The sequence below is a fragment of the Molothrus aeneus genome, chromosome 7, assembly GCF_037042795.1.
Source record: "Molothrus aeneus isolate 106 chromosome 7, BPBGC_Maene_1.0, whole genome shotgun sequence".
In the NCBI taxonomy this organism is placed as follows: domain Eukaryota; kingdom Metazoa; phylum Chordata; class Aves; order Passeriformes; family Icteridae; genus Molothrus; species Molothrus aeneus.
Genome location: NC_089652.1, coordinates 23,267,838 through 23,335,804, shown reverse-complemented (window position 1 = coordinate 23,335,804; position 67,967 = coordinate 23,267,838). Strand labels below are relative to the sequence as shown.

At 58.7% G+C, this 67,967-nt stretch overlaps 4 protein-coding genes and 1 non-coding gene across 5 annotated transcripts in view; 3 read left to right on the top strand and 2 right to left on the bottom strand.

Moving 5' to 3' along the window:
• Positions 1–10,620, top strand: part of WNT10A (Wnt family member 10A) — a 16,886-nt gene extending 6,266 nt beyond the window's left edge. Inside the window, exons 3-4 of the mRNA XM_066553582.1 lie at positions 4,822–5,198; positions 9,865–10,620. Coding sequence (XP_066409679.1) covers positions 4,822–5,198; positions 9,865–10,332 — 845 coding nt within the window. The 3' untranslated portion in view covers positions 10,333–10,620. The remainder of the gene's footprint in view (positions 1–4,821; positions 5,199–9,864) is intronic.
• TRNAV-GAC (transfer RNA valine (anticodon GAC)) lies at positions 7,439–7,511 on the top strand. The gene has a single exon. It is a non-coding gene; the product is annotated as a tRNA-Val (tRNA).
• Positions 10,621–39,504: 28,884 nt separating the features above from the next.
• On the top strand, positions 39,505–41,459 carry CDK5R2 (cyclin dependent kinase 5 regulatory subunit 2). Its single transcript, XM_066553379.1, has one exon. It carries the CDS (start codon positions 39,638–39,640, stop codon positions 40,598–40,600), a length of 963 nt encoding a protein of 320 aa, XP_066409476.1. The 5' UTR covers positions 39,505–39,637; the 3' UTR covers positions 40,601–41,459.
• A 7,387-nt stretch (positions 41,460–48,846) lies between these two features.
• FEV (FEV transcription factor, ETS family member) lies at positions 48,847–53,292 on the bottom strand. Its single transcript, XM_066553578.1, has 3 exons — positions 53,241–53,292; positions 52,210–52,284; positions 48,847–49,369 (listed from the first exon to the last, which is right to left on the bottom strand). Exons 1-3 carry the CDS (start codon positions 53,290–53,292, stop codon positions 48,858–48,860), a joined length of 639 nt encoding a protein of 212 aa, XP_066409675.1. The 3' UTR covers positions 48,847–48,857.
• A 4,503-nt stretch (positions 53,293–57,795) lies between these two features.
• Positions 57,796–60,128, bottom strand: CRYBA2 (crystallin beta A2). The gene is made up of 4 exons (XM_066553718.1): positions 59,968–60,128; positions 59,414–59,555; positions 58,226–58,368; positions 57,796–57,943 (listed from the first exon to the last, which is right to left on the bottom strand). The coding sequence occupies exons 1-4, from the start codon at positions 60,126–60,128 to the stop codon at positions 57,796–57,798; spliced, it is 594 nt and encodes a 197-aa protein (XP_066409815.1).
• Positions 60,129–67,967: the final 7,839 nt, after the last annotated feature.

Here is a 67,967-nt window from a genome sequence, read left to right as displayed (position 1 = left end):
TGCACCCCCCATCCTCCTTGGCCCATGTCCCCTCCTTGTTAAGCCAGGCTCAACAGTGCCATTGCAAATCCTCTGTCAGTCTTCCCTGGCTCCCCAGCTGGCTGCCTGTGCTCACCACCTTCCTGCCCATTCTCTGGCACTGTCACTTCTGCCAGGACTCTCCAGTGCTGTCCCTGGTCCCATCGTTCTCTGCTGTACCTCCCTCTCCCTCCATGTGCTCACCTGACTGACAGAGACATTCTCTTCTGGCCTCAGAAGAGGTAGGGGGAAGGAGCAGTGAGGTCAAGGCAGGTGGCTTCATCTACACCAGCAGTGGAAATAGATCCTGTGTTCCTGCTCCAAGGGTGAGCAGCATGTGCCCACCCTGCTAGAGAGGATGGCCTGTTGTCCTGGTATATTGTCCCATCACAGCATCTGTGGGCTGCCAGGCACTGTGTGGCTTGGCTGGGCTGACCCCTGCCTGGTGCCTGACAAAAACCAAGCTGCAGATGGTGGTGGGTCACTGAGTCTTGGTCCTTGTCCAGTATGTGTGCACCCATGGGTGGGTACAATGCCATCAGGGCTGGAACTGTCTGGCTGCTGGGCAGGGGCTGTCTGAGGTGTGCTATGGGACTGACTATTCCCCTTTGCTCATCCCAACCCCAACCCCGTCTACATGGAGCTCTGAAAAAAATTAGAGGGGCTAATTTTTTTAGCCCCTCCTCCCATGGAGGGGCTGGATGTCCTTGAAGGCCTTCAAAGGCTCATGGTTGGAGGGGACATGACCCTGGAGTGCAGTATTTCTTGGTTCCTGCAGCCTTTGGAGAGATGGGTGATGCTTCCAAGGCCCTCTGCCCACCTGAGAAGGGCTCACTGGTGACAAAGGTTCTGTGTGGCCATGGCCAGATCTTGATTTCTTCCAGCAGGGAGTGGGGAACTCCCTGCAAGGCTGGAAACACCAGGTGCTGGGGCCCAGCCAGCTGTGAAACGGAGCTTGGGGAAGCTTTGCTGCGTGCTGAGGGAGGCAGGTGCTGTTTCAGCTATCCAGGGAGTTGCTGCCAAGCTCAGGACCCCGGCACCCAGCTCTGCAGAGCCCCAGCCAAGCTGCGGAGCCCGCAGACCGCAGCTCCTGGCCTGGCGCACCTGCAGCTGGGCTGCTGGCAGGGTTTTGTGCACCCCCAGGCAAACCAAGGGCTTTGCCCACCTGGCCCTGCAGCACATGCGGGTACTGTGGAGGCTTGGCTTCATCCCTGTGGGTTCCCCCATTCCCTGGACCTTCTCCCCACTGGTGGTGGAAGGGAGACCCTGGGGCCAGGCAGGATTGCTGGCGATGTGGGGCCGAGCTGGGCTCCCTGCAGCCTGCACAGCAGCAAGGGCTGCTCCCTCACGCTGCCGTGGGCGGACAGCAGCGAGGGCTGCGGGCTGTCCCTGGCACGCTCAAGGAGGTGCAGGGAGGCAAGTTGGGATCTGCAGGGAGGCATTTAGTGCCTAGTGCTGGGCCAGACCCTGGCAGGTTCACCTGCAGTTTAATTAGGGAGAGGGGAGGGGAGGGAGCGGGGCTGGGGGAGAGGCAGCATGTCGGGACTGGCCGTCTCGGCAGGCCTCGCAGGAGGTGGCGGGAGAAGTTCTCCTCTGCCTTATATCAGGGCTGGGGCAATGTGCCCACAGCTCCTGGCAGCTACACCCCACTCCTGAGGGGTACTGCCATGAAGGGGGCAGCTGAGCATCCTGGGGTACCCTAGGGTGGGCCTGTGTGAGGCTGTCCCGCTGCTCCCTCAGGGCCAGCCAGGCATTGCAGTGATGAGTGCTGGGAGAGAGCTGCTGCCTGGATGTGATGGTGAGCTGTGGGAGGAAGGCCATGCCTCCAGCTGTCCCTGGTCTACAGACTGTAGAGCCCAGAGCTGTGCCTGAGCCAGCCCTGTAGCCTTCATCGCACATCTGCCTGAAAGATGGAGGAACTGCAGTGTCCATGGCAGAGCCAGTGCTGCTGGGACTTGGGGTCTTGCTAAATGACCATAAATCTCTTAGGCACTGCTTGACAGGGAAAATCTTCCCCCCTAAGAAAGCTGCTTTGGGATTTGACCTGGGGAAAAGATTTCAGACCTGTCCTCCTCGCCCAGCATGGTCTTTAAGTACACAGCAGGCTGGATGCCGGTGGTGGTGTCAGGATTGTGCCCTCCTTTCTCTCTTCCCTTCAGGATGCAATACTTCTTGTACCTCCCACAGCTACACCTCTTCTGTGGTCTCTGGAGGGATATGGTGACTCAAAAATCACTGCTGAGGTCTTAAGTGGCTGGGGTAGCTGGAGAGCCTCCCTCCAAAGGGCTCAGGGCTGGCCACCACACACCACTCTCAGCCGTGGTTCCTGGAAGCTTCCAGCCTTGCTGAGCCCAAGAGGCAGGTGGCTGTTACAGCCGTGTTGCTCGTTGCTTTGCTTCAACCCTCTGTCTCTGGTGTGGCTGGGGTAGAGCAAGGAATGTAAACTGAACCTCCTAGCAAAACTGTACTGGCATGGCTGCTGTGATCCCAGTGCTGCCCTGACCCCTCCTCCCCTTTGCTCACAGCTCCCCATGAGAGCAGGTGAGGGAAGAAGGGGAGAAGGCAGGGAAGAATGGTGGGGCCAGCCAGAGTGATACTGAGCAGGGAAAGGACCATGATGGGATGGGAACAAGACTTCCTGAATGCTGTGATGCCATGTCTTGGGAACCAATCTGTCCCCTGCCCACAGCCTGGGGAATGGCAGCTCCAGAGACAGGGACCCATACATCATCCATCAGCTCACATGTACTGGGAGAGCACTAGAGGAAGAAGGACTGGGGCTTTAACCCACGGGTTTCCCAACCATGGAGGGTGCCCAATCAACCTGACCTCTTTACCTGTAAGGACACGGGCTTGCTAGACGGACTGGGTGGGGTAGAGCTTGTGTCTGGGCTCAGATGAGATTTTAAGGAGATGCCACACCAGAAATTATTTTTTAGACTGGAGAAATGCGTGAGAAAGAGGCAGGGCTGAGAGGAAGGTGTTGTCCTGGGTGAAGGGTTTGCTGCCCCTGTCCCCAGGCGCTGGCTGTGTGAGGAGCTGGGGATGCTCAGCAGGGTGGCAGTGACGAATTGGGCTGTGCCCAGGTTTGACATATGAAGGGCTGAAGTTGGCCCAGATGGCAGGATCAGAGAACTGACATAGGGAAGATTTGGGAATCCAGGAGACCTTTCTGTGCTGGTTATCTATCCTCCCTTGCTCACCTGGAGACTGAAGTTGCCCAGATGTGGGCCTTCATGCTCCAGCAGCGCTGTGGGTGTGTTGCAGGCACTGCCTGCCAGCACTCTCCCTGGGGAGGCTGCACGGCACAGTGTACGCACCAGCGGCCCCATTACCTGCCCGCTGAAAAATGTTGTTCAACTTGTGCATGGAAAGAGGCAGGCTGAGAGCAAGCTTGTCCCACACCGAGGGGAAGCTGGGAGAGGCTCCTGCTGGCTTTTAAGCAGTGCCTCGTTAATTTTTTAAACACACCAGTGTCAAATTAACACACAAAAGAGCAGCACGACTTTAAATGCAGGTTTCCGGGCTGCATTTCATTTTGCTTTAATAAGATCATAGCGTTTGCTCAGCGGGCGGCAGTAACCACGGAGGAGACATGCGTGATGGGGAGCACTGCCCAGCACGACCAGCAGCAGCGCTTGCACTCTCCCTGCTCCTGGCTCTGGGGCACAGGCAGGGCTTTGGGGTGCTCACCCCAGACCCCTGTCTGATGGCGTGGATTTGGTAAAGAAAACACCCCAAAATCTGTTGTCTGTTCTGCTGTGTCAAAGCCAAACTGCTCATGTCCAACAGAGGGAGAGAGGCTGGGAACTCCAGCTATTTATTTATTCACATGTGACGCCACAGCACAAAATCTGGCACTCCCTGCATCCTTGCCTCATGCTGGGGCCAGTCAATGTGCACCAAAGCAAAGGGCACTGCAGGCTTCCCGCCTGACCTGGGAACCACAAACAAAAATATTACTTTGCATTTCAAATAGAATAGAAACTCCCAGGGAGGAGAGGGTCCTCACCTGGCTTCAGTGAAGCCAAGAGATTCTCAGGTATCCCCTGTTCACAGCCACATGGAGCCTGATGAAGCCCCTTCTGTGAGACCTGTCCCTGTCCCCATCTGCCCTGTCCCCAGCTAATGACACTTGTGGATGTCCTCACTCCCTAGGGTTTAACGACAACCAGCTGCTGGCTCTGGCAGTGCATGGTGTGGTCACGGCATGCTCTAACTGACGAGGGATGCTCATTTTTTTCCTGCCTGGTATCACATTTAGAGCTTCTTGTGGGACCTGGCAGGGTTCAGAGTGGGAAGGGATATGGGCAGATGAATGGGGCTGGACAAGGCAGTGCAGCCTGCTCTTTTTACTGCCTAATCTGCACCCTGTGAGTAAGCAGAAGTGGTCCATGCTTCAGCAGAAATATCTCTTGGCCAGTGTTATATTTAGTATAGTAGGAAACTCTGAGTGGAGAGGGGAGGAGGGATTGCTTTTCCCATCAGAGCCATGATGCTGATGCCTGAGCAGTGCTGCGGTGGCATCTTCTGGAGTGATGTGAGAGCAGGGTGGTGGTGGAAGCTGGGGTCCCAGCTAAGGCAGGGCTGGCCCTCAGGGCAGCAGTGTGTCCTTATGGGGATGGGGCTGGAGAGCAGAGAGTGGCCATTCACTCCTGGCCTGTGTGGGAGCTGGTGCATCAGGAAAAAGCAAGACACAAGCTGAACCTCCCAATCCTTACCCTCCAGTGTGACAATGAACTTACCCAGCCCCGCTCGGGGGTCACAGCGCCCAGCCTGACCCCAGTGTGTCCTTCCTTGCAGGCTTTCGGGAGAGCGCCTTTGCCTACGCCATAGCAGCTGCTGGTGTGGTGCACGCCGTGTCCAACGCCTGTGCCCTGGGGAAGCTGCAGGCCTGTGGCTGTGACCAGAAGCGCCGGGGCGATGAGGAGGCTTTCCGGCGCAAGCTGCACCGCCTGCAGCTGGAAGCCATGAACCGCGGCAAGGGCATGGTGCACGGCGTGCACATGGAGCACATGCCCGCTGAGACCCCTGGCCTCCAGGACTCCTGGGAATGGGGAGGCTGCAGCCCTGATGTGGACTATGGAGAGAAGTTCTCCAAGGATTTCCTCGATTCCCGGGAAACCTACAGGGATATCCACTCCCGGATGCGGCTGCACAACAACCGCGTGGGCCGGCAGGTGAGCAGGGCGCTGGTCACGGCTGTGAGGAGGTGATGGGGGAACAGGGTCACCAGGACATGTGTGGGAAGGCCCTGAAGGACTCGTGCTGGCTGCTGTGGAACCATTTGTGGGTCTGGGATTGTCCCCAAGGCACCCTCTCTCCCCAGCCTTGCCCAGAACAAAGGCAGTGATGCCCTTACAGGACAGGGCTGCAAGGATATGCTGGCCGAACACCGGCTGGGAGCAATACCTCTGAGCATTGCTGCTCAAGGGATGCTGTCCCAGGCCACTGTCACCTGTCTGTGCTGCAGCAATGCTACTGGAGTGGCACAGCAATGATTCTGGCTACTGCCTCTCAGGGACAGAGTGAACTGGTGTTGGGCAGCTGCAGTGGGGGTAAGCCAAAGACAGGGAGGAGGAAGTCATTGGCATCATGGGGACACAGCACAGATTCTGCAGCACCTAGATGTGTCTTTGCCTACAGAAAGGGATCCAGTGCCCCGAGGAGGCAGATGTGAATGAGATTGAGTTAGGCAGTGGGCTCCTGTGCCAGGTGGGAAACACAGCATGCCCTTGGGAGCAGAGGTGACAGCCCACAGCCTTGTCCCCCATCTTGAGCAGTGTGCTGGAGCCTGCTCAGGCAAGCAGGACAGCCTCCCCTCCATTCTTATGATGTCAGGTCTCGTTAAAGGTACTAATTAGTAGCTCACTCTGTCTGGAAGCTGAGGTTTAAAAGCAGCCTGACACTGGAGACAAGAAGCATGAAGGCAGGAGGGGCTGGGAGGATGGCTGCATTTCCCTGCCTGCTTTTGCTCACAGCAGGTGCCTGAGAGATCACATCCTTTGAATCCAACAGGACACATGTCCCCAAGACCCCAGCCACATGCTGCCAGGGCAGTGCCAAGGGATGTGTAGAGGCTGCAGGAATAAATAATTAAAGTCAGAATTCCACAGGGAATGTTTCCTTGGGATGGCTCAGACATTTGGATGTGCCTCTTGCTTTGAGCATGTTTCAAGTTGGCTGTGAGGTGAGGATGCTGCAGAGCAGGGCCTTAATATGTGGCTTACCCTGATGCTGGAGCTGAGCTTTACCACCCTGGAGAAGCCACCCCAGTTTGGCCAAGGTGTAAATGCCTGGGGAATACCAAAACTTTTGATTTGTTTGGCTTTGTTTGCTCGTGTGTGGTGAAAGCTCACTCAGTGTTAGGCAGCTGAATCCTCTGCAGACTGCTCTGGCCCAATCTGGGCAAGACCCCCGTTCCAGTTCTCACTGCAGGGCTCATCCTGATTCCCCTACATCTCTCCATGCCCTGGATCTCTGGGACTCTTGGCAGTGCTCAGAAACCTGTGGTCTATGTTCCCTATTTCCCAAGGGAAACCTCACAGCCTGCAGAAGGAAGGGAAGGTGAGAGAGGAATATTTGCTCTGGCAGGATGTCACGAAACATTTCCTGTGGGATCCAGTAACAGTGAGAATGCCTGGGGTCTGCTTGTCCCTGAGGACAGACAGACACGAGACTGGCAATGTCAGCTCTTGGTGGCTTCAGAGACAAGATGTGGACTGATGAAAGAAGCCTGGGAGCTAGAAGAAGAGGCAGAAGAAGACTAAAGGAATAAAGGGGAATGGTACCTGTGTGGGTGGGGAAGCTGGACAGGCAGCTCAGGGACCTTGTTGAGATGAGGGTGTGAGCCCATGTGTGGTGCTATGGGTGCCGGGCATTGGAACAAGAAGATGATGCTGTGCCTGGTCTGTGCCTGTTGGTGCTGTGCTTATTGCCAGGGCTGGTCCTGGGGATGGGTTCCCACTCAGAATGGGTTCTCCAACTCCCCACTTGCTCTTATGTCAATGCTGTGGGTCCCACACCCACCCAAGCCCCACTTACTACTAGGAGCGATTTTTCTGCTGTTATAAGGAACAATCTCCTGGGATTTCCCTGGAAAGGAATGGCTGTGCTGGTTGCAGCAGCTCTGTGGTCCTCCCCTCCAAGTCCTGAGACTGAACCTCTTTAGCAGAGCAGTGACATGGATGTGCACACCTTGTGCCATGCTCTGCCATGCACCATCCCTCCCCATGCACCAAGCAGCTGCAGCACCCAGAGCTCTCCAGCATCTCACTGATTCTGAGCATCCTCTCTGTGGTTCCTGTGTATCCCGAGGGTGCTGTGCCTGTGGGTGAGCCTGTCTCCTGGCTCAGACCCTACAATGCTGGAGGGAGGTGACAATTCCATGGATGGTGGCACCCAGGTGGGATTAGAGGTGGTTTCTGTAGTGTAGTGGTTATCACGTTCGCCTGACACGCGGAAGGTCCCTGGTTCGAAACCAGGCAGAAACACACAGGTTTTTCCTTTTTACACCCAGCTATGAGGCTGGGCAGGGGATTGCAGCTCAAGGGATGTACAGCATCCTCTGATAGTGGCAGTGGTGACCTTGCTCCTGAAGAATAGGAAGCCCTGGGATAATCATTGCTTGGTCCAACTCAAGACTGAGGTGGGTGTTCTGCATCCCTGGCAGGCAGCAAGCTCCCCAGCAAGGAGCAGCAGGAGTGTGAGAGAGGCTTTGCAGGTCCTCCTAACTCACCAGATCAGAGAGCAAGAGAGGATGAAAGGAAGCCAGGAACTACCCATTACCCTCACAACAAAGACCTACGATAAAGTTCTTATGAGCGTGCCTGGGAGGAGCTGGGAATGTGTGAAAGAAAGCACCAGCGAGTCTGGGCATGTGTCGAACTTGGGTGTCTATGAGACAGGGAGAGGACGGGTTGGGGTGCATGGAGGAAATTCAATGACAAAAGCATGGGGCCAGGACTCAGATGGGCCCTTCTTGCATCTCCCAGCTCTGCCAGGGTCCTGTCCCCTCTGTGCTGCCTGGTCAGGGGTGGACGGGTGTTGTGGTGCTGAGGCTCAGGATGTTCAGCAGTGATGGCTTGGGTGATGGAGATGGCCACACTTGACACCTCTTCAGCCCCTGCTGTGACCAGCTGTAGGCCCAAATGAACTCCTGTCCAGCTGTCACACCACTGTCCCCTCTATCCTCATGGTGAGCCTGCCAGCCACAGCCCTGAATGCAGATTTTTCCTGGTCCAGCCAAGCCAGCAGGGTGGGAATGTGGGAAAGGGTGACAGTGCTAGACTGTTCCCAGGGATAGTGACAAGAACAGTGGCGAGCAGCTGGTGTCACACCCAGGACATGGTGGAGAGGCCAGGTAGCTCATTACCTGTGAGGTGGAGGCTCTTCCCAGCAGGAGCAGGACTCTCAGCAGGATGAAAGCCAAACTGCAGCCCAGCCCAGACCTCTCCGCCATGTGCCCCAAGCTCCAGGCGTGTTTCATTACCATAACTGCTTAGCAACTTGGAGATTTACTCAAAAACAAGAAAACAAGAAATAAAAACTACCCATCCCTACCTAAACAAGGCTCTCCTGTCACATGTGTCCCTCCCAGGCAGGGGGCAGGAATAGACAACATGTGGCAGGCATGAAGCCAGGTAGATGGGCAGGACTGGCATTGTAGGACAGCACCTTTCACAGGGACAGGTGTCTCCTGGAATCCCCCACAAGCCCTGGAGCAGGGCCCTGGGTATCGGGATCAGCCTGTGATAGCCTGCGAGCCCCATCTGAACTCCTGGTGAGGTTTGGGTGTCCGCATGGGAAGGGAACTCGGTGAAGCCTGTGCGAGCACATGGATATGGGGGCACACAACCCAGCAGGGAATTCCTGTTGGGACAAAGCAGAAGACATTATAAACTGTCTCTTTCCAGGCTGTGTGGGGATGTGTGGCCATGTTGTGCCCCTCAGGATTGATGGGCATGAGCTGTTTCTCTTGGCTTTGCCACAGCAGTATCCCTTACAGGTATGGGGGATGTAGGGGATCCCAGCATGCAGGCTTGCCAAGGGAGTCCAAGGAACCCCACACTGACCTCTGACCTCTGTACGAGCTGTGCTGTCAGGCTGGCCCGAACCATGCCAGAGCCCAGCCCATGCACCCTGGCCCTTGAAGAGGGTGAATGGGTAGCACTGGCTGCACTGCAGCCTCTACAAATCCCTGTAAGTCAGGGATGTGATCCCTGCTTGGAATTCAGAACTGTGGCCAGGCTGGCTGAAGGAGAGCAGGCAAGAGCTAAAAGCAGAGCTGCTCCTAGGACTCCCAGAACTGGGGCTTTATGGGATGAAGGCCTTGGGGTGGGGAAAGGAAGGGGAAGCATCATCACTCCCACCTGCCCCACTCACAGTGCTACTGCCTGGTGAGGTGCGTGGGAGACCCTTGCACTGGAGAGGTCCCAGTATGGCTACATCATGCAGCCAATGCTCCATGCTGGCTTTTAGCTGGGGTCCAGGATCAGGTTGATGCTGCTGGAACCAAGCAGCAGTGGGAGGTGAGACCCAGGCTCCTTCTCCTCCCTGTGCTCAAAGAGCTCACCCTCTCCTTTAGGTGCCAATCCCTTGATGAAACATAAAAGCCAGTTGGTATTACCAGGATGGGAAGGGACAGGGTGTGGGACATGAGTTGCACTGGGCAAAGCAACAGGGCGCAGCCTTGCTGGCTTTGCAGTTCCAGAGCTTTGATGGCTACTCATGCCAGCCCTTGATGTTCCCGTGGTGCCAACCCACACAGAGCTCCACTGTGGCTTCTCCAGTCCCCAAAATGCGTCTCCTTCATGCTCACTCCTCTGTCCTTCCTTCCCCACCCAGGTGGTGATGGACAACATGAGGAGAAAGTGCAAATGCCACGGTACCTCAGGGAGCTGCCAGCTGAAGACATGCTGGCAGGTGACGCCTGAGTTTCGCCTGGTGGGGTCCCTGCTCAAGGACCGCTTCTACGGGGCCACCCTCATCCGGCCCCACAACCGGAATGCCGGGCAGCTGGAGCCAGGCCATGCTCGGCACCGCCGCCGGGCTGGCATCAGCGAGCTGGTTTACTTTGAGAAGTCACCCGACTTCTGTGAGCGAGAGCCGGCGCTGGACTCCTTGGGCACTCAAGGGCGCCTGTGCAACAAGACCAGCCCGGGCATGGACAACTGCGAGAGCCTGTGCTGCGGCCGCGGGCACAACATCCTGCGGCAGACGCGCAGCGAGCGCTGCAACTGCAAGTTCCACTGGTGCTGCTTCGTGGCCTGCGAGGAGTGCCGCATCACCGAGTGGGTCAGCGTCTGCAAGTAGCCAGGCAGGGCTGGGTGCCCACCCCAGGGTGCCAGGGACAAGCACGTCTGCCTGCGGCAGGGGAGGGAGACGGGGATTGGCGCCGGGGGGGAGGTGCAGCCGCGATACCCGCTTCCCTCCGCTCCGAGGGAGCAGGAGAGGACATGCTCAGCACCCTCCAAAATCAGCACTTTGTCGTCACCTGGGAAGGGCAGGGCAGGGCTGCCCGCTGCCCCCCAACCCCACATGAGAGCACCAAGGCTCCCGGCCCCAGGGAGCCCACGGCCATGCTGTACAGACCGCCGACACCAGCACCACTCGGGGGGGGGCGGAGGGTGGGCCTGGGGGTGGGGGACTGCCCGCTGGCACCCAGCGGTATGGAGCAGGATGGGGTCGTGGACAGCAGGGCATGGGGAGCCCAGGGTGGGAGGGAAGTGGGGGGGACACACACTAGCACTGTGCACAAGTTCCTCCAACCACATGCGAGGTTGTGCTCGGAGCAGGATGGGGTTGGAGCACCCCGTGGGATGGAGAAGGGGCACGGCTCCCCGGGCTGGGGCTCAGCTCTCACCTCTGGGCTGGCCTGGGCTTCGTGGCCAGAGGGGTGGGTGCCCGGGGCTGTGCTGTGTGTGTCTGTGTTATTATATGGTAAGTTATTTTCTGATTGTGAATAAAAGTGGATTGGAGACAGCATAGGGTATTTCAGGATGCAGCACCCTGCTCTTCCTGCTGCCAAGGGTTCTCCATTCCTCTAGGGTGACAGAAGGATGGAGGGGGACCCTCAGTGCTGCTGACCTACTTGTGTTTTGAGACTTTGTCTCAGGTGCTCTCCTGCCATCCCAAAATAACTGTCCTGTCAGCTGTTTGCAGACTGGCAGGAGGTGGGGACCCATTGCAGGCATCCCAGACACTTGCAAGGTGGCTGCAGGGAAGCTTCTGCCCAGTTGGATGCATGCTAGACCCCATCCATCCCATGGGAATCCTGGCTGTTGCCCCCGTGCCCATGGCCGTGCGGGGCTGGGAGCTGCCCCACTGTGTCCCACACTCCTGGGGAGAGATGGTGGGGCTGGAGAGCAGGGAGAGGGGAAGGCAGCATGGGTGGGCCAGGCAGTAGGGGTCCACAAATGGCAGCTTGCTGTGCTGGTGGGGAGGGCACCCATCTGGCTGCAGCAGCCTGCAGGGGCCAGGCAGTGAATCATGCTGCTGCTGTCTCCTGGCTGATAACTTCCCTGCTCCTCCCACGGCTGTGCACCCCTTGGGGCTACACAAAAAAAAATGGAAGTGAATTAAAAAACAAAAAAACCAAAAAAAAAAAAACCAAAAAAAAAACCCCAAAAAACCCAAACTAAATCAAGGAGGAAAATACCAGGCTGGAAGGAAGCGAGCAGCCCAGGTCCAGCAGGGAGTGGCCCGTGTCCTCGTTTCATAACACTCACGCACGCAGCTGGAGCTGCCCCGGCCCGGACGGGTGCTCTGCCTTTCACCACCCCTGCAGGGGAGGGCTGGCTTTTCCCCTCCAGCAGGGACCATGTGGATGGGGTCCTTGCTTCTGGAACCAGGTGAGGAGAGGAGAAGAATGCTGTAGGTGCTGGAAGGAAGCACAGGAGCTTTAGTGACCTTGTGGCATCTGCGTGGTTCTGTCTGCCAGCCCAGAAGGGACAGCGAGACACGAGATCTCCACGGTGGCTCCCAGCAGCAGAGACATTGGGCTGGTGTTCTTGCAGGGAACAGGATCTCAGCTTGGGCTTTGGGGCACCCAGGCTTGCCCTGTGAGGCATGACAGCAATGTTGTTCCTGTGGGGCAAGTTTACTCTGACAGGGCATGCTCCAGCAGTTCATTTTCCCTCCTGAGATCCTACTTTTCCAATATCCATCTCCAGTATCAAGGCCCTTTTTCCAAATCCCCAAGACTTTTGCCTTTTGGCCATTAGCCCAAGGACTAATTGGACCCCATGGGGTTCCCCTCCCTCCTAAGCTGGCCAAACCTAAGGTTATGCTACTCAGGGCAGGGGGGCTCTGCACATCTATCACACTCCAGCCCTTGGTGTGTGACGTTGGCTTCCCACCTCCCAGGGGCTGCTTTGCAGATACCTGTGATCTCAGGGCTGCCTGGGGTGATGACTGACTCACCACGGAAGCTCTCACCACACTGCACTGGCCCTTTCACCCCCTGCTTGCTAATCCCAGACCACCTGCTCTGCAACAGCGGGATCCTAGGATATGACTCCCCCATAAGGGGACCAGACTGGGGACAAGGTGTGTTTGATGGTGCCCAGAGAAGTGATGCAGGGCAGGGCCATTCCCCCCAAGGATGTATCACATCCCCCAGTGAGGCACCAGGCTCTGGGCATCCTGGATCTGCAAGGACTGCAGCTTGCTCTTGCCTTCCAGCCAATTATGGGAATAGCATTGTGAAAGAGCATTGTGATGCCAGCACACCTTGGCTGAGACTCCCAGTGCTCCTTGGTTCTGTAGAGACCCTGTGTGAGCTGGAGACCCTAGGACACTCAGAAGAAAACACAAGGTCCCTTGATCTTTGCCAGTGTGCAGGAGGCATGGCTGGGGTGCAAGTGCTGTGCTGGAGGGCTGCTTTGTGCTGCAGGCAGCACGCTCTGGGTGCAGGCAGCTCCAGGGCACAGGCATCCTGCTTGCAGCATCTCATTTTCCTCTTGGGGCCAGCTGGCTCCCAGTGCAATACCAGTCTTCAAGATCTGCTCTGTGGCTTCTCTGCTGAGTGTCTGGGAGCCACAGGCAAGGTGCCAGTGTGCCTGTGGTTACGAAAAACAGTGTCCCCATGCTTCCCTAGCTAGGAAGCAGCCACTGGGCAGCTGTCCTCACAACCACACTGCTGCACAGAGCACGTGCAGGACACCTCCTCTCCCCACGGCCACTGCTGAGCTTCCAGAGCCAGCTGCCAGTGAGGGCTTGGCTCCCCGTGTCTGGGCATTCCAAACTTCTATTCCATGGACCACCCTCCCTGACGCATCAATGGGATATGTCCCAGTCCCACCAAAGGCCCGTGTTTCCTCACACAGAGGGACTGTTTGAGCCTGCTGAGCTCCAGCTTGCACATGCTGGTGCATGGCCCCCTACTGCCCTGTGAGGGACATCTCCACCCTGCAGAGCACTGCACGCAGTTCTGGGCTCAAGTGGGAAGGTTCAAGGTGCTTCACCCAAGAGAGAACAATGACCATCAGTGTAGAACAGCCCAGGCAGATGATGAAGGTGGTTTCCAGTAGAGGGGACAAGACTTCCTCAGTGTTTTCCAGTCATCTTCCTACAGAGGCAAATTACTAAGGGAGTTCCAAAACTGAAAAAGGAAATGGCCATTCCTTTCACTTGCATGTCATAAAAGGGAACTGAAAGCTCTAAAGAAGACAAGTCCTTGCTGGCAGAACCAGGAAAAAGTTATTCCAGTTTCATTAAGTATTTTAGCCCAAGCTCTAGAAATTCCTCCGTCCTTGAGGGTCCCTGCTGCCGAGGGAACCACCAGCTCAGTGTGAAGTCCAGTGGTTTTCTCAAACTTTGAACTTCCTGGTCCCAGCGGCAGGAAGGCTTCTCAGATCCTTCTAATAAACTGAAAGTAAATCTCACTTCTTGCCCCTGTGGTTGTGGAGAGTGATGGGAAAGCCTGACCTGAGTGTGACTCTGAGAAGGCAATAGACCTGAGCTGGTCTGATCAGTTTGTACCTCTGCCAGGTCTGAAGCCAGATCTGTGGCTGTCCAGATGTGGATACCCCAGGCTGGTGCTCTCCAAGACCCTGGCCTTGTGCCCACCAACAGACACAGAGTGGAAGAGCCAAAGGGACAGTGGATTCCCTCCAGCACAGCAGGTTTCTGGTTTCTGGGTCCTTTCTCCTCTCACCCAAAGCCCCAGCTCATCTCTTGCTTCTGGAAAGCTCCAGCAAGGGTGGGGAAGGTCTCTGGGGGTGGCAGGGGAGTAGTGGGGGGGCTGGGACTTTCCCCAGGAGATCACAGGAGGAACTTTGGCTGGAGGGTGGGGGGAACCGATGAGGAGTTGCTACATCATGCCCCAATGAGCCGTGAGTAACTCCTCTGGTATTTCTTCCCCTCACAGAACAGTCATCAGAGCCAGATCCTGCCTGGGGGAATCACTACACGGGAACACCCAGCCCCATCCAAATTCCATTCCTGCTCCCATCAAAGCTCTCAATATGAAGCAGAGCTATGAGTGGACAGTTCTGTCTCAGTGGTAGCCCCTGTCCCATGCCATCCACTGGGGTGGCACGAGCATGGACATGGGCACGGCTGGCAGTGATGGCTGGTTGAGCCTGGTCAGCTGCTGACCCACAAAAGCAGCCAGTTGCACCTGGGCTACTGGAAGTCAGGAGAGAGCAAAGCCTCGTTGTGTCTGCTTATCCAAGGGGAGCAGAGGGCAGCCCCTTTCCTGCTTTAGTCCGGGCAACTGGCTTCCATGCTTGAGAAGCAAGTAGCCATGGCTTGAGACCCATGCTGAGAGCCTGGCTGGCACTGTTATGTGAGCTGAGATGCAGAGAGATGCTTCAAGCCTTTCCTGACGTTCAGCCCCAACATGTCGTGCTTGGCACCAGCACCCGTGCAAGCCCCCGAAGAAGAAAAAAAGTTTGGCCCTGACTGACCTGCTTGGCAAGGCGAGGTACCTACAGCGAGGCAGCACCTGGCTTGGGATAGGAGCCCAGGAGTCCTGTGCTCCCCCCACCAGGCCCAGCTCCTGCCACCACCCCCCTGGCACAGCGTTCCAATGGCATTGCCCTCCCTCGTGAGGGGTGGGTCACCTACCCAGTGAGAAGGCTGCAGCCACCACTGTGTTGAGCTCATTGAGGTACCAGAAATGCCAGCAGCAGCCAGGCCCTGGGAGTGTCGCCTCTGGCTGGGCACACTGCAGCCTCCCTGCTCAGCCACAGCTGCACCAGCCCTTGGTCCTCCAAGGGAGTCCCTGGCCATGGGGCTGCCACACAGCTGCAGAAGGGCCAGCAGAGCTTGGACATGGGTGGGATGTGGAGATGGAGAGCAGAGGGAGGGTTTGGGCTGAAGGCTGTGGTGGAGCCAGGGCAGCTCCAAAGGCTGGGGTAGGACAACCTCTAGGGGGAGGCTGGGTAAGGGATGGGAAAGATCTGGGCTGAGAAGAGTTTGAGGTGCCCTGAGCCCCTTAGAAAAAAGATCTGAGCAGAGGCAGTGGACACACTGGAATGAGAGCAGGTGGCGAGATGCAGGAGGAAGGAGGCTGATATTGTTTGGGAAGGGGCTGATGTGGAGATCCTCCACAGCCCAGACCCCAGTGGCTGAGATCCTCCCCAAGCAGATGGGCACCAAGTCTCCCTAGAGAGCCTCTGGGCTAGAGGGAGAGCTCTAATCATTAGACCACTTAGCTTGTGTTGTGTCCCTGCTCTAATGGCTGCAGTTACAGTTGGACCCAAATGCTCTTTACCCTCTTAGTCCTAAATGTGGTCCTCTGGCCAAGAAAACACCAGGGACACCCCAGGCCTCTTGGAGAGTGTGTGAGGAACACCAGCCCCTGGCACAATAGGGTACCCAAGACTTTTCCTGATCCCTTGATATGTCACAGGGAGTGCCCAACCCTGGCCACTGTGTGAGTAGGGTCCAGCAGCACTCCCAGCTCATTGCTTCCATGAGGCTGATGGAGGAGACAAGAGGATGCCTGGCTGTGACAGCACAGGACACGCTAGGGAAGGATGTGAGTCTGGAAGCAGCCTGGTGGGGACACCAGGACAGGTGGGGAAAGGGGAAAAGCTTTTTGGGTACAGTTGGAGAACACCTGGGGAAGACCTTGTGCTACTCCTCTCCTTCCCCCATTGCAAAGGGAGGTTTTGGGCTCCGGAGGGAGATGATAGAGGGGCACATCTGGCATGGGGGCAGGACACTGGTGCAGGAGGGTGGGAGCAGGCAGCTGGGGGTCGGGGGATGAAAGCACAGGGTCCAGGAGGAGGGAGTGACAGGAGCAGTGCAGAGGCAGCCAGCACAGCCAGGTGCAGTGGGAAGGGCTGGGGGGAAGGCAGGGAAAAGAGGCCAAGTGCAAAGAGAGCAAAGGCAGCGGAGGAAAAGAGAGCGTGTCCAGAGAGGCAGAGATGAAAGGGGGAGTGAGGCAGGGGAGAGATGAAAGGGCCACGGCGCGGGTGCTCCTGCCTCCTCCCCAGGCTCCCGGGGCTCTGTAATCCCCGAGGAGCTGGCTCCTCTCATGTGGTGGCCCGCAGCTGTGTGCGGTCGGCTCAGCCCCACCACTCCGCACTGGGACTTTCCAGGAGGGGGAGAAACCCAACACAAAACACATGACTGAACCAGCGCCTGCCAGGCCCCTGCACGCGGGGTCCGGGGGCACCCTGGCGCGCGGCACGCCCCGAGATGCCACAGCCCGCTGGGGCCAGGGCCAGATGCAGACATGGTCCCCTCTGCTCTGGGGAAACCTGGCCCAGGGCGGGGTGAACAGACCTGGCTGGTCAAGGGGCAAAGCCATGAGGTGCAGGTGAGAGCTTGGCTGAGCCAGGGAGAGCACGGCTCAAACAGAACCTGCATCAGCATGGGGTGGCCTCCTAGGGACACCCTCTGAGGTCACAAAGGTGAGGGGTGAAGGGGCCATATGGGCTTGGTCCTTCTCTCCAGATTTCTCTGTTAAGTGCCATACTGCCTGCTGGGCTTGGCTCTGGCTACCAGGGATGCAGCAGGACTTGGCATATGGAGCTGGAACCCATCCTGGTGGGTCACTGGGCCATTTGTTTGACTGCTCCAAAGCAAACTGAAAACTCAGGCCACTGCAGATACTGAAGCAGCCCTTTCAAGGCACTTGTTACCTAGGTTATCTCTGTTGTCCATACCCAGCTCAGGCCACTATGGGGGGTTCTTTCCCATAGCAGATGACCTTGCTGCTTGGCAGTCTCCTGTTCACCACTGCTGACTGCAAGGATGCTGGACTCAATAGGGATGCAGGCTCTCTTCTCATCTTTGGGGCAGGTGGGGCACCCATGGAGGGTGTCCCATGCCTCTCTTCCTCCTTGTATCAGTTTTGCCCACCCCAATCTTCTCTCCTGTGCCTATGTGAAACTGGTGAGCTCAGCTAGAAATCACTCTGACAGCTTGAGCAGCACCAGAAGCTGCCTTTGCCTTCTTGTCTCAGGGATTTTCCTCTCCCCATCTCCAGTTTCAAGATTAAAGAGGCAGCTTGGCCAGTGAGTTCCCCTGAGACCCTTGTGAGTGTCACTCTGTAGGACCTTCCTGTTCCAAAGGCTCTCTGTTGCCAGCTCCACAGGTATTGCCCCTCTGGGAAGATCCCATCTAACTCCATTTTTTTGGCTACATCTGGAAGCATCCTGACTTCCTCTGGACAATCCCATCCATACTCAGCAAGGGGACCCTCCACGGGACAGGGAGGTCTCAGCCTTGACACTTTGTCCCTGCCCATGCCACATCTGAGTCCTGCTCTGCACCAGCTGGGGAGGGTCACACCATCCCAGCCACACGCCCAGGAAAGAAGGGACACAGCTATCCATCCCAGCTACCTCACAACTGCACAGCAGCCCTGGAATTGCTCCTGGGAGCACATTTCCGTGCTGGCTGGGAGTAGTGACTCCACGGCTGCAGTGGGGTCTCTCCTCAGGGACCGAGCTGAAGAGGTGATGAGGGCACTGCGGTGCAGAGGAACCCAGCAGATGTGGAGAGCATGAGGTGGCTGTCCGCAGGTCCCCATGCCTCCAGGTACGAGCCAGCCCTCCCCAGAGGAATGCTCCAGCACAGCCGCAGCTGCAGGGAGGGGAGGCGCTTGCCAGGCGCCGTGGCACGAAGGCATGATAGGGCACGCTCCTCCTGCAGGACCGTGAATACCTGTCCCAGACACTCAGAGGCACACAAGGCGTGTACGGGTGGCGCAGGAGCGCACACCTCGTCAAGCTTGGGCGGTGGTGCTCCACCGGGAGAGGAGGCTCCATCCAGTTCACTCTCCCAGTGCCGCCGGTGAACGGCAAGCTCCCCCTCGGCAGAGCCCTCTTCCCCATCACACTCCGCACGTAGCGCACGGGTCCTGCGGAGGGAAGGAGTGAGGAAGAATGCCCTTTCCTCCTGGCACAGGGGGTGCAAGGGGTCTGGCCTGAGGCGTGGAGTGGGCTGGGTGGTCTTACTGGGTCCCTCCAGCCTTAGCATCGCTGTTTGAACGAATTGCCAAGGGAGTTGCTGAGCGAGGATCAGAAACGAGGAGATGTGCAACACAGCGAAAGAATAAAGACAAGCACAAGTAGTGGTGCCTGGTGACTTCTGTCATTTGCTGCTTGCATGGGCATGGACTGCATGCCTGTCACATGCACGGGGATCCATCCATGTGAGCCTCACCCATATTGCTCACTCACAGCTGCCCCTCTGCTGCTGCAGGATCCTATTGCTTGGAACAGGCTGCACCCCTCTGCCACACCAATGACCACACTCCCTGCACCAGACCAGGAGCATGTGTCATCCCAGGAGGCTCCCACATTCTGTGCTTGATTGTGCTCTCGGCCCAAGTACTGATGCACATGTCCCTGGAGGCATCCTGAGGGGCTGGCTCCAAGTAAAGAATGAGGAAAAAGCTGATGCCAAAATCTCCAGCTGCTTGCAACAGCTGCCTAAAAATAAGGATGTACCACACCATGACATTGCCAGTGTAAGTCGTCTGCCATGAGCAGCTGGGGTAAATACCTGCCAAAGGAAGGGGCTTCTGCTGAGCAAAGCTGGGCTGGTATTGATAGCTCTGTGCTGGCTAAAGGAGTGCTCCAAACTTCCTGAGAGACAAGGCTAGGAGCTCAATTTCTCTATTTTTGGGCTAGCAAGAAGGCACCACACTGCTGAAATACTTTTAGCCAGGACCAAGGAGTCTGAAGTGCTGGAGGAGTTTGAGCCAGATGAGCTGAAAACCTTTGAGGACACCTGTCCTCAGGAGGTGGAAGCTGTGACAGGAGAGATGCAAAATCAGAAGACTTCTGCCATGTGCCTCCAGATGTAGAACCCACAGTAAACCTGAAGTGGCTGTGAAGTGGAAGGCAGCAGCACCGCCATTGCCCCCCATATCCCTCTACCTGCACACACTGCCTGCCCAGCCTTACAGGGAGAAGTAATCTGTGCTGTCATGATGTGTCACACTCACTGTTCATGGATGCTGAAGCCTGCCATGGGATGGAGTGTCCTGGATTGTCTTTGATGTCACTGCCTGATGAAACCACTCCTGCAAGGTCCCTTGGCAGCAGCCCTGGATGCAGGGCAGATATCCCAGACTTGCAGGGGCCCCCCTTCAGGTGGTGTTGGTTGGGCTGAAAGAGGAGCCTGACAGCAATGGGAAACCTGGGATGTGCTGGATGATAAGCAGTTTTTCCCTGGAAACCCTTAGCAGACAGTAGGCTAGTAGAAGAAGCCTTGAAGAGACATCCCCAGGGGCATTTTGTGAGGTGAATGCCCCATGGCAGGTATGCCCTGCAGTGAAGCATAGTTCTAAATCGAGGCTGAACTGGGCAGGGCTGTGAGGCACTTTTGTTTCTTGACCTGGGGACCAGCCCATGCACAATTCAGGGGGTGCTCAAGCTGTGAGCAGAGCCACAGATGCAATTGGTCCATGTGCTTCCTGGAGCCTCCTGACTGAACGTGTCACAGGTTGCTGCAGTCTCAGCCCTTTAGGATTTGGGCATGCAGCTCCATCCCTGCTCTTCTGGGGAGATGTCTTTTTCCACCAGGCCTCTTTCTCCCCTGTGCCTCTGCAAAGCCTGGGGCTGGCCTGGCCCCACGCTCAGCAGGGACCACAGCATCCCTCAGCCAGGCTCGGTGGGAGCCTGGTGCTCCAGCTGCCAGCAGAGTGGCTCTCCCTTGCCAGCTGCCCCGCACTGGGGCTGCAAATAAACAAACACCCCAGAACCAAGCCCCAGAAACTCATCCCCTCCTAACGACGTAATTACAGCGAAGCAGCTGGTGAGCAGCACTTGAAACCTGGCATGTAAACATGGCTTTCTCCTCCACCACTCAGGCAAATTGCTCTCCTCCTTCAACGGGAGCAGTAATTTCGGGAGAGGGGTCCACGTTTTTGTGGTGAGGGTTGTGGCCAGAGACTTTCATCTCAGCCTTTTGATGCAGAGCGGGAATAATAGATGGCAGACGTCAACACCCCACCTTGCTGTGCTTCCTGCTCTGGGCCATTTTCCACCTCCCGGTGGGTATTTGAGTCTCCTTGCCTTTTCCAGCCCCTGGGCCAGCTGCTGGCTCCCTCTCCTTTGCCAGGATGGGTAAGGGCACAGGGAATCTCAAAAAGCCAGACCAGCCATCCAGGAAATAAGAGAGCCATCTCATGCCCAGAAGGGCTGGCAGAGAGAGGCACAAGGGGATGGCAGGCCACATCACCACCCTGGGGCACATCACCACCCATCTCACTCTCTCACACCACCACTTCAGGGCTGTGTGTGCTCTAGAGCCAAGGGACTAAGTGTGTGCACTCAGATACCTTAGTGATGGGCGCCCTTCGAGACCAGTCAGGGAGGTGAGGCTGCCCAAAATGAGGGATCACCTGAAGATCCTCAGTGATGTCACCTCTTGCAGAGTGAGCCCAGACTATCACATGAGGGATGTCCCACTCTCTGCACAAGGATGTTATATCATTTCAGCATCCTCCAGTCCTGTCCCCTGCTCCAGTCTCTCAGCCCTACCCAGAGCTCCATTGGCTACCACTGAAGAGAAGAGGAAGTGTGTGGGAAGCAGAAGGCAGGGAATGAGGAGGCTACATGGATGGAAGAGGATTGGGAGAAGAGATGGAGTGAAGGAGTTGTCCCAGTTGGGAGAGATGGGTGCAGAAGATCTTTGCTCCCTACCTTACCTCCCAGTCTCTCCAGTACTCCCAGCAAGCAGCCCTGGGCACGATGCTCCTGAGCTGTGGTGCCTGTGCCTGGGTGCTGGCTCACCGTCCCCGTGCTCCTCGCTGCTCGCCCAGCCTGCTGCCACCAGGAGCCTTCCATGCTGAGCCTGCAGAGCTGGGTCCCTCTGGGAAAGGAGGTGGCCTGTGTCCTGCCAGCACAGGGAGGAGTGCCACTGCCTCCCATGGTGACAGCACAGCGTCCATACAGGGACAGGGAGGGACGGGGACAGCCCACACTGCCACACCCAGTGGCAGTGCCAGGCTGAGCACTGCTCAGTCCAGTACTGTGGCATGCCAGCTGGGCATGGCTGTCCCAGCACAGGCAGTGGCAATGCTTTGAGAGACAATTGGTTTTGTGGGAGTGATTCCTGCTGGCCATAGCACCCAGATGTCATGTGCTGAGCTGTGCATGCTGGCAGCAAGGGGACAGAGCTGGGCATGTGGATGGTGGCTTCCAGGTACCTCAGGCTGACTCTCTGCACTGTTAGCCAAGGGCAGGGACATTGTGGATGGGTCAGACTGTCTCAGCACACTGCAAGAGTGCTGAGTTGTGTTGGGATTGATACTCCAAGTATCAGCCACAACATGCTGCCTTCCACCCTGCTGTCTTGATGCTCCCCTACAACCAGAGCCAGGGTGTTAAATCCACTCCCCTGGACCACTTCCAGCTCAGGTAAATGCACCTGCCAGACCCCCCTTCTCTGCAATTCAAGGTCAGAGCACCATCTTTCACTTGCTGGGGCATGGAAGGGATGCTGTTGCCTCCTGGGAATGCTCAGCCGATGCCCAGGATCACCCCTGGCAGGCCCAGGGCTGGTGCTTGCTCCCACATAGCCAGGTGCTGCACAGAAGATGTGCATGGTCCAACTCCCCACTGACGTAACTCCTGGGAGGCAGACAGGAGTTGCCAGTGGGGAATTGGCCTGCATTTCTTACAGCACTTGGGGAGCTGTGTGGAGAGGAGGTAATTGTTAAATGTGGGCTGAGATAGGCTGAGCAGGGAGGGCAGGAGGCCAGGGAGGTGGCAGACACCTCACCAGGGCTGGCTTGGTTTATACAAGTTGAGCTTTGTTCAGCATCTCCCCAGGGTTTTGTGGCTGGGAGGTACCATCCTGAGCTGCCTGGATGACAGGGAGCCAGGTGGCTCCTTTGTGGAGCCTTGCAAAACCTTCCCCACCAGCCATTCCTCAGCAGGACAAAGCACTGACAGGAAGGAGCCGTGGCAGGAGTGCCTCCATTCTATCCCAAATGCTGGTGCTAAATCCCTGAGGAACAATGGCCTCAAAAACCCTTGGGAGAGCAGCACAGGGTGCAGATGGTGAAGCCTCCTTATCTGAACCAGGAGATGGTGACCACTGCCTGACTGGGTCTTGGAAACCAGGTTGAGGGCAGAAGCAGTGGGGTGGAGGCTGTAACCTCTCCCATTTGATCAGGGTCCTGAATGCCAGAGGAAGCATCATCTGGCACAGATATTTTGCTCCACATTGGCCAAAGACTCAAGGCACAAGGCTTCCAAGATTTAAGAGCATCTGCTGGGCCAGTCTTCGTGGACCCCTGCAGGCCCCATGGACTCCTGTGGGCAGGTGAGAGATGCCCATAGTGTGGTAGGAGACAGACCCTGGCTGCTGGGACAAGCTCCTTTAGCCTTCAAGCTTCCAAATGTATGTCCATGCCCACTAATGTTGATGTCCAGATGGCTGATGGTGCTGGGATATGGCCTCTCCTTGCCAGGGGAAGATTTTGCTCCTGCAGTGCTCTCAACTAAGAGGGGGAGATCCATCAATGCCTTGGGCAAACAGATCAGGTCTCTCTTGTGATAGATCTTGACACTGGGATCTAGCAGAAAACTGGATTATGCAGCAATGCCCAGCTGCCCCCACAGGCAGTCTCAGCTCCCATGTGTGTGCCCCAGCTGAGACTGTGGGGTGCCCATGGTGCAGAGCTGGCTCCCAGGCTCCCCCAGCCCTATCCATTGTCACGGGTGATGGAAGCAGAGCCTCCTGTCCTGCAGGTACAACCTGCCCTTGTCCTCGTCCTGGCACTGCCTGGGACACGCTGGGCTCAGCCAAGGAGCCAGGCTCTGTGCTGCTCCCTGCCAGCACCCACCAGCAAACATGGCTGGTGGTGGTGCCACCTCTCTGTTTGCTGGCACCTCTATCGAATTTGAAACTGTCTCCAGGACTCTCCTTGTCCTTGCAAGCATGTCCTTGCCCACACTGCCTGGTTTTGCTTGACACCCCTCCCTAGCTGCACATCCCCAGCATCACCCTGGCCCATCCCCAGCACCAACCAGACACATTGTGTGTCTCTGCGCTAAAACTTCACAAAAAAAAAAAAAAAAAGGCAAGGACCTAGCTGGCTCTCATGCTTACCCTCACCAAGCTAGGCTGGGGCCCATGTTCACAGCAGCACATCTCTATAACCTGGGGTCTGTGCCCACCAGAACACATCTGCTCCTCATCTGTGCCCACACAGGGGAGGTCTAGGGCAGGAGAGTTGCCTCTGTGTGATGCCTCTTTGTTGTGCAGGGTCCTGTGCTCCGAGCCAGCCTGAGAGAGGCTCCTTGCTTGGCTGCAGGGTTGTATATCACCTCCTCTGAGCCTGCCTGCCCCAAGGCTCTGCTGGCTCACAGGAAGTGGAGGAAAAGCATGAGGGTCTTGCTTACACTGTGCTACATTCTCATGGGTTATATGCAGAGGCTGCACAGCATCTCATGGCATCCAGACACCTCCTCATGTAGCTGTCGTGGACCCCAACCATCCCCAGTTCTGCAGGCATGGCCTCTTGGCCCCTTCACTGCCTGATACTCATCTCTGCCTGGCTGCCAGATCTGGTTATTGAACAGGAGGGTCTTTTCTGGAGATCTCTTACCTGCTGCTCCTCCCCAACACAGCCAGCCTCTGGTCTTCTGGCTGGCTGCAGGGGTGAGCAAGTCCTCCCCAGCCCCACAATCTTGTGCTCCCCCATACTGAGCACTCTCTATTCGGGACGACCTCCCTATCAACACCACTGCAAAGGCCTCTCTGAAAGTCATGGGCAGGGGGCAGAAAATACATCTGGATCTGTCTCCCACTTTCCACAACCACATTCCAGCTGGCAGAGCAGGAGCATGGATCCTGGGAGAGGCAGCTCCCTAGCTGCTCGCTGCCTCGGCCACAGCTCGGCGGCCAGGCTGGCTCCCCAGCACCTGCCTCCCCCCAGCCTGCAAGCCCCAGGGCAACGTGCAAGGAGTGACAGGTGAGTTGGCAGCAGCTCAGCCCTGGCACCCCTCGGTGCTCCTTGCAAACCAAGCCCTTTGCACGCCGTGTTTGTGCCATGACGAACCAGCAGACATCAAGGAGAAGTAATTTGCTGGGATTCTTCTGGGCAGGTGTGTCCCGACGCCCACACGCCGCTCTCACCGCGCGGACAGGACACACGTGCTCTGATGTTTCCCGACACCTGGGCACGGCTGCTGCCTTGTGGTTGCTGGAAACACTGGCAGAGGGGTTGGGTCTGTTTCTCTCCAAGACCTTGGATTCAATGGATGGGTATCGGCTCAGGGTTTACCCTTCCCAGTGCACGGGTCATGAGACAAACAAACATGCAGGGTTTGTAGAAAGATTGCCAAGGCAGCTTTTTCCCAACACGACCAAACCAGCTGCAAAGGCTGCAGGATTGCTCTGCCCTTCCCTCTGTCCCATCACTCTGAAGCATCCTTTGGCTTTGGGCAAGTAAGATCCTATACCCTAGCTGTTGCTCTGAATCACCAGTCTGCCTCCCGCTGCTGCTCTGATAACTGATGACCTTCCTTGGCAGAGGCAGGAACAAACTGTCTGGTCTACTTTCCAGGATTCCCTGGTCTCTGAAAATCCTTCTGAATTTATAATTCCTGTCTCTGAAGTCACGCTGTTCTGTTCCATCTCTTGACCTTCCATGCCCCATCTCATGGCAGGGCTTTGTGTAAGCTTAGAGCAGGGCTCAGGGAGCAGGATCTCGAGCAGGGCTAGTGGGGCAGCTTAGTCTTTCCTTGGCAGGGAAATCATTCTTGGACTCTCAAGTGTTGATTGTGTCTGTTGTGAAGCTGGCCTGGTGGGACAGGCCTTGGGGTCTGGGGCATGCCCAGATCCCACTGTCTTAGCAGAGCTCTGCTGGACTGTGAACAGGAGCACAGGGCATGTCCCATCCCCAGCATGGAGCGGCTCTGTGCCTTGCCCCAGCTGAGGACCCTTCCATCCAAACAGGGTTTCAGGACCTTGGGCCAGTGCAGGCATCTCTCCTGGGAGGGTTTTCCAAGGAAGAGACACTGAGCCAAGCTCCTCAAACCATGCCTCTCCTGGCAAGGCAGGCAACAGCCTCTGTCAGGATGGGCTGGGAATCTCATTCAGCCAGCGCTGCTGCAGGCTTCCCCCCACCCAGGAGAGCCACAAGTGGATGGCCAGCAAAGGCATACACACTCCAGCATCTGGTGAGGCTGTGGCGTGCTCAGCCATAGCCTGGGCTCAGTGACAGCTGGGCTCAACCCAAAGTGCTGATTTGGCTGAATCCAGGCCAGGATAGCTCCTACACTTCCAGCAAACCAAGAGGCTGAGAGTGACAGAGACTTGGGGATCTGATGGCAAAGGCAGCATCCCACAAGACCCCTGCTCCCTCCACCACCCTTCATGGGGCCACCCTGGCCTGAAGAGGAGTGCTGGGGTTGGGGTCTGGGAACACCCTCTCTGTGGCTTCCCTCCTAATAACGAGGGGATGACGCTATGTGTGCAAACTGTTCCTGAGGGAGGAATGTCCTTTCTTCCCTTGCCATGTCGCAGCCAGCTAAGTACAGGCCTTCAGCTCAGCAGCCTGCTCATGGCTTACTGCTGTAAAGTGTACCTTCCACATCTGGCCTGAATGTTCCACAGCTGCCAGGCCTGCCCTCTCTCTCTCCCAGCCCAACTGGGTCAGGCATCACCAACACAGTGAGACCAGAAATACTGGGAGAGGCTGGGATGCACTGGGAGGGGATGGTGCTTTGTCTCCCTCAGGGATGGGCTGGCACAGGGGACTCTCCCACAGGTGCAGGAGGAATCTTGAGGCTGTCTGTCATGTGCCTTAGACCACTATAGTGCTCTTGCTTAACTGGTTATAGTGCTCCTCCTGGTATAACTGTAAGGACCTCTGCTCATACAGCTACAGGGTGATCCTCTTTATACTCTGATGAGGATCACTGCCCACATTCATGCAGACACTTCTTCACCTCCCCCTGCGCAGCAATAGAGGAGGGGTTCCAGTTTTAGTTTCGTGTGGACACTCCCCCTGCCCTTCCCACCCTCAGCATTGCCTCTATGGCCACATCCTTGCTGCCCAGGGCTTTGATTTCCTGCCGTGACAAACGCCGTGAAGACGGCCCGGGCTGGGCTCATGCAAGCAGTGACGCTCGCTGGCTGTCCCGTGGAAGTGTTGCCAGTCCCTGCGGGACCCCTGTCCCTCCAGGGGTGCCAGGCTGCTCCTTCAGCCGGCCGGCAGCACCGGGAGCCCCGAGAGCTGCTCCGCGCTGCCGCGTCCCTCCGTGTGTGCGGGGGGCGTGCGGGGCCTGGGGGCGTGCGGGGCCTGGGGGCGTGCGGGCAGGTGTGCGGGCAGGTGTGCGGGCAGGTGTGCGGGCAGGTGCGTGTGCATCCACTGCCCTCTGCTGAGGAGTGCGGGCAGCTCAGCGGGGCTGAGCCGTGCGGGGCTGCTGGGGCTGGACAGCCTCCGGCCACGGGCACCGGCAGCTTCGTCACGGGCTCATTTTGCTCTTTCTACCCCTCTCATCTCTCACCGGGTGTTATTTTCTGGCCCCAGTCCCCTGATCCCTCGCTCTCAGCTCTTTTCCCATGCCACTCCCAGCCTTCCTTGCCATACCTTTCCTAGTTTCTCACTGACCTTGGTCCCTCTCTACCCTTTCCCATTATTCAGTGGAAGCATAACACAGTTATCCATCTCTCTTTTCCTTCCCCCAGCCCCAGCCAAGCAGATCCATCTGATTTAATTGCCAGGAGCTGGGAGGCACAAAGGAGCTGCTGGCAGCAGCTGGAACTGTGGGATGGTGGTGTACCTGCCCAAGCCAGCCCTAGTGAGTGGTGATGCAGCTGCCAGCAGCTCCCGTGCTCCCCTCTGCCCTGCCCCAGACTTGTGAGGCACTTCGTGGCCAGCCTTCATGCCCAGCTCATACAGCAGTTGATTGCAACAAGCCAGTGGGGTCTGGCCAGGCATGAGCCCCTGCATGATGCTAAGTGTGTCAACAGGGCCAGATTCAGACTCTCTGCAGCACCTCTACTTGTCTGAGGAGCTACAATCACATGCTTTGATACTTAGAGGGGTTTTGGTGGGTCTAGGGTACTTTTAGCTGCCAGATATATCGAGGAGGAGCTGCTTCCCCCTCCACATCCCTTCTATTCCCTCGCTGCCTCTCTGTAAACAGGCTGCTTAATTCCAAGCCTCCAGAGGAAAGTAGTGGGAATCTCTGGTTATGTCTTCACTGTTAAAACAAACAGTCCCAGGGCATTGCCAGGCACAGCACTGCAATTGTCCCTATGGGAATTTTTAGCACTGTCCTTTTATGACTTTGTCTTGGGCCAGCTTGCAGTGATCCAGACAATTTTTGCTCGTGGTTTGGGAGTTAGCCTGGGTCAGGGACAATCCCAGCAGGATCTGGCACACAGGCTGTCCATTTGCAGGATGCATTTCACAGCCTGAAGGAGGGCTGGTCCATGACAGAGGTCCCCAGGGGCAGAGAGAATTCCCGAGTTTGTTTAGCTTATCATAGGGCTGTAGAGAATCCTTCCCAGAGAGACTGGGAATGGATATTTTGGAAATGCAGCCTCACTGTCCATGTCTGCTCCAGGCATTTGGAGGGGCCTCTGGGTAGAGGATCTCCTAGGCCAGGGACAGAAGTATGATTCTTTTCTGTAGATTTTTGCAGTCGGGGTTAGGATGAGGATTAGGGAGAATTTCAATGGCTGGGCTATGGGACTGCAGGCATGGGAAGGGCTTGGGACAGAATCTGTTGGTGGGATGAGGCAGAAATTCATCCATCCATGATACAGGAGAGCCTCAACCCATTTCCCCCTAAAACTGTGTCCCACATAGACCAATAGCAACAAGATTTATTCACACGTTCACTCTAGTGACTCCAAAGGACTTCCACCCCTTGGGCCTTTTCAGGCATCACTTGCCCTCTCCCACCATGGCCGCACAATACCAGCTGCATTTGCACACCTGCTGGCAATGAGGGGGGGTGAGGATGCATGTACATGTGTGTGTATGTACATGCATGTGTGTGTGTGTGTGTGTGTGTGCATTCGTGTGTGTGTGTGTGTGTGTGTGTGTGTGCTCACGTATGTGTGCATGCATGTGTGTGTGTCTGTGTGTGCACTCGTGTGTGTGTGTGCTCACGTATGTGTGCATGCATGCGTGTGTGTGTGCTCACGTATGTGTGCACTCACGTGTGTGTCTGTGTGTGCACTCATGTGTGTGTGTATATGTGTGTGTGTGTGTGTCTGTGTCTGTGTGTCTGGGTATGCACTCACATGTGTGTGTGTGTGCTGGGCAGACGCCCCTGGCATGCCCTGTGCCTGTGTTGGCACTGCAGTTGCCATCTGCATTTCAGGGCACGTGTGGGATCTGGCAGCCTGCTGCGGGTGCTCGGCGTGGGCAGGGGGTGTTTTTCTCCACACCTGCTTTCACCTACGGCTGCGGTTTTGATGCAGAGAGCGGCGGCGTTTGATGTCTGCGTGCGTGTGCTCTGCGGGCATTCACACAGCCTGTGTGCAGCCTGCCTCAGGGCTGCTTGCACATGCATGTGTGTGTGCACGTGTGCGAAGTGTGAGATCAGGGCCTCAGCTGGCTGCTGCTCCTGCTGGAATCCCTGCCTCCCAGGCCAAGTTAGAGATGAATACACTTGAAAGCATTTTTTCCCCCTTAGCCATCAGATTTCACCGGGAGAAGAAAAGGAACTGGGCACTTTATCTTCATTAGCAGCTGGGAGGCTCTTGGGGCAGCTTTAGTCTGGGTGATGCTCCCTCCGCCCCAGCTCTTATCCCCTGTCCTCACTCATTAGCCCTTTCCAGAGGGCAAAGGGGCTGGCTGCAGCTCTGCTGTGTCGCTGCCCTTGCTGACCACTGTGTCCCCCTGGCCTTCTCCAGTTGTCCCTAGGTAGCAGGGCTGGGAGCAAAGGGGAAACATCCTTTTCCTTCCTGTCCTGGAAGACCCCAGAATAATTTCAGACTCCAAGAAGCTCCTGCAATTGCAAGCTGCTGCCACCTCTGGGTTTGGAATTGGCTTAGGCAGCGCTGGCTCAGGGTCTGGAGCAGTTGGGGATGGGTATGGAGGGGCTCCATGGCCAAGCCCCATGGAATGGCTGCAGCTGGGCAGGTTAAGGGCAGCCCTTTCCTTCTGAGCTGCTCATCACTGGGAAGCAGTCGTGCCCGCATCCATTAATACCCAGTAACCATGACAACTGCTGTGGAGCTGTCATCCTGTCCCCAGGCCAGCCACCACAGGGTTCCTCTCAGAGGGGTCTCAGGACAGCAGCTTTCCTTGAATCACTGCTGTGTGTGAGGTGTCCTGTGGGCTGCACACTGCCCCACTGCCCAGGGCTGGGGTATCTGGAGGGGATACAGCACCATTCCATGCCTGCCAGGGCATCCCTGGGCAGGGCCAGGGGCGCTGCTGACAGGAACAGGGCAGGATGCTGGGGCTACCACGGCTGTGGGGAGGGATCTGGGACAGGACAGGAGCAGAGAGAGTGTCTGCTCCCCTCTTGCAAGCCCAGATGCTAGGCTTTCAGTGAGACAGAGAGGCAGGGGTGTTGGGGGCAGACTGCCTTAGGTAACATTCCTTCCCACTTAAAAGAAGCCATAAATCACTCATTCTTTATTAAAAGCTCTGCCTGACCGAGAGAGAAATGTCAGCAGCATAAATCAACTCTACTGCTCTCTTGCAAGGGTCCTGGCTTGCCAAGGACTGCTCCCTCCACTGTCCCCAGGTAGAGCACAGCACAGCCACACTGCTTCTGCCCACCCCCATGGACAAGGGATGGGGTGCAGATCAGGGACCAATGATGTCAGCTGTTGGAAACCTAGGCTTTCTGGGCCAATCCTTACCTGGGGAGCCATAAGGAATAAAAGCAGGGTCCATCCAGGGAGTATGGGCCCAAGCCCTTTGCTTCCCCCTGCTTCTCAGGGCCACAGGGAGAACTGGGCAGTGCCCTGGCCCTGTGGGTGCAGGGGTGCTACAGAGGTGCGCATGTGGCTGTGGGCAGAGAGCTGTCCCTCTTTTAGCCACCAAGAAGGAGAGCCCTTCTCCTTCTACCTGCCTGGCAGTGAGAAGGGCTGGCCTTCCCCAAACACCCAGCCTTTGCTCAGGATCTGAAAGGTGCCAGCTGAGGCCTCTCATAGCCTGCAGTTTTGCCCCAAAAGATGGGGGCTGTCCCCATTTTGCTGTTCCTGCCTACCCCTGGAGAAGAGCTGGGGGATGGGGAGCTCAGCAGGTAGGAAAACACCCCATCCAAAGCCCAAGGGCAAGCTGTATGGGGCAAGGTGCCCTCTTGCCTGCATAAGGGCAGGCAGGGGTATAGAGGCAGGCAAGAACCTGAGCAGGAGGAGGACTCACACACTGTTAAAGCATCTGCGGGCACTGAGGTAGCTGCTCTTGCTTCTCCATCTCCTGTTTTTCCAGTTAGATGCGTGGCTTAATATAGCAGCACTTATGTTGTAAAACATCAGTCATAAAGCAGAGAGGATGTGCTGTGTGGGAGCGTGTGTGAGCCAATCCCCAGCTGCTTTTTGATGTCGGCCTGGAAATTGCAGCGTCTTGGCAACGGCGGCTCGCTGGGCTTGGTGTGCAGCAGGGCCAAACCTGCCCGGCTGCAAACCTGCACTGGGCTCTGGAGCAGCCTGCAGGGCTTCCAGCCACTCCAGCTCCTCTGTCCAGAGCACAAGGGGTGGGAGCTGCTGGGGGGTCCTGGGGATGTGCACACCCTGCAGATCTCAGCTGTGCCTGGTGCCATGGAGCTGGTGCCATGGGAGCCTTCCCTTAGCAGGTATGGCTAAATCTGGGGCCCAGGAAATGGGCAGCAACCAGCAGCAAGTACCCATGGGCACTGCCAGCACTGACTGTGGATGCTGAGGAGGCAGCTGTGCATGCTGACTGTTTCTGCTGCCTTGGTGGGGGAATGGCTGCCTTGGCTGCCCCCAACAGCACTGGCCTTCCTCAAACGATTTTCCCCAGAGAAGGAGCAGGATAATAAAGGAGGCTGGCGAGGCAAAATCAGACCAGGCTCAAGTAGTTTGCACACAGCCAGGCTTCCACTTGTGGGAAGGGTGAACAATGGGGGCTTCAACCTGCATGGAAGCAAGGGCTTGACTCTGTGGGGTAGCACCAGGCTGGACCAGGCAGCCAAGGATAGCTCATCTTCTTATCTCAGCCCAGGCCTCAGCTGGAGAGGGAATGGGCTGTGAGGGGAAAGAAAAGATGAGGGGGAAGGGGCTGGGACCTTCTTGCTTGGGAACTTGCCAGGACTCTTCCTTCAAAGGGAAGGAAGTCCTCAGCACAGGGCCACAGGCTTTCATCAACCACTTGCTGCAAACCCCGAACCCCATGAGGCTGTTTATCCTGGCATGGAGACCCTGTAAAATGCAGCCCTGATCTGGCTCAGAGAACATGGCTTTCCTCCCTGCAGCAACCCCAGCAGCAGGGCTGTGACAGCTCTCCAGGGCCCTGCTCAGTCCCCACACAGCCCTGGAGCAGCTGAGGCTCACCAGGGCACAGCGTCTTGGGGTCCCATCTCAGCTACTCACGGACCTGAAAGCAGGTCCCAGCCCCAGGGGGGTGAGGGGACATGAGCAGAGCTTGTCACCACGGCTCGCTGGCACCCCCAAAGGGTCTGACCTGCTAAGTGTGTCTCCCAGCTGGCCAGGGTGCCCGGTAGTTTCCCACGTTTCCTCCCACCTGCCACCCATCATATTTTGCATTTCTCCCTCTATCTTATCTCCCTACCAGCTCACCCCTTTGCAGCTGGTGTCTTGTTTTCCCTCTGCCCTGTCCCTTGCTCCTTGGCCTCACCTGCTCCAGCTCCAGCCCAGCTCCCATGCCCAAGGGCCTCGAGGCAGGGCCCTGATAAGGGCCAGACCAAACAAGAACCTTTTGTGCCATGCTGAGCTCATCCACGGGAGCTTGGAGAAGACCTGGCCTGGGCAGGGCAAACAGCAATGCACAGAGGGACAGAGTGGCTCAGTGCCTCGTGTGGTGTCAGACATGCAGCATGATCCTGCCTCAGTTTCCCAACTTCTCTGAAAATCTTTCTTCTGCCCCTGCTCAAAGAAGTTTACGTTCCTGGAGCAGGGAGGGAAAAGGGCCCATGATGAGCGCTGAACTGGGGAGGGAGGGCACATGTCCTGCTGAGAGATGCTGTCAGTGCTGAGCCCTGTGTGCACAGCGGGCCTGGCAGCCAGCAAGTGGAAGGAATAAAATTCTCCCCCCTCCCGAGCCGCTGCCGGGTTAATATTCCCTCTAACGACAGACGGCTCCTTTTATCCTCTCTCGCACTCCCGCCAGTGATTTAATCTTGGAACAAGCCGTGATTATTTCCTGTACAGCTGCCTCCCTCGCTTCCACCACAGACCAGGCTTGACAGCATCCCACCAGGCAAGGAGCAGACTCTCCTGCAGGCCCCAGCCTGGCCATGGCCGAGGGCAGACAGACCCTCTCCAGCACCCTGCCTTCCCAGCCCTACACTGGGGGAGCCATGGAAAAATGAGGAGCAATCAGTGATGGGAAGGAACCCTTCATGGAACTGGCAAACACCAGGGGAGAAAGGAAGGTGTGGTGGATTGATATGGAAGGTGGTGGATTGCTTGACTGGGGGATCTTTCAGGTCCCAGCTTCATGAGGCAGGTCTGGGGCTGTGAGAGGAGTCTGGTGGGTGTCAAACTGTCTTTGGGGGCTATCATGGTATCATTGCTGAAACAATTACCCCTGAACCCCTCAAAGCTAAGGCAGTTGGATCTCAGGCTGCCAGTCCTTGGTGTAGGGCTGCTGAGGACTGGCAAATGCAGGCTCTTCTCCCATAGGTCCTTACAGTCCTTTTGATCTCACAGTGCTTGAGCAGACGCACCTTGAGCACAGGGCCACAGGGCACATAGCCTGGAATGCTCCATCACTGGCCAGCAGCAGCTCCAGAGGGTCAGGGGATCCTTGGGGACCCACGCACAACTGGAATGGGCAAGATCCACTTTGCATGGAGAGCTTGGCAGGAGCTGGGACTCACCCCATCCTCCACGCAGTGAATGTAGTCAGCCCCAAGCCCTGGAAAAACATGAGGCCAGAACACCACTGAGGGCAATCTCCCAAGTCCCCTTGAGCTGCTGCTGGGGAGAAGGCTTCCAAAATGTGTCAATGTCCACTAACTACCTGCAAGCAGGCAATTACTGCTGGGCAAGTGGGGCTAGTGGGGGTCAGCACTTGTCGCCAGAGCATATTTACATGACGTGCATTCTTGTCCTTCACATTTCTTGTGCATTTTGTGGAGGGCTGGAGAAAGCCAGGGTCCCTCCTTGCCAGGATAGGGAAAAGAAGCGAGAGACCGGGCCTGGCCCAGGGCCACCCCATCAGCACCAAAACGTGGGGTGCAGCTCCACCTGGTGGACAGCCAGCCCCCCCCCCCCCCCCAGTGTCACCGAGTCCCCTTGGCCACCAGACACAGACAAGGCACCCCAAGAGCTGCAGCTTACGGCTTTGCCTTCCCAGTCTCCATTGGAAACAGATCCAGGGGATGCAGCCTCATCGCAGCGCTTGGGAGGCTCCAGCACTTTGGAATGCTGAGGCAGCATTGACCTGTGGATGCACACGCTGCTGCAAGCATGCAGCTGCACATGCACACAGCCTGGGCAGAGAGCAGCAGGAGAGCTGGTGCAGAGCCAGCTGTGCCCCCACAACCTGCCCTTGGCGTCCTGAGTGTCCCATGTGCCTGCAGGAGAGCTTAAAGCAGGGCAGCTGCCTGTCTGCCAGATGAAGCAATCCCGAGGGACTGGATTGTTCAGCTCCTGCCAGCCAGGGAGATGTGGCAACTGCTCTCACCTAGAAACCAGGGGTCCTGGGCTCAACACCCAGCAGCTACACGCTCCTGGATAAATCTCTGCTGACTGCCCAGGAGGATACTTGCACAGATGCTTTTGTTGCCCCATGCTTCCCTTTGTCCTCTTCCCCCAGGATTCTCCGCACACACAGAGCATCCTGTGGCATCCCTTCCACCCCAGCACAGAGCCCTCAGCCCTTTCACTGCCAGAGATGCCCCGAGCTTCTGCCCGGCCGGGAGGTGCTGGGTCTTTGCAGGTGACAGACAGCAGGAAGGAATCAGTCACCAAACGGGCAACCAGACGCTTTCCCCCAGAGCCCTGCGATGTTTCCGCAGCTGTGCCAGAGCCCCTGACAGCCAGTATCCCCAAAGCGGAGGGAGGCAAGGAATTACGGTGATGGGCTGGGCACACAGCCGCTGGAGACGCATCCTGGAGACGGGGGGAGCCGAGCGGCGCTGGAGCAGCTGCGGGGGCGGCTGCCGCGAGAGGGCAGCGCAGCCCCGGCCCGGCCACCCCCGAGCCCCCCGGAGCCGCCACCGCGCCCGCCTCCGCCTCAGCCTCTCGGGGCTCCAGCGCAGAGAGCACCGTCACCTCCCCGCGCTGGGCTGGAAGGGGACTCCTGATGGAGCCTGAATTGGTTGCAGGGAGGATAATCAGCCCTTCATCAACCTCTATCACCCTGCGGCTGTGTGGATTTTCTCCTGCCACAAGACCTTACCGGTGCGCTGGCAGGCATTTGAGCAGCCCATGGCGATACCTCGTGCCTCCCTGTTATTCCCTCTTGTTCCACTCAGCGCTTGGAGCTCTTTCCCTAAGGGCTTTAGTGGCAGCAATCCTGTGAGGGATGTGGGCTGGAAGCATCGCCTTGGTGGCAATCAATCCATATCCTCACCCCTCGGTCAGCAAGGACTGCCTTGCCTCTCCCACCAGCAGCCCAGTGTTGGACCCATCTCTCTGCCTATAGATTAGGAAGCAGAGATGTGTTTTCATGTGGATTCAAGCCCGCCTCTGCCTTGCATGTTTTCCACCCGGAGAAGCTGTGTTTCTCCAGCTCTCTGAGCCATTCCCATCACCACCGTTCAGCAAATGGCAGGACAAAAATAGCTTCTCTCCAGGGGCTGCAACAGGGCTGCTTGACTTGAGTGTGCTCTGCTTCTCTCTGCTGTGTGAATCCAGGGCTGACTGCAGTCAGGGGCTGCACAAGCTCCTCCAGCCCCCCTAGGTGGGCACTGCTCCCCACCCTGAGCTGCACTAGGCAGGTATTGCAGGGGAAGCCGTGGTGGACCCACAGCTATAGCCCCCTGCCCTTGAGGGCTGGGACAGGGATAGGAGACAGGTGAAAGATAACCAGGAATGGAAAAGGGAGAGATGCCTGGGCTGAGGTGGCCAGAAGCACAAGCCAGTTGTCCTCCCTGGGCTCTGCAGACATCCTGCCAGCCAGGTCCTCTGAGGCTTCCCAGCCCCAGGGCTACCAGCACAGCCAGGACTTCTGCTGGAAGCTGTCTGCTGTGCAGCCTGGGGAGGGGGAGCATCAGGGCTGTCAGACCTGCTCACTGAGGGATGTACTGACACCAAGCTCCATCTCCATGGGCAAGGCAGTGCGGGAGCTGGCCGGCCAGCTGCTGCCAGGGAGACAGTCCTTTCCCTGCCTGCCTTTGCCAGTACAGACAGACCACGGCGCAGCAAGTGAGCTATTAAAGAACAGCTCTAGCCAGCCAGCAAATTCAGCTCATTCATCATTCTGGAGCAGGCAGGGGGTCGTGCCAACTGCTTTAAGCCAGGACCCATCACAAGCCTGTGTCCAATAGCTCAGCAGCCTGGAAGCTGACTAGGGGGCTCTGGACCCTCCAAAATGCCTTTTATGTCGTGGGGGTGCTGGGGGAGCTGCCCTGCCCCAGGCTGAGAGCTTATGCATTTCTGAGCCAGAGCCCCAGCATGGGGATCATCATGCCAGAGACAGTTTGGAGAGGATGTGGCAGTTGTCATGAGCTTAGCCAAGGCCTGAGCTGCCCCCCATTTCCACCTGAACCAGGCAGGCAGAGCTGCACAGCTCTGTGTCTGGGAGGCTCAGGTCAGGTGAAGCAGAGAGAGAGACTGCCAGGCACCTGCAGGGAGCTGTGTGGATCCCACAGGTCACTGCTAGCTCTCTCAAAGAGTTTTTACAGTACTGCCTACAGGACTGGTTTTACACCAGCTTCTCTCCCCTGGTGCTGCTGTCTTCCCACCAGTCTCCATCCCTAGAGCCCAGTCAGCTGTGCTGGGAACCAGAGTGCTCCAACTTCCCATCTGGAACTCCCCTGATTCTGGACAGGGATACCCCTTTACATGGCCCAGATTAGGGTTTTGGACAACAAAGCATCCCTTTGTTGGTGCTAGCAGGTCACTGAAGTATGTGTTGCCCTGCTAGAGTGACCCTTAGTCACAGAGGATCTGTGTATGCCAAGAGTGCCCCTACAAATCCACCCTACCTGGGTGAAGATTTAGCCAAGGGCAGAAGTCTGAGAGCTGCGAGACTGACTGTGCCTGAAGATCTACTTCATTCCTCCCTTTCGTCTGAGGGCATGTCATTGCTGCTACCTGGGGTGGGAACCCAAATTCCTTGGGGAAGGGAAATGCTGCCCTTCCCTCCTGCATTGTGCCTTTCCCTACCAGCTGACCAAGAAAGAGGCCAAGAAGAGATGGTCTCAGGGATGTAGCTTGTGCTATAGCATTGCCTGCCAGCCTCAGGGCTTGAGCCTGAAGAATAAAACCAAAGCGTGGGGAAAAGATCCTCTTCTTTCACATGGAAGTGCAGCTGCCTCCCATGTAAGCTGCAAAGCTGCTTCTTTACCCACGTAAGAAACATCCTGCTGTTCTTTTGGGGCTTGGGTAATTCCACAGTGCTTGCAGGAAGCTGTTACCACTGTCAGCAATGCTGTCTTGGAGAAGGACTAGGGGCCCGCTGACCTCCTCTGCCCCAGAGCTGCTGCCGCAGCAGGACACAAGCTGCAAGCAAGAAGGGAATAATGCCCTGGAGCTCCTGTGCTGCTCATAGCTGAGGCCTCGAGCTGCATCACTAAACAGCCCTGAGCTGGATTTTTAAAGAGGCTTCAGCCAAATGTCTCCTCCTGGGAGTGGTGGGAGGTGCATGCACACTGAGCAGAGTGGTGCAGCAGCCACAAACCCAGCCAGGGCTGGGGAATTCTCTGGCCTCTGCTGTGCAGTCCAGCTCATCACTGCCAAACAGGAATAACCTTTATGAATGAGTTCTGGGAAGCCAGTTTGGGAGAGCTCACACAGCATTGGGGAGGCTTCGTGGAGCCTTCTTCAACAGGAGCCAGTAGTATGCAGAAAGGTCTCTGCTTCCTCTCCTGAAACCCACCTCAGCTCTGGGTTTCTGAGACCACATGTGCACACCAGAAGATCCTTAAACATGCAAAGAGAGCAAAGACAACAAGCTCCCTCCTATCCCCTCCCTAGGGCTTCTCCATCTTCTTGGCCAGGTTGAAACCGGCTATATCTAAAGGTGCTGACTTAATGGTCATCACAAACCCTGTCCTGATTTTCCTCCTCTGTATTTATACCCTTTACCAAATCTGCATGGTTACTTCAGCCCAGCCTAAGCTGGCCTCGAGTAGGTAATGCTGGCCCAGATCCACTTTGGTTCTGGCCACTCCCAAAGCAAACCTCTGCATCTGAGGGTCTGTGTGTACACGTGCCTGTTCCCTGCAGATGCCACTGCAGGGACAGCAGCTGGCCACAGTGCAGGATATGTGGGAATGAAACTTTGCTCTATTTCCTTGCCATGGTCCAGAGGGCACAGCCTCTCCCCTGCCCCCAGAGGGGCAAGTCAGCCCCAAGCATGAGGAGGCCAGTCTAGAAGCCTGAAACATGGCTCCGAGTCTGCGCTTTCTTTGCGAACACCTCCAGCATCGGCAGTGCAGGAGGAAGTGGGGAGGGGAGAGGGTGGGCTGGTTTAGCTCCTCCCAGCTGATAATTCATTACCGCCCGTTAGCCTGGATCCATCCTGCAGCAGCTACATCCTGGCAACAACATGTGTTCATTTCACACATAAAATGCTGTATCAAAATGCATCCTTGAGACATTCCCCCTGAAACCTTTTCCAGCTGCCTCTCCCAGCGCTTCACTTGTGGAGCAGTCCCTGCAATTGGGATGTTTTGCTCTTAATGGATGCCTGGCACCCATCATAGAAATCATAGAAAACAGGGCTGCAGCTCATGAGAAATACAAGAGGGATCTTCCTGCATGGAGCAGAGAGGCAGCAACATCTATGGCGTGCTCTGCTCCATAGAGGGAGAAGCAGCAGCTATGCTCATGCACGTGGCTGGTTTATTGCACACCATTTGCAAAGATGCAGAAGTGCAGCATCTCTTCCCTCCCCTCCTTCCCTGTGGGTTTGGGAGCTTTGGGCAGCAGAGCTGGCTGGTCTTGCCTTGGGAACATGGAAGTGGTCTTGTCCCGTTTCTCTGAGGTCCCTGACTGCTGCCTGATGCTGGTGACTGTCAGCCTGGTGGTAAATCTCCCTTCCACAGCTGAGTGGGAAGAGGCAGGGTGGGTGAAGGACCCCACGCTTGCACAGCAGGTCATGGGAGTGCTTCCCCGTGGCACCCTCTGATTCCTTGTGGAGCCATTCCCAGGGCTGGGCTGGCTCTCGAGAGAGATGAGGCTCGGCCACCAAGGCTAAGCTTTTCATGTTGGCTGCTGAGTCTTGCACCAGCCTTGCACCCACCCCAAGCCTTCTCCAGCTTCCCTCTGAGCACCCGTTCTTCTTGATCCTCACACCTCCTCAGCCTTTCCTCTAGCATTTTCAGAGGCTTCTTCCCCACCGTGTACCCCTAGCACCCCTGGGCCAGGGGGCTCTGCTGGTCTGGGAAGGTTCATCCCTTTCCTTGTAGGTAAGAAAACAGAGCAGGACTTGGCAGGAACGGCCGAGTCCAGCAGCCCTCCCCAGACCCTCCCCGTGCCCCCTGTCCTCTGGGTTCCCCCCCACGTCCCCCAGACAAAGGGCTGGGGTCTGTGACAGCATCGCAGGTCCCAGCCCGTCCGCCCTGGCGGCCGCACCGAACGAACCCCCCACCGGTGAAGGTCACGCCGGGGCGGCGGCCGCCGGGCAAAGCCACCCCGCGCTCTCCCCCCCCACCGCCCACCGGCGAGGGGCGGGCGCACCGGGGCCCCGTGCGGCGGCGATTGGCTGCGGGCGGGGAGGCGGGGAGCGGCGGGGCCGCGGCTGGCTGCAGCGGCGGGCGCGGAGCCCAGAGCGGGCGCGGCGGAGCATCTTCGGGCACCGCGGCCCCGGTGCGGGCCGCCTCCCCCGCAGCTCCCGGCCTCATATGGGCGGTGCCGGCGCCCCGGCCCCCGCACGCCCGTCCCGCTCGGCGTTAGCATGGGCACGGTGCTCTCCCTCTCCCCCGCCGCCTCCTCGGGCAAGGGCGGCGGCGGCGGGGGGCTGCTGGCCGAGAAGGCGCCGGGAAGGGTGCCGGGCAAGGGCGAGAGCCGGCTGAAGCGCCCCGGCGTGCTCATCTCGGCGCTCACCTGGAAGCGGCTGGTGGCCGCCTCGGCCAAGAAGAAGAAAAGCACCAAGAAGGTGACGCCGAAGCCCGGCGGCGGGGCCCCGGGGGGGGCCCCAGGCCAGCCCGACCCGCTGGTGGTGCAGCGCAACCGCGAGAACTTGCGCAAGTCGGTGGTGGGGCCGGCCGACGGTGCCAAGCAGGGCCCGCTGGCCGTGCCGGTGCCCACGGTGCCCTCGGCGCCGCAGGAGCTGCACCCGGGCTCCGGCGGGGGAAAGCCGCCGCCGCCACCGCCGCCGGCCGGCAGCCGCCCCGCGGGCTCCCCGCGCCGCGTGGTGGTGCAGGCGTCCACCGGCGAGCTGCTGCGCTGCTTGGGGGACTTCGTGTGCCGCCGCTGCTACCGCCTGAAGGAGCTGAGCCCCGGCGAACTCATCTCGTGGTTTCGCAGCGTGGACCGCTCGCTGCTGCTGCAGGGCTGGCAGGACCAGGGCTTCATCACCCCGGCCAACCTGGTGTTCGTCTACCTGCTGTGCCGGGAAGCGCTGCGGGGCGAAGACATCGGCAGCCAGGCCGAGCTGCAGGCCGCCTTCCTCACCTGCCTGTATCTCGCCTACTCCTACATGGGCAACGAGATCTCCTACCCGCTCAAGCCCTTCCTGGTGGAGGGAGACAAGGGGCGCTTCTGGGAGCGCTGCCTGGGCATCATCCAGCGCCTCAGCGCCAAGATGCTGCGAATCAACGCGGACCCGCACTACTTCACGCAACTCTTCCAGGACCTCAAGAGCGAGGGCGAGGGCGGAGACGGGTCCAAGCACTGGACGATCAGCCTGGACCGTTAGGGAGGTACCAGGCCCCCGGCGCCGGGGGCGGAAGGGGCCGCGCACCGAGGGGCGGGGGAGGCGAAGGACTGTCGGATTCCCCCCCCTGCCCCCGCATCCTCCTCGCCTTCCCCCTTCCCCGGCCGTCAGTTCCACGGAGACGCTGCTTGGACCCTCCCTGCTCCGGATCCGGCTGCCCTCCTCCCCCGCCTCCGACCCCAGCTGGGGGCTGCGCTCCGGAGCTCCGAGGCGGCGGCGAAGACCGGGGAGGGGGAGCGCTGCCCCTCCCTCCTTGGCCAAGGGTGGGAGGGGGAGGCTGCGGAGGAGCGGAGGCTCCCGGACGCGGTTTCTCTAGAGAAAAGGGGTGAAAAAATGGATGTGGGGGCCGGGGGCAGGAGGGCTCGGGGTGGGGGTTTTGGGGTGTGGCGGGTGCCCGGGTAGAGGGTGCATGTGAAGGAGTCCCTGGCGCGGGCAGGGCCGCCCCGCGCCTCCGCAGCGCTCCCGGCGCTGTCCGTGGTGCTGGAGCTGCCGCGCCTGAGCAGACAAAGGAGGGGATTGCGGGCACGGCTGGGGGGGTTCTGTGGGCGATGCCTTCCCACCCGCCCCCCTCGGCCCACGTGTGGTATATGGGCTCCCTCCCCCAGCATGGGTGACGCTGCCCCTCACCCCGCGGGAGCCGCCCGCAAACCCCTTTGTTCGAGCCGCTGGTGAAGGGGGGGTGCCCACGCCCCTCCCCTCGGGCAAATCCCCCCCGTGTGCCCCCCGAAACAGGGGGTGATGCCTCCCCGTCCTTGGCTTGCTGCGGGAAGAGGGGTCTGTGCCAGAGGAGGCCTAGGATGCCCAAACGGAGGGGCCTGCTATGGGAGGGGGGGGGGGGGGGGTCTCCTCTCCTCTTGCTTTGCTTCACTGGAGAATAAAGAGGTGGCCTGGATGGGCCTGCGGTGGCTCCTGGACTTGCTGGGCTGTGGGGTGCAAGGGCAATTGGGGTAACACCCCAAGCTCCCGGTCATGACCCACTCTTCCCCAAGAGGGATGGGGGGCCCTGGTTCCCAAAGGGGTTTTACTCCCTGATGTGAGTTGGGGGTCAAATTTTCACCCCTCTTTGTGCCCAAGGCCAGTTCTGGTCCACCTGAGTGTCTCTTGGACCCTTGTGAGCTCTCCTGGCCTCCTCCATTCCAGATGGAAATTCCTGATGCCTGTCTGCCACACTGAATTTGAACAGGATGCCACAGTTTATGTCACCTCCATTTTTTTAAAATTTAATTTTCTTTTTCCTGAAGCTATGCCCTCCCTCACCTCACTTCTCCCTACCTCTGCTCTGCAGGGCTGGGCTCCCTTTTCCTGGCAGCAGCAGCAGGCTGTGGGAGCTGTGCTGCTATCCCTGTTACCAGCTCTGTGCTTCTGCAGACCTCCAGGGAAGAGGGGTGGAGCACGGGAAAGCTTTGCCTTTTATAAAACTGGTTGCTATGCTTCAGGGTGCTGAATTTTCCAGGACTCCTTTAGCAGAAGCTGCTGCACATGCTCTCTGGCTGGGGTCTGCATCCAGGGCTTCACAGCCCCTCTGAGCCAGGCATTTGGGCTCCCCTCAGCTGGGAAGAGCTGTGCTGGCTCTGCAGGTCATGGAGGGTAAGCTGGATTCCCTCTACCTTTGTGTGCATCAGCAGAGCTGCTAATTAGGCCCAATCTGGCTCATTCAGGCAAAGCTGTGCTGCCAGGAAGACAGCACAGATGTCCCTGTGACGGGGCTGACCTGGCAGGGCACTGTGCGAGGCTTTTCCGTGGCTGTGTGAACCCAACGAGACCCATGCTGCTCCTGTCCTCCCTCTCCTCATGGGTGCTCCTGTCTGTGCCTTTAGAGAGACATTCAGGTGACCCTGTGGTGAGCTCTCTGGGCCACAAGGCATTCCCAACCCACCCCAACTTTGGCCATACCCACATCTTGTCATGGGAAAGGTAACTCTGGCTTCAACTGGTGGAACTGAGGCCTTACAGCTCCTACAGGGCTGCTGGGAGAGCCCTGTGTCTCCTGTACCAGCGTTTTGCAGAGAGGGAAACTGAGGCACAGTGAGATGAATACAGCAAGGTAGTCTGCATTACAGGGTAACATCTGAGCCATTGGTACCAGCTATTTCCACCCTGGGCTGTGGTGTTTGTCCACAAACATGTGATTTCTATTCCCAGCTGTAGGGCTTTATGGAGTCTCCTCCCGGAGCTGAACAGCCTCCCAGCACTGGAGGATTTTCCCACCCTACAGATCTCCTTAGAGACACTCACAGGGTTATTCCAGCTTCAAGTCCCAGCCTTTCAAGTTGCTTCCAGCTGCAGTGAGGCCATGTCCTTCCCCTCCTCCCTTGTGTTTCATTGATTAAGAGTCCTAGGCCTCACTGGGGGATTTAGGAAGAGCTAATTGCAGACTGGTAATTGAAGACAGCTTGGAGTCTCTGGAAATGTCAAGGAATGAGAGAGGAGCTTAGATGCTCCCATGCATTTAAATATGCATCATTGGCTCAGCCAGAGCCTTGCTGGGGGGGAGGGAGGGAGGGAGGGAGGGAGGGAGACAGACATGTCTCTGGTTTTCTCTATCCCAGAGGACCTCATAGAGCTGCTGGGGGGAACAAGGCAGGGGTAGCACTAATCTTACCTTGTCTGGGAGCTTTCTGCTCCTCCCAAGGCAAAAGAGAGAACACAAAATGGCTGGGTACTGAGGGTGGGAATCTCAGGTTAGAGAGCTTGGTTTTCCCCTTTTTAAAACTGTGATTTGACATGCCAGACTCCTGTGCTGCTGCACGATTGATGGTCTGGACTCAGGAGGCAGCTGTTGGACAGCAGCAAGGGGAATGGAGAGAGCTCGTGTCCAAACCTGTGATGGCTGCAGTGCTCCCTGAGGAGCAGTGAGGGACTGAGACCCTCCCAGGAGGGACTGAGACCCCCCAGTGCTGCCATCCACAGGGCCCAGCAGTGCCCGGGGTTGCAGGGATGAGAGGATTCACACTGGGTTTGGGACTTAGAGGTAGAGCAACAGGGCCAAATCAGTGATCAGTCACTGCAGGGATCCAGGTGAGGGGTGCCAGTGCTTTCCTAGTTTGAAATTCCTCCAGCAGCAGCACATCTCCTTTCCATGCCTCACAGTGGGTGCCCCATCTGCTCCACATTGCAGCAGCAGAGGTTGGCACTGCAGCCCACAGTGGTTCAGCCCCTCCTGCCCCAGGGAGGTCTCTGCTCAGGCCAGAGCACCCTTGTCTTCCTTCCCAAAGGTGCAAAGGGCTCTTGGATGCACCCTGGGTGGCAGTGGATCCCAAGGATGCATAGTCACATGTGAAAAAGGGAATTTCTGCCTGGAGTCATGGAAGAAGCTCTGTGGGACTTCCCTTGCCTGACTGCTCTGTCTGTGGAGCAAATTCTGTGGGCTGGATGAGCTGGCCATAGCACTGGGGCAGGGGTGACAGGCAGCTGGAGCAGCCAGCCTGGCAAGCCATGCCTCTTCCATGTCAGACAAACAGCAGGGAAGCCGTGGTTTAGCTATTAAGAGCTGTCATCATCCCCCAGAATGACTTGGAGATGCTCCATGGGAGGAAAAGGCTCTGGATGATGCAGACCCAGCACCTGCTTGGCTGCTGAAGGACCTGCCTTGGCCCAGCTTTCTGCAAAGCCTTTCCTCATTTCCCTGCAGGGATGCTGGATGATGTTCCTCGAGGCAGATGGGAGTGGGAGGTCTCTCTTTGCCTCCGTGGGAGCCACTGGAGCACTGGCTCCATTGCAGCTTTGGCTGTTGCTGCCCTGTTGAAATGGGGATGGCTGGTGGGGGCAGGGCTCTGGTCACCTCCCTGCTCTGTGGCACTTCAGCCACAGCTGCTCACGGGGGCCTGGGGGCAAAATGGCCTAGGGAGATGGCAGCAAGGGCAGAGAGAGCCAGAGCATCCCAGACTAAATTGGCTGACGAGATATTTGTGCTCAGGGAGGGGCAGGATGCTGCCACAGGGTCTCATTTGAGGGAAGACACATCCAGGTTGGGTGGAAGGCTGCAAGAGCTCTGCCTGTGCCTAGGGCGGCCCAGTGGCAGGCATGGGACTGAGGGAGGTGGGATGGCAGCAATTTGGTTCCCACTGTAGCCAAAGCACAGCCTGTGGCATTGCCTGGCTGATGTGTTTGGGAATGAGGGCACAGACTGGGAACAGCTCAGTGCCAGGAGGCTGGGGCAGGAGAGGAAGGGGAACTGGCTGCCTTGGAGCACTGCTGGGATGGTTGATCCTTCTGCCACAGAGCCTGGCAGAGCAGAAGGCCAGGGCTGCAGAGGCTGGGTCATTACCTCCAGCTCACTGAGAGCTGAGCATGGAGGCTTCCCTGTGCTGGGTCCCCTGCCTGTCTTGCAGTCCTTTGTCACTTCTGAGGACTTAGCTCCTTAGGGGGCAGCCAGGCAGAACCCAGCTGTGACCCAGGGCAGATGTGGGGAGTCTGCCCCAGGGAGTGAGTGTCCCCTGGCTGGAACAGGGACTGCTCCCTCATCAGAAGGCCTGCATTAGAGCATAATCTGGCATTAGTGCATTAATCCAGCCCTCCTGCCCTCAGCAAAGCCCACACCAAGGTCTCAGTGTACAGCTGGACAGCAGCAGCACCAGGACACTCTCCCTGGCCACCCCTGATGGGCACCAGAGAGGAGGTGGCAGCAGGGACAAGGTTTGGGTTTATGGGGGCACAACAGCCCCAGCCCTCAGCACACTGCCAAGGGAGAGAGCATCTTCTGGAAGCATCCCTGTTGCTTTCTTGGAGGGACTTCACAGGGGTTTTGGAGCCTGGCTGCCTGCACCTGCAGGCTCTGGCTGAGCCACACTAAGTCACGAAACACTTTGCAGGGAGCCAGGCCAAGAGAAGGTGGTGTCTGGAGAGAGGATGTGAGTCAGCAGCTCGGGTGTAGGGGGCTGAGGAGCCAGTGCAGCTGGGATGAGGAGAGAAGGAAGGAGGTGGGAGTTAGGAGAGCTGGAGAGGGTGCAGGAGTGGGCAGGGAGGCAGACTGTGTCCCCCAGGGCAGACATGGCCTGGCTGTACTGCAAAGGCTCTTCCCAGCATGAGAAATGAAGACAGTGGCAACATGACTTCACTAAAATAGGGGAGGGACTAATCCATTCCCTCTCTGATACATTATGGGGGGACTGGAAGATTTTGGGGGAGTTGGAGAGGTCCCCCTGTCATGCTGGCAAGAGGCTGGCGTCAGGGCAGCCCTCTTGCCAGCTGAGCAAAGCCAGACACAAAGATGCATTTGTTGGGGTGTTTTTTAGTGGGGAAAAAAAATCATCCTTCTTCCTTTAATCACAGAGCAGCAGAGGAAGCTGCTGGGCCATGTGCTCTGCTCCCTCAGTCTTCCCAGCACAGGCTGAAGCCCCTTGGGACTGTGTTCCCCATCTCACCCCACACAGGGCACCCAAGGCCTCCCCTCAGGTAGGTTGGAAGCCCACAGGTGCACTGAGTGCAGCTCTCAGCCACACAAAATGGGCTCCTCACCAGCTGGTGCACCCCACAGCCACACACGGTGCTGCCCCTCTGCCCCCCGGGCTGGGCACCCCTGCCCAGGGCCAGGGATGGTGTTCCAGGGGGAGCTGTGCTGGGCTCGGCCCTGCTTGCCCATTGGCAGGATTTTGCTGCAGTCTGCTCCGAGCCCGTGGTTTTGGTGACTGAGGAAACCTGCAGAAAGCAGCACTGCTGGTGGATTGGGTCAGACGGGGCTCTGGGAGGAGGAGGAGGGAGGCTGGGTTGGGTGAAGCTGGTGCTCTGTTCAGCCCTCCAATAAACTCAACATGTGAGGGGAGGTGGCTCCCAGTGGAGCCTGGGGATGGGAGCATCTCGAGTTGCCGTGGTGACCGCGGCTGCATCCTCAGGCAGGCAAGAACATCGCTGGTGCAGCCCCGCATGGGTGTCCCCCGCTCTGCTTCCTTCCCGGCTGCCGTCCCCGGGGAGAGCAGGGCTGGTGCCCGGCCTTTGGCATGGCACCCAGGGGACAGAGCGCTGGGACGGTGGCACCCAGGGGACAGAGCGCTGGGACGGTGCCAGCTGGGCTCGGAGCAGAGCGGAGCGAGCCGCAGCTCAGCCTGTTGCTCCGGGTGTGTGCCGCCGCCCTCCCTCTCCCGAACAGGTAAGTCCCCCTTTTCCCTAGCGTGTCCCGCCTCCAGTCCATCGGGGATCCGGGCTGCAAGGTCGGGCCGGGCTCACCTGGGCTTCCCTGGTACAGACCCCGGCAGAGGGACGGGAAGGGGGAAGGGAGGAGCTACCAGTGACCCACATCCCTTAATCCGCGTCCTGCCCTGCGTCACGCAGTTACCTAAGCCCCGGAGCAGCTCCCCCGGCGAGGGCACAGCCTCTGCCCCGTCTCTCAGGGGGCCACTTGTGGCCATTTCGCCCATTTTGCGCTTGATAAGTGAAACTGGGGGGCAGGGGATGTCTCCAGCCTGCCTCGGCGCTGGTTGCGTGGGGGTAACGACTCCTTTTCCCCCTCGCTTCACCTCCTGCCGTGCCTGGGAACAGTCTGTGCAACACCCGGAAACCCTGGAGGCAGGGACAGTCCCCTCCCAGTCCCTGCAACTCCTTTCGCTCTCAGGGGTTCTCTGCCAGCAGCATCAGCCCCCCCAGTTCACAGCCTGAGCCCTCCCCAGAGGACACACTGACATCAGATCCCACTCCCTTAAGCTGATTAGGGCAGTAAGGATGCATCGGAGCAGATGCCACCAAGGCTGGAGAGTGATCAGACCCTGGAGGGCTGCAGAAGGGGCAGCATGGAGCCCCCAGATGTGGGAACTGTTGTGGTCTGGGGCATGAAGGGAGAAGAGGTGGGGGCTGATCACTCCTTCCATGGGCTGGGGAGCTGTATGACTCCCCCTGCACAGCTGGTTTGATCCCTGAGGCAAGCCTGGGAGCCTGAGAACAGCATATGTGGCTTTCCTGAAGGGGAGTCTCAGGTAACCCAGAGGTTTCCAGCTCTGTCCTCTCTCCTGGGAATTGTAAGAACTGGAGGTGACACCTGGAGAAAAGATGATGCAGACAACGGCCACATCCTTCCCACCCCAGCCCTGAAGGTGTTCTGGCTCAGATGGGAGAGGATTTGCTGAGCGGTTCCCCCTCTCACCAGCTCCCTTCAGACAGGAGAGGACACAGGTGACAGCACCTCTCTGTTTTATTGAACACCAACCCCACCCCCCGGCCACTGCGGAGCTCAGCGTGCCCAGCTCTTGTGCATCCACTGGGCCAAAGTCCTGCTCCAGAGGATGGGGGCAGCTCCTTGAACCCAGGGGGAGAGACTCAGGGCTGCCCCTTGGTGCCTGGGGCTCCCAGGCCTGCTGTCATCCCTTCTTCTGCTCCACCACCCATGCTGCCTTGTACCTGGGGATGTTCCCACTTATGGAGGGTGTCCCACCAAGCCCTGCATGTGAGAGGCTAAAGCTGGAGTAAAACTGGAACATTAATTAAAGTGATGAGCAGGACACCGGCTCATGTGCAGGGTGTCAGGGACTGTCTGTGGTGTGATCCTTGGGCACTGGGGAGAGGGCAGAGCTGCAGAGACCAGGCTATGCTGCCTCCAGGCTCTGGTCTTGCCCTGAGACCTGGCAGTGAGCCCCACACTTGTCCCTGGCACCTCCAACCCCAGAACCCTGCCCTGGGCCTGAGTGAACCCATAGAAAGCATCTGCTCTCCAGACCAAGGCTTCTCCTGAGGTCTGAAGGAAGTCACCTTCAGGCAGCAGGTATAGGAGGGATGGAGGAAACAAAGCCTTTGGAGACAAAGGTGAGGGGACCAAGTGGTCAGGGAAGGTCCCCTTTCCTTGTCCCTGCTCAGTGGGATCCTCATTCATGGACACAGCTGCCCTGGGGCCCCAGCTCCAGACTCCTCTCTGCAGGGAATGGGAGGGCAGGCACAGGCTGGAGGCAGAGCCAGGGACATTCATGGCATGGGCAGCACGTTGCAAAGGAAAGGTGGGGCAATGTCCCTGCCAGGAGAGGAGCCTGTGGTTTTTCCTTCCATTCACACCCTGCTTTAGGTATCCACATCCATTCCTAGAATCATGGATACTTCCTCATCTTAAATTTAGATGGCTTCCCTCCTCCAGCCACCCACATCAGAGAACAAACCCAGCAATCCTGCAAGCACCCCCTATCCCCCACACCACAGCAAACATAAAAGGGGGCAAGTGAGAGCAGGGCACAATCCCATCCCCCACCCCTCCCCGCTGAGCTTCCCAAATCCACAGCCCCACGCTGCCAGGGCCATGGAGCATCCACGTGGCACAGCCGAGCCCCTAATGGTAATGGTTGTTCATGTTGTTGAGGTGGGAGGCTGCCATGGCACTGAACGAGGCTGAGGGCTGGAGCCCGTGCCCCGGGTAGAGGGACGGGCTGGAGCCAGCCCAGTAGGAGAAGCCAGCCGGCGTCACTCCTGAGGTCATGAGGTTGAGTTTGGAGATGCCCGAGAAGGGCAGTGGTGCCAGGTTGCCCTGGAATTTGTAGAGGGCATGGTCTGGGGTGGCCGGCTGGCACACCTGGGCCAGCCCGTGGAAGTCGAACTTGTAGGCGTAGCGCTTGCCGTGCACCTTGGTCATGATGTTCTTGTCGTAGTAGTAGCGCAGCGCGCGGCTCAGCTTGTCGTAATTCATGTTGGGCTTGCTCTTGCGCTCGCCCCAGCGCCGCGCCACCTCGTCGGGGTCGATCAGCTTGAACTCCCCATTGGTGCCTTCCCAGGCGATGCAGTTCAGGTTGGCCCGGTCCGAAAGCAGCTCCAGCAGGAACTGCCACAGCTGGATCTGCCCGCTGCCTGCAAGGCCGGGCCCCAGAGAGGTTAAAGCTCCTTCCCAGGGCACAAGGTGAGGGACAGGGTGTGCCCCAATCCCCTTGACCCGCTGTTACATTGCCCTCTCCCACACCCAGGTTTTGGCTGCACCTCATTGCATCTTCCCTGCTTTAGAGACACATAAGGTGGTAACAAGGTTATGTCTCCTTTGCAACATCCCAACCCCATCCTACAACCCCAGATATGAGGAGAAGATGCCTCTGCACCTTGAGATGGAGTAGGAGTGCTCAAAGGTCAACACAGGTTACAGCGGGTCTGGATCCAGAGTCTCCCCATCCCTCCTGCCCACATTCACACACCACTGAGGATGAACACCTGCTTATTTGTTTTTGTGGGAGGATGTGGCCTTGTTCTTTCATCAGCAGCCCCAAGAAGGACCTATCTTGGCAGAACCCAGACCCATCCCAACACAAGCATTCCCACTGCCATGTCTGCTGGAAACTGGGCTGGTCTCACAGCCCCTGCTCCAGGGACACTGTGCCCTGCATAGTGGTCTCCATGGTCAACTCAAGTCAGGGAGCAACACTCATCTGAACTACACCCCAGAGAGACACAGATAGGTGTAGGTGAGGGAGAGACAGGGAGAGAGCATGGCCTACTGTGGCTTTGAATCAGGCATCAATGATGTTCCTTATTTCCAAAGGAAAAATATCCTTCCTGAGCCATAGCCATTGCACCTGCAGCTTGCACCAAGGAGTTTCCTCAGTGGGTGCCCATGGTGCCCCTGTGCCAGGCTGTGCACACACTGGAGCCTGGCACACCTCGACACACCCATGGTGAGGCACAAGGACATGCTGCATCGGGTCTGGCCAGAGGGCATGAGAGGAGAGGGAACCTGGACCTTTGGGCAAGGAGGATCCGACTGCTGGGACCCGGCCACCCTGCAGAGCAGCCCTGCACTTTCCTAGGCACCCCACTCTGCCTCCTCTGAGCAGCATCCCCTGCACATCCCTGCTCCTGATGCCAGTCCTTGCAGCACAGTCTCTCTCCAGAGCAGAGGATGTGCCTTTGCAGTTATCCCTGTGCTCTTCTAACATTATCATCCTAAACCTGATGGAGGTTTAGGACCCATGACCTCAGCAACAAGAAGTCCTACAGCTCTGCTACATTTCCCACCCAAAAAAAAAAAAAAATCTTGTTCTGCTTGTTTTATCTGGTTCTCCCTGTATCTCGCTCTAGAAGAAGCAGGGAACAGCCATTCCCAATTGATTTCCATTCCACCAAAACCCACCCAGACGTCCTGATCCAGGTAGTTGAGCCCAGGTCTTTCCAAGGTGTTGTATTTCCTAATTCCCCATCCTGGGACCAAGGCAGGGGATCTCTCCTCCCTAGGGTGCATCTGCAGCCCTTGCCTCTTCTCCATCACCACAGCCCCACCCTGGCCTGCAGCTATCTCCCACCCGTGGGTGTTCCACCCCATGCAAGGAGGTCAGGGAGGTGTTGGGGGGTGCATCTGGGTGGGATGGTGAGGCTCAGTCCTGCATGGTGCAGCACATGATAATGCACCTGAGAGCTCCTTAAGGAAATACCCAGGGTCCAAAAGGATCCCTCTCACTGCAGCACAGTGTTTGCAGTATGGCTGGGCAGAGTCTGCAGTGCAGAAGCAAAAGGGCTCCCCCAGCTTCATCTTTCTACCCCTCCCACCACTAAACCAGGGCTCCGTTTTTCCTGCTCAGAGGAGTCCCTGGTCCCTGCCTCCTAGCAAACAGGCAAACTACACAGCCCAAACACCACAGTGCTGGCCCCACAACCCCCAGTGCTGCTGTGCTCCCAAGCAGGCTCCAAGCTGCTCCTTGGCCAGCGCTGGGAGCTCCAAGCTGCTCCTTGGTCAGCTCTGAGAGTTCCAGGCTGCTCCCTGGTCAGCGCTGGCAGCTCCAGGCTGTTCCTTGGTCAGCTCTGAGAGCTCCAGGCTGCTCCTTGGTCAGCACTGGGAGCTCCAGGCTGCTCCTTGGTCAGCGCTGGGAGCTCCAGGCTGCTCCTTGGTCAGCTCTGGGAGCTCCAGGCTGCTCCCTGGCCGGCACTGGGAGCTCCAGGCCGTTCCTTGGTCAGCTCTGGGAGCTCCAAGCTGCTCCCTGGTCAGCACTGGGAGTTCCAGGCTGCTCCTTGGTCAGTGCTGGCAGCTCCAGGCTGTTCCTTGGTCAGCTCTGGGAGCTCCAAGCTGCTTCTTGGTCAGCTCTGGGAGCTCCAGGCTGCTCCCTGGTCAGCGCTGGGAGCTCCAGGCTGCTCCCCGGTCAGCGCTGGCCAATGCCCATGACCCCTGCGCGGATTGTTCCAGATGGATGGCTCCGGTTCCCGGGGACACATCACTCCCGTGCCCCAATGTTTCACTGGCAGCTCCCTCACGAATGATGTCCCAACTCTCCTCTGCACTCGCAGGAACGGATCTCTCCCGAGCCCGGATTAGCCCGCCCCACTCCCGGGATGGCTGGCAGCTCCCTCCCGTCGGATGTCCCGGAGCTCCCGGGAGATCGGAGTTAGGACCCCGCACTCTCCCCGCTGCGGGGCTCGGGGGGATGCGTTCCCCGCTCCTCTCTAATGCCTTGGACGGGAGCTTCCGACCGTCGGGGTTGGCCGCTGTCCCCGCGGGAAGTGGCGGCGGGATGCTCCCAGCCGGAGGCACTGGCAGCAGCAGGGAACGGGGGCTCCGTGTGGCCGTGTCCTGCAAGGACAGCGCCCGGCAAAGGACGGGAAAGGGGCTCCGCTGGCTGCTGGGCGGGAGAGAATGCCAGTGCCCCGGGGTCCCCGCTCCGTGCTGGCCGGGGGGAGAGGGGCCTGTCCAGGGGAAGGGGCAGCTGTGCTCTTACCTTTCTGCACGCCGGGGCTTAGAGACCCCCACGCCTGGCTCTTCCCGTCTTTGAACAAAGTTTCCCCGACTGGATCTGGGGGAAAAAAGGAACGCGGGTGGTGTGGAGGGAGGGCTGGAACCAGGCGGGACCGCGACACCCCAGCGCCCACCCGCGGGCAGCGTCCCCGCAGCCCCCGGCCGCTCCCCCTTGCCTGCCCCGCCGCTGCGGCGAAGCCAGGAAACGCGTCCAGGAAAAAGGAAATCCGATTTCCGACCCAGCCGGGGAAGCTTTTAAATAGGAATAGACGATCCCGTGGGCTCGGGTAGGGAGGAGAAAGGGAGTGAGGGAGAGAGGTGTGGGGCAGGGGGAGAGGGAGAGGAGGCGGGTGGGTGGCAGGATGGGTGACAGGAGCGGCGGGTGGAAGCAAGGATGTCTGTCGGCATTTGGGGAGTGGAGTGCTGGGGAAAGGATAGATAAACGGACAGATGGATAGAAGGAAGGAAATGGGTGAATGGATGGAAGGACAGAAGAGACGATGGTGAGTGGGCAGGTGGAGGAAAGAAAGTGCGAGAGATCGATGGATGGAAGAGCAGGTAATGGATAAGATGATGGGAAAACAGGCTGATGGAAGGGATGTTGGGTGGATGGAGGGGTTGGCTGGTACCCGGGATGGAAAGGAGGATGCAGGGACAAGTGGGTGGGTGGAAGAATGGATGGAAGCACAGGGTGGAAAGATGGGTTGGAAGAAAAGAAGGGTGGATGAAGAGATGGAAGGACAGGGTGACGGTGGGTGGATGAAGGATGGGAAGATGAGTGTGCGGGTATGGAAAGCTGTGAGGGCAGCTGAAAGGAAGAAGGAAGGGATGGTTGTGGTGCTGGAAGGCAGGAAGAGAGAATGGACAGAGGGAAAGGGGATAACAGGGTGGGCGCTGGAAGGAGATGGGGCAGAGGAGAGCCCCAGGGCCTCAGCGGGACAGGGTGGGCAGGGGCTGGGTGCTGTGCGGTGCACGGCGCTGCGGTGGGGCAGCGGCCGAGGGATCCGCCCGTACCTGGCAGGTACATGTTGAGCAGCAGTGGCACCGCTCCGGTGCCGTGTCTCATGGCAGCTGTGGAGGCGGCCCGCGGGCTGCATGTTTTAATATTCCTGCCCCTATTATTATTATTATTATTCCACTTTATCAGGGAGCAGCTGATGGCGAATAAATGGCAGCGGGACGGGCAGGGGACGGGCAGGGGCCGGGGGAGGCGGGGGAAGGGGGAGTTTCCAGGCAACTCGCAGGGGCTGGGGCCCCGGCTCCAGCAATTTCCTCCGCTGTAATTAAACCGGGCGCTGCCCCCCCCCCTCCCTCCCCCCGCTATCGGGCCCGCATCAGACTTTAATCACGGCCGCGGGTTTCTATGGAGAGCGGTTCGGGCCGCTTCCTGCCTCTTCCGCCTCCTTAACTCTTCGCAAACACGGCGCTGACATCCCAGCTGGGAGCGGGCCCGGCCACTGCCTGGAGACCGCCCGGGCCCGGCCTCCCACCAGCACCTCCCTTCCCGAGCCGCCGATCGGCCCGCACCGCCCCGGAGCCCGCTCCCGCTCGGCCGGTACCGGCACCGCCCCGGAGCCCGCTCCCGATAGGCGGTACCGCCCCGGAGCCCGCTCCCGCTCGGCCCGCACCGCCCCGGAGCCCGCTCCCGCTCGGCCGGTACCGGCACCGCCCCGGAGCCCGCTCCCGATCGGCGGTACCGCCCTGGAGCCCGCTCCCGCTCGGCCGGTACCGCCCCGGAGCCCGCTCCCGCTCGGCCGGTACCGGCACCGCCTCGGAGCCCGCTCCCGATCGGCCCGCAGCGCACCGGAGCCCGCTCCCCGCTGCACGGCACCGGCAGCAGCTCCGGCACTGCCCCCCTGGCTCTGGCTCTCCGAGCTGCCGTGCTGCTGGCCCTGGGGGTCCGTGCCTGCCCCTTCCCCAGCTCCAGCATCATCAGCACAGTCCTGGGGGCTCCTTGCAGTTCAGAGTCCTGGGGTGGGCAAGGGGAGTCCCCACCAGGACCCTCCACCTCCAGGACAATGGTCACGGGGTTCCTTTGCTGTACCCAGAGTTTGGGGGTGGGTAAGTGTGTCTCCAGCAGTTGGTGCACCAGGTCATCCCACAGCTCTGCCACCTCCCTGGCTCCTCTGTGCTCTCCTGAACAGTCCCTGCCCCAGGGACAGTTAAGCCTGTGACCATCCCACAGCACCCAGCCCTGTCCCAACCTGCTGCACATCTTTATTAGGATCCATGGAAGCTGGGTAACCCCCAACACCCACACAAACCAGGATGGCCCCATCTTCATCTGCTTGTCCTGGACAGTGCTGGGTACATTCTGAAGACAGGAGGATATTTCATGGAGAAACTTATGGAGAAAGGTGATACCAGCTCCAAAAAAACCATATCTGGCCAGGTTTTTCCCTGTCACCCATGGCCCCAGCTGTTATAGGCACTTGTGGGGTGCTGTCAGTCTCTGTCCCCCAGGTCAGCAGTGGACCCCCCACAGGATCCCACAGCTTGAGGCAGCCAGGCAGTGTGCCAGCAGCTGTTGCCAGTTCTCCTCCATGAGTCCAACACTGTACAGCCAAGCTCACAACTTCTTCTGGAGCGTTTCGTTGATGTCTGGCAAAAGGATGAGCTCTCATGCTGGATTTAGCTGCCTTTCTGGAAAGTGATCGTTACAAGATATGGACCTAATGGAAATCAGGATACAGCCATGCCAGACTCACAGTTTTTATTTACAGTGCCTGCCCTGCATAAGAAGCTGCAGCCCAAGGGGAGCGATGCTCAATCAGGGTGGCACAGCCCAACAGAGCTGGTGACTCCTCTTGGCAGGGGGTGTCCAAAGGGTTTAGGAAATAGGGGGTGCCTTGATTACCGAGCTCCACCTCTGCTCCAGGTGCTCCACCTCTCCTGCCCATCTCCATCATGGACAAAGAGCAGATGCTGGCAAGGGGAGACACGAGCAGAGACCGTGGTATTCCCCAGAAATTCCCCAGCAATCCTGTTTGGAGGTAACAGCCCTTAAAAAGCTTCTCTTTCCCCAGCTTGTCTCCTGAGCTCCCCTGAACCTCCCAGTGGGGTGTCCAGCTCTGTACAGCCCAGCAGCCCTGGCTGCTCCCTGCATCCCTCTCCTGCCCAGCCCCCCAAGGTGCAGCTCTCCCCGCAGTGGCTCTGCAGCCTCCCAGACTTGCTTTCGCTGCCTGAGTCACTGAAACAAACCGCAGGCAACGGAAAACAAGCCCCGGAGACAGCAGGGTGAGGTGGGGGCGTGCCTGACCCACCACCTGTCCTCTCCTGGCCGCCCAAGGGGAGACCGTGATACTGCTCCAGCAAACTGCACAGTGGAGGGCATGGAGGGGGTCTGTGCTGAGGGACATTGCATCAGCCCAGAGTCGGGAGGGGGTGCAGTAGGGATCAGGCTCAGAAATGGGTTTAGGGTTGCAGGAGCTGGAGAAGGGGGTGCTTTGGAGGGCACTGGGGATGGAGATTCCTGGGTCCCTGGGAAAGCCAGTGGGTGGGGGGCTTAAAGTGGGATGTGAGGGGACTGGGGTCTTTGAGTGATCTGGGGTCAGAAGCGTGCAGAAGGACAGAGAATGTCAGATCCTAAAAGCTGGCAAGCCCTGTGTCCATGTAGAGCTTTGGAGACCTGAGTGATGTGACCCCAGGTTCATGGGGGAGCTGGGGCAGACCCGGAGCATGAGGAAGGCAGGGTATATGAGAAATCCAGGAAATAGGGGCTCATGTTCATGGGGGAACAAGGGACTAGGCTGTGGGTCTGAGGGGGATCTAGGAGATGAGGTTCCAGATCTGTGGGGCTACTGGGTATGGAGCCTGGACATGTGGAACACCCAGCTGGAAGCAGCTGCAGGTCCCTCCAGCTGCAAGAGGCGGTCTGCCCCCCACCCCCCACTCCAGTGCTCTCCTCCCACCCCAGGTGGAGCAATAAGGACCCGAGACTTTGCAATGACCCCCACAGCCCACCCTTACTCCCCCATCACAGCCCTGTGTGCAGTGCCCGGGAAAGCTTCACCTGTGAGCCGGCGGTGTGGAGCGGAGCCGAGCTGACGTGGCCCTGGGCTGCCTGCGCCTGGCCAGGTGTGCCGGAATGTGTTTGTGCTGGGGGAGAGGCCCTGCGGCCCGGTGGGGTGGGGCCACTGGGGACACGGAGGAGACAGGGGCGGGCTGGGGGCCACTCTGCAGCCGGGATGCCATGTGGGATGGGGATACACAGGGGCTGGGTCTTCTGCACAGCAGCACCGGGGCTGGAGGGGAGAGGGGGCATGCAGGGAAACACGTGTGTGCTCAGCTGTGTGCAGCTCACACACACACACACACACACACACAACACACACAAAACACACACACACACACACAAAACACACATACACACACCCACATCCACACCCATGCACATGCTGACACACACACCAGGGCTGGGGTCTCTGCACACTGCTGGGTGAGCACTGCACACAGGCTGACCCCCAGTCAGTCTCCCAGCAGCCTCCTGGGACACTCCCTTTCTCAGAGCCAAGCATGCTTTTAGCAGGGTGGGCATCAGGGAGCCCAGGCATCTGAGGCACTCAGAACTGTTCCACCATGCATCCCTGTCCTTGGTGTGGGGAGCGCCTCGGGACCAAAAGCCTGTGCCCCAGGAGGGCTTTGGGGTGCCAGAGCAGGATAGAAGACAAGGAGGAGGAGAGGGGGAAGAAGCAATGTGCTGGGTGCAGGGAGCACCTTGGGATGGGTAGCCCACACCCCAGGAATGTTCAGAGCCAGATGGAAGAGGAGGAGGCTGGGAAAGAGTGCTGGAGGAGGAGGAGGAGGAGGCTGGGTGGGGCTCCCAGTGTCCCGGAGCCGGATACTGGCACGGATATGCTGGCGTGGCAAGGCTGGAGGAGGAGGACACGCACATACCTGTGAGCATCAAGCCAGGCCCCTACCACCTGTGGAACGCTACCCTCAGACCTCCCCCTGCACAGCCACCTCCTGCCCAGCCCTCTGTGCCAGTGCCCCCAAGCCTGACACAGCTGTGGCTGCCCCATGTGTTGTCAGAGTCCTGTCCTGCCCCAAATGACCTCTATGTTCTTCCTCCTTCCCAGGCCCACAGCAGGCAGGGACCCCCTTCTCTCTTCCAGAGGGGTGCAGAGGAAGGGGACCTTGGTTTGCAGACTTTGTAGCAATCGATTTCCCTGGCATTGATCCTGGGAGGAGAACCCAGGGTACAACCCTGCTGGATGCCTCTTCCCAGGGCACAACCCTCTTGGTGTCCTCTCCCACCTCCAGTGCTCCCTTTGCCCAGTAAGTTCCCATTTTCCTAGCCAGAACACCACAGCAGTGGAACTGTGCATGGATGAGAGGTGGGGTGCAGAGAGCTCAGCCCAGGGTGGAGCTGGCCATGAGCCCAAAACTGCTGGGGAAGGGGAAACCTTCCAGGTTGCCACCATGGTCCTCCCAGCATGGCAGCCCCCCAAGGAGCCAAGCAGAGGCAGGAGCACTCTTTTTTTTGACAAATGCCTTTATTTGCTACCGGATAGAGGTCTATTGCACAGCAGCCTGGAGGCTGCAGGGCACACAGCCCTGCCCCAGTTCAGTGCTGGACGCGGCGGATGGATTGGATCTGGTTGGTGTGGGCCTGGCTGCTGTATTCATTGTACTTCTTGAACTCGCCGTTCTGTCTGTCCCGCTCCAGCACGTACTGGTAGCCCCTGTATCCCGGGTATTGGTATGCCACCCACCTGCAGGCAGAGCCTTGGCTCAGAGCCCCAAGCCAAATCATCCCATCCCATCCCATCCCATCCCATCCCATCCCATCCCATCCCTCTGCTTGCCTTGGGAGGAGAGGGACAGAAAATACCCAATGGCTTGTATTTTCAAGGAAAAGGTAGCAGGAATGCATCCCTTTTTTGAGGGGGTCCCCCTTCCACATTGTGGGGTTTATGGAGGTGTTTTATGCAAGGAGGTGCTTCTGAGCCTCTGCTCTTGGCACCCCCAGTCCCTGCCCCGCTGGCTGCACTCACGCTCCGGCGTTCACTTTGATGGATGCCACCTCCTTGTTGCCCCAGCCCATGGCCTGCAGCGAGGGATAGTCGTCACTCAGCTCAAACTTGTGACCCTGGAAGTTCTCAGCCTCGTAGAGGATGACTTTGCTGTCATTGTGGTTCTGCAGAGAGACAGAGCTGGAGGTCAGCAGGAGTGGGTTGCCTTGCCCATGGATAGGGATGTGGCATCAGTGTGACACACACCAAGACACTTTGAGAGGCCTGGGATCGTGAGCAGCTTTGGTGCAATGCATGGGGATGTCCCTCAGCCTGGCACCCCCCCACTGGGACACCCCAGAACTGCCCCAAGGATGCTGCTCTCATGTCCCTGTGGTCCCAATGCACAGCTGTTAGTGAGAGTTAGTGGCTACAACCTCTGGACCCACACGGACTGCTGCCCTCAGCATCACCACAACTCCCCAAGGCTGCAGGAAAGTTCAGGGCAAAGCAGGATGCTGAGAGAGGTCCCCTCAGCTATGTGGGACCTTTCTGGGTGCTGGACACGGTGGGGTTAATGGCTGGGACACTGAGAGATGCAGCACTGTCCCCCGTGCCCAGCCCCCACATGCATCTATCTGCACCGAGGAGCAGTCCTGCCAGCAAGGAATGATCTTATCGCATCCCCTTTATTAAAGCCTGAACATATCTGCCTGGTGATTATTAAAAGTTGGGGGGGGACCCCCCGCTCGGAGGCGCAGACGTGCCGCTGCTGCGAGCAGCGGTGTCTCTGCAGATGGAGCGATAGAGCCGCGGCTGCCTGGGCACGCCCCAGCTACCCGCGCTGGGAGGGGACGGGCCCGCACTCCGAGCATCCCTGAGGTCCTGCCAGCTCCTCTCTGTTCATCCCAGCCCCGGGAATCAGGGCTGGGGGACAAGGCCTTGGGACCCCAGCCTGGCAGGTGGCTCTCCAAAGCACAAAGAGCTGGAATTGTGGTTCAGGCTAAATTTTAGACCTAGAAAGCATCCCAGGATCTTTGCAGGGAGATGGGAGCTGGTGGGTGTGGCTACTCCTCCACTTCACATGTACCTCTGTGAACACCTCACCCCTCCATCCCATGGTCCATCTAAGTCATCCTCCAGTCTGTCCCACATTGCCTCCATGCTGGGCTACCTGGAGGAGGCTCTGCCTGCCCTGAGCCCTCCCCCTGTGGGGTCCCAGTAACTCACTGCGCATTTGACAGGCCGGAAGGAGAGGAGGTGCTCGGTCCGGTAGCCACTGTTCCCGCTCCAGGCCTCCCACCGGGGATAGTCACCCTTCTCCAGGATAAACTGCTGTCCCTGGTACTCAGGGTACTCGAAGCCTACCCAGCTGGAAAGAAGAGGAGGAAAACCCTCAGGAATGTGTGACACAGTCCCCAGGATCAGTCAGGGGTCAGCTTCTCCTTCCTGGGCAGGGGACAGAGACTTCCTGCCAGGTTATGGGTCTGTCACAGATGTTGGGGTCCTTGCTAGCAGAAAATGTCCCTTTTGAAAGTGGGGCCCCTCTCTCCAGAGCCACATCATTGCCTCCAACCTACGCCTTGCCTTGTTAAGGTCTCCCTGACTAGCAGATGGGAAAACACAAGGAGCACAAGAAGGGAGGTCTCACGATGAGGCTGTGTCATAGCTGAGGAAGAACTCGGGTGTTCTGGCTCCCTAGCAGCTCCCAAGAGTGCCCTGGGAGCAGCGGGTTTGCTGGAGCAGGGCGTGCCAAGGGGCCGCGGGGCCGGCGGGGCACTTACGGGCCAGACTCCACCTTGATGGAGCGGATCTTGCGGAAGCCGCGCTCCATGATGCTGGGGCACTCCATGAGGAACTCGCAGCGCTTGCCCTGGAAGTTCTCCTCCTCCCACACCGTGATCTTGTACTGCCCCAGGGTGTCCATGGCTTCACTGCTGGTCATACGGGTCTCCCGGCTGCTGGCAGAGCCCCACGGATCACCCCAGGGCAGGTGCCCACCACCAGCCCCCAGCCACCCTCCTGCCTGCTGCTGCGCCTGGGATGCTGGTGGCACTGCCCTCACACACCCCATGCCACTGGCCCCTTGCCCTCCCCACTGGCTGGCATGGGGACATTTCCCATTCCCTTTCCTTCGGTGCTGGGGGATCTTTGTCCAGTGAGCCCCAGGTTGCAGGGGAAATTTGCAATGCCCCATCTCTCCATGTGATGTACCCAGGACTGCCTCAGTTTTTCTTCTCCCAAGCTCCCTGCCGTGGCTCCGGGAGTCGTCTGGGTGCGGTGGCACTGCTGGGAGGCGGCGGTGACCGCAGCTCAGATGCGGGTGTAGCCCCGGGGCAGAGCAGCCCGGCTCCTCCATCCCTCCTGCCAGGGTCCCTCCTGCCCGCTGTGGCACTCAGCGCCCCGCCACTTGCCCTTCCCCAGGGTGAGCGTTGGCTGGCTGGGGGGCTTGCTGTGGGGCGAAGGGAGCGGGGCAGCGCCTGTGCACGGGGGTCTGGGGGCTCACAGCCTGGTACTTACTTGGTCGGAGGGCAGGGCACAGAGGCGGAGGTGGCGGTGCCGGCGCCGGCTTCTCCTGTGGCCCTTTATAGCGGGCGCTGGAGCGCCGATGGTGCGGCGGCCAGGGCGCTGTGTCAGCAGGCAGGGGACGGGGGCACGGGCGGCTCACCCGGCCCAGACTCCGGCTGTCCATTCCACTTAGGCAGTGTGGCGAGAGCGGCCCCCCCGCGCCCGGCCAGGCTGACAATGAAAGTGCTGGGCTGTGTTTGCGCAGGGGCTCAGGGCACAATGGGCAAAGGGCCTGACGCGCCGCTTTCCTTTCTGCCCCCGGACAATGTCCCCGCTTGGCCCAGGGATTAGGGAGCCAGCCTTTCCCAGGGCACCCGCAGCCTCTGCCAGGGTTGAGGCTGGTGGGAAGGAGGTGCCAGGGTGAAGTGGGGATTTACCATCTGGGAGCTGAGGGGCGCTGATGTCCTCACGCTGGAACACAGGGCTTATTTGGGGCTGCTTCTGCCCCTCCATGTGGGACTCTGCCACCATGGGCTCCTTTTCCAGCCTTCCAGCCAGCCCTGCAGGGATTCCTGCGCTGGCTGCAGACTGGCGCTAATGGACTCCAGTTACATGCTTGTAATGCCCTGAGCATTTCCCCTGGCTTGAGAAAGAGCTCCCTGTGCTCCCACTCACCTCCCACAGGGGCAAGGGACACTGTGCACAGCAGGAGGGGACCGGCTTCGGGACAGAGCTGTGTCCTTCGCCTGGACAGGAGCAGCCCTGCCTGGAACTGCACCATGCCATGCAGCTATCCCCAGTGGCTCCTACCAGGACCTGGGATGGATGGGGCCAGCACAGGCTGGAAATGAGGAAGTAGGCCCTGTTGAGCTGTGAAATCCTGGGTGTCTAGGCAGCTGTTCCTTGCAGCATCCTGTGTAGTCTGTGGTGAGGCTGGGCACTCCCCACCTTCAGCTGGGCAGGTGCCACGCTGGCCACTGGGCAAGGGCCGGACCACAGCACCACAAACCTTCCCAGGAAAACTCCAGCCCTTCTGGGGGTCCTGGGCGTGGGGTCAGCATCACAAGAGACCCGGACATTGTTGGTTATGGAGAATGCAGTGTGAGCAGCTGGAGGTGGTGTTAGTACGCATGGCATCAACAAGAATCGGGGACTGAGGAGTGACAGCAAGGACGGGCTGGAGGCAGGACTTGGGGGTCCCCTTCGTGACCTCCCCACTGCTCGACGGCCCCGAGGCTCGGTGCGAATCCGCGCCGATGCCTGCGGGTCCCAGCAGAGGGTGCAGCCTGGCAGCGGTTGGAGCACGCTCAGCTCAGGGACATTAGTGGCCCTTGGCAGGGGACAGGCGCTGGGGAGGCGACCCTCAGCTTGCGTTGCCTGAAGTGCTCCTAGCAGGGAGGAGGAGATGCTCTTGGAGCTGTGTGGGGAAGCAGAAGGTGGAGGGAAGGATAGGGATGCTCCCTGGAGAAGGAAGAGCACTCTGGTGCAGCCTGGTGGCCTGGGGACATCTCTCAAAGTGCTGGGAGACAGTCTGGGCAGGATTTAGGGAAGTCAACACCTTGGCAAAGGTGAGGCAAGATGCAGAACTAGTGCACTGCAGGGTCTCCCCACGTTGCTGCCCCCCTTGCCTGGGCTGTGAGCACAGAGCTGTGGGGCACTGGTTACTTTGGGGTGCTTGAGGATGAGGGCAGCTGGGGACTCTGAGGTGCAGGGCATTGTGGGGTGTATTACAGAGCCCCAGCACATGAGGCACCACAGAATATGTGGGATGCTGCAAGCTATTATAGGATGTGCATGTGTGGGTGACTGTATGGTGTGCTACAGCATCTGTGGGGCACTGGGGCTGTGCCACGAGGAGCATGCCAGCCACTCAGCCATCCCCATGCAACATTTGGATAAAAGCACTGGAAGGTGAATGGTGCAGAGGAGAAACCCAGATGCAGACTGTGCCCCTCCCTTGTTCCTCAGCATGTTGTACTCACTGGAAAGTGCTTCACCTCCTGCTTGGTACATTCAGGGCAGCCACGTGGGAGCCACAGCCACATCAGGGCACAGGATCAGTGGGGTCACTCACAAGGAGACGTCCCTGGCTGCATCCCAGAGTGCTGATGCAGCCTGTCCTCCCTGGGCCATCTCCAGGTGGTCTCTGTCCCCAGCCAGCATCCCCTGGCTAGGTCACTGCAAGCCCCCAGCCAGCCCTGCCCATCTGGGGCCAGGGGCAGAGGCAGGCTGGTGCGGGGGCAGGCAGTGACTCTGCTCAAGGGCAGCTGCTAATGCTGGCTGTGGGAGCTGCTCAGCACTCGCCCAGGGCCTCCTGCATAGGCTAATTTAATAAGGGCCCCTCGTAGCTCCCAGCTCAGCTTGTTCCCTGCACTAGCAAAACAGATCATGTTTCTCAGTGCCACTGGGCACAGCGCGGTGGCCCGGGGGCACGGTGGGAGCAAAAGGGCACCCAAGTGCTCCCTGCCAAGCCCAGACCGTGGGGCTGTACCCCGTGCCTTGGGCAGGCACTGGTCCCAGGACAGTGCACAGCTGGGGGAGCCGAGCAGGCTGAAGGGCTGCCAGCCACGAGAGAGGTGAGGCAGGTGCTGTCCAGGAGCCCTGAGGCTGATGCCGTGTCTGTGGCAATACGACTGTACCCATTGATGGAATATCTGGGCAGGCTGGCCAAGGCAGCACAGCTGTGTGTGGTCCACCTGGCTGGCACCATGGGCTGAGCCCTGGTCACACCCTGCAAGGACCTCTAGCTGCTCTCTCCTTCTCCCCAGCCCAGCTGGGGGGCTGGACCAGCACTCCGGGGGTTGGAGGTCTGGGGGCTGGGCCCAACAGGAGCAGATGGAGCTGGTGCCAGCCCCTGTTTGTCTTTCTTCCAGTTGCCTGGTGCTCTGTTTGTTCTAGGGATGGCTTCCTGCTGTCAGGGCCAAAACAGGTGGCTTTTATTTGCAGGGTCTGGCTGATTAGATCAGAGGTGGTGTGTCATTGCCCCCACACAGCCCCATTGCTTCCTTTTTCCTCTGCTTTCTCCCCCAGCCTCATTTCTGTGGGAAACCATCCTCCTCGACAAGGATGCAAACACCCTCCTTCTCTCTACAGTCACCTGTGCTTCAGGGCTGCTCTGAACACGGCCACACCAGGACTGGTTAATCCCAGCCAAAACCCCTTCTTCCACTTGTGAATCCTGGATCCCAGAGCCAAAAGGGTTGCTGGGATCCCCAGTGCCACTTGTCCCCTCCAGAAGCTTTGCTGGCCACATGAGCCATAAGTGTACAGCACACATCTGCCACAGGAGCCTCCCCACAGGCACTGCCTCACACAGGGAGCCCTGGCACTTGCCAGCTGCCCCACAGGCACCTGTCCCCTGTGCACGCAGCCATGCCACCCCTGCAGCCAGGAACCCCAGGACAGCAGGAGCCTGGCAGATGTTGCAGGGATTAGCTCCCACGCAGGTGCACATGCACACCGTGGGCTGCCAGCTGTTCTGTGCCCCTGGCACCACCCCAGGCACGCTGCTCACCCCCTCCTTGTGGGGCTGTGCCCACCCTGCCCTGTGGCACGCACGGCTCTGGGGGTGCACCTGCAGCAGCCCTCCAAGACAAGGATGCTCCCAGGGACGCAGGCTCACCCCGTGCCACCCATTCACCACCCGAGCCTGGCTGTCCCCACATGGGGGTGTGCTCAGTCCCCACGAGCTGCCAGGGGAGCTGTGGCCTCACCTGCCTGCTCCCCACTGTTCCCATGGGGACTAATCCCACCTGAAGGTCAGAGAGGCTCCACCAGCTGCTTACCTCCTGCCTGTGGATTACAGCCTGGGTGTGAGCAGCTGGCAAAGGCTGCTCCCCAGCTGAGCCCAGCCCTGCTGGGGAACTGACAGCAGCACAGAACCAAAAGGGAACCCAGGGTGGCATGTCCCTTTCAGCCTGAGGTGTCCCCTCTGTCACACCCTACCCAGTCAGAGATGCCAGGCACTGGGGCAGAGGAGGCAGTGTCTGCTCCTCTGCTCCAGATCCTGACCTGGAAGGGAGCCTGCTGGTGCCAGCCACTGTGACCTTCTTTCTGCTTGTTACCACAGGTGCCTCAGCCTGGCACCTCCAGGGCACCCCATAGCTTCAGTGTGCTGGAGAAGCTGGCTGGTCCTCAGAGAGTCCCCAGTGCAGACCAGTCCCAGGGCTGCTGTGATGGAGACAGGGGAGCACGGGGCAGCCCACACCCAGCCTGGTCTGGAGGCAGCTGCTGTCCTTCAGTACATTGTGTCATTTTGGAGGGACACCACGGGGTGAGCACAGCTTCCCAGGTGCCAGCTTTCCCTATAGCAGCTAGGGTGCTGTCATGGAGGTGCAGAGTGCAAGATTAAGGCTGGCAGCCCCTGGCAGCCTCAGAGCCAGGGGATACCAGCTCAGCTGGCACCTGGCCAAGGTCCCACTCCACCCCTGTTCTCCTGCACTGCCCTGTTGGCCACGTCTGCAGTGGCAGGCACCCCAAGCTGGGTGATGCTCACTCACTCAGTGGATGGAAAGGTTGGCGGTGGTGGGTCCCCTCCTCCAGCAGCTCTGAGGATCAGCACAGGTGGGGGCTGAGCCAGGCGCTGCCACAGGAACAGAACATCCTGCCTCAGCTGCCTCAGGGCTCCTGGAGCCAGCAATAGCTGGGCCAGGAGCAGCAGCCCTGGCAGCCTGCTCAGTGTCCATCCCCTGGCAGGCTGCCCACACACTTCCTAGAGCCACGGGCTGGGAAGAGAGGAGCCCCACCACTCACCCCTTCCCTGGAGGCCCTCTGGGAGGATGGGGCTGATGTGCCCCAACATGCAGGACCAGTATAAGCTCTGGGTGTTTTCCCCCAGCATCTCAAGTAATTCATCAGGGCCCTCCCTTATTCCCTTCTCTAATGGGCGTTCAAAAACATTTTTGGGGGCAATTGTAAAAAATGTCCCCTCATCCCAGTGGTCTGTGGGTGCAGGGGGGAGGATGCCAGGCTGTACCTATGCTGTCCCTGATACTTCCCACAGCCAGGAATGGGTTGGAGTATGCAGAATTCCTGTAGTTTCACCACAGCAGAATTCAGATCCATGCCTGGGACCCACCTCTCCCATCCACCCTGTCTGACAGAGGGGGATAAGCTTGCCCCAGAGCCCAGGCAGACTGAAGACTGCCTCTGCTTATTGTCTTCAGCTGGGGGTGGTGTGTGGGGTGGATTCATTGCCTGGTGACAGTATCTGAAGCCTGGCAAGGAGAGTGCAGGACCCCAACACAGAGTGAGGACAGTCCTTATGCTCTCTGCCCCAGGCCTGGCCATGCCAGGAGCAGGCTGGAGCCAACATTAGCTCATCCCCAGCGTCACAGGCAGCCTGTCTCCTTGTGCAAACTGTCTGGGAGCCCACAGTGGTGCTAGGACAGACTTTGAGGGGCGGGGAGCTCCTGCTCTGCCTGGGCACCTCCTTCAGGCACAGCAGAGATGTGCCAAAGAGGCTGAGTGGGGTCAGATGAGGTCTAGGGATGCTCACACCACCCTGGTTCTCAGCCCCTGAGGTGCCCACACAGCCCTGGGGGCTGGTCCCTGCTGGGGCACTGGTTTGCTGAGGGCAACCAGCTGCCTCTCCCACATCCTGAAGTAAAGCAGGGCTTGTCCCAGGATGGCACACCCCATCCGGGCTGGGCAGGACATGAGCAGCCCAGAGGCTGCCAGCAGCAGTGAACACCTCTGCTCCCACCCACACCTTCAGCTGCACACACCAGGAAACAGAGCAGCAAGCACAGCAGGGGCATGGCCAGCACTGTTCATCTCAGCAGAACACATACATGGGCACACACAGGACATGGATGCACCAGCTCTGCCCTGCCTGCCAGGGAGGGCACACACACCTATGCAAATACACAGGCATGCATGCACATACACACCTGGGTGAAACTACACCTGTGTGTAAATCCAAACCTGGGCACTTGCAGCTCCCCAGTGCTCCTCCTGCACCCTGCCCTCTCCATGCAAATCCTCCTGGTGAGGAGCTGTGCCACGGAAATCCCCAGCCCAGGCCCCAAGGTCCCCAGAGCCGTGCCACTGGCCATGCAGAGCCTGGGGTTTGTTTGGGGAACAGCACCACCCAGCACAGACAGCAATACCCTGCTGTGCCCCATCCCATGCCAGCCTTGGTACCCATGGCACCAGCACTGGCTCTGACATGTAAAAGTGGGTGTTTAATGCCTCTGGCTCTGCCTGTTGTGAGGAGCAGCTCACCCTTGGGTGCCAATCCTGCCAGAGTCATTCCCCAGGTAACACAGCCCTCAGGGCAGTGTGGCTGCTGGGGGCCATCCCGCCTTGGAAGGGTTTCACAGCTTCCCAGTGCCACTGGGCTGGCAGAGCTGGGGCGGTGACTGCAGCTGGGAAGGTGGCAGGGGGACAAGCAAGCCAGGGCACAGACAGCCCAGAGGAGCTGGAGCAGGCAGGTGAAGGCAGAGGCGGCATGGCTGCATTTCACAGCCTTGCTCTGCCTGATACCATCTCCACCAGGCTCTGCCCCCACAGGGACACACGTGCAGCCACTGGAGCACATGGACAGCAGGGTCTGGCTTTGCTCAGAGTTATTAATCATGTTCTGTTTGATCCCAGCCTGAGCAGGGCAGCTGCAGAGGGTTGTGCATATTGGGGGATGTGTTGTGCTTTCTCAGCTTTTCAACTTTGCCAGGATTGGTAGCAGGGGACACAGAGCCTGGAGACACAGCCCCAAGGGCCCATGACCACAATGATCTGCATTGTGGCCAATCACTGCATTGTGCTGGGGCTGTTCCCAGGCTGGGATGTACCCTTAGCTCTGGAGGGATGCAGGGAGCGCGGCAACCTTGGAGATGCTCTTTGATTTTGGCCCCTACCTACACCACCTGATGGAAACTTCCCAAAGCATCTGCCCAAGCAGGAAGCCTAGGAGGTGCCTCATCTCTGCCCCTTGCAGGGGCTCTCCAAGGAGGCAACAGGACTCTCCTGCTCTGGGACCAGTGCTGCTGAGCTTTGTCCTGTGCGTAGCTGCATTGGGGTGAGGGAAAGCAGCAGGAATCATCCTGTCCCTTAGCACACCTGAGCTCCTTCACTCCAACCTCTGCTCCATCCACACTGGGTGGATGGGCTGAGCCTTTTTGGTGTTTGCAGAGAGGCTGCAGATGGGCTCAGGATCCAGCTGTAAACTCAGAGCATCCCTGAGCACAGCAGGACCAGAACTGGATGCTGTGCTACGGAAGTGCCTGTGCCTGAGAGCAGGGCAGAAGCAGCTCAGGGCTGGCAGAGAAATCACAGG

Excerpts from the sequence above, each read along its gene's own strand:
- CRYBA2 (XM_066553718.1), bottom strand. The coding sequence starts at position 60,128 with ATGACCAGCAGTGAAGCCATGGACACCCTGGGGCAGTACAAGATCACG. Across the intron at positions 59,556-59,967 it reads ATCAAGGTGGAGTCTGGCCC|CTGGGTAGGCTTCGAGTACC; the intron begins GTAAGTGCCCCG and ends TCTTCTTTCCAG. Across the intron at positions 57,944-58,225 it reads ATCAAAGTGAACGCCGGAGC|GTGGGTGGCATACCAATACC; the intron begins GTGAGTGCAGCC and ends CTCTGCCTGCAG.
- FEV (XM_066553578.1), bottom strand. The coding sequence starts at position 53,292 with ATGAGACACGGCACCGGAGCGGTGCCACTGCTGCTCAACATGTACCTG. Across the intron at positions 52,285-53,240 it reads GCTCAACATGTACCTGCCAG|ATCCAGTCGGGGAAACTTTG; the intron begins GTACGGGCGGAT and ends TTTTTCCCCCAG. Across the intron at positions 49,370-52,209 it reads AAGCCCCGGCGTGCAGAAAG|GCAGCGGGCAGATCCAGCTG; the intron begins GTAAGAGCACAG and ends CCGGCCTTGCAG.
- CDK5R2 (XM_066553379.1), top strand. The coding sequence starts at position 39,638 with ATGGGCACGGTGCTCTCCCTCTCCCCCGCCGCCTCCTCGGGCAAGGGC.